The sequence below is a fragment of the Oryctolagus cuniculus genome, chromosome 19 (assembly GCF_964237555.1).
Source record: "Oryctolagus cuniculus chromosome 19, mOryCun1.1, whole genome shotgun sequence".
NCBI lineage: Eukaryota > Metazoa > Chordata > Mammalia > Lagomorpha > Leporidae > Oryctolagus > Oryctolagus cuniculus.
This window is the reverse complement of record NC_091450.1, coordinates 43,324,223-43,385,170: the sequence shown is the minus strand read 5'-3', so window position 1 is coordinate 43,385,170 and position 60,948 is coordinate 43,324,223. Positions and strand designations below refer to the sequence as shown.

At 59.7% G+C, this 60,948-nt stretch overlaps 6 protein-coding genes and 1 long non-coding RNA gene across 7 annotated transcripts; 3 read left to right on the top strand and 4 right to left on the bottom strand.

Moving 5' to 3' along the window:
• Positions 1 to 1,841: 1,841 nt before the first annotated feature.
• LOC100340292 (2-acylglycerol O-acyltransferase 3-like) lies at positions 1,842 to 6,102 on the bottom strand. Its single transcript, XM_002722833.5, has 7 exons — positions 5,455 to 6,102; positions 5,130 to 5,237; positions 4,980 to 5,050; positions 4,541 to 4,745; positions 4,128 to 4,302; positions 3,381 to 3,583; positions 1,842 to 3,294 (listed from the first exon to the last, which is right to left on the bottom strand). The coding sequence occupies exons 1-7, from the start codon at positions 5,561 to 5,563 to the stop codon at positions 3,140 to 3,142; spliced, it is 1,026 nt and encodes a 341-aa protein (XP_002722879.2). The 5' UTR covers positions 5,564 to 6,102; the 3' UTR covers positions 1,842 to 3,139.
• Positions 6,103 to 12,705: 6,603 nt separating this feature from the next.
• On the bottom strand, positions 12,706 to 15,389 carry LOC100340033 (2-acylglycerol O-acyltransferase 3-like). The gene is made up of 7 exons (XM_002722832.5): positions 15,139 to 15,389; positions 14,830 to 14,937; positions 14,678 to 14,748; positions 14,245 to 14,449; positions 13,848 to 14,022; positions 13,117 to 13,319; positions 12,706 to 13,030 (listed from the first exon to the last, which is right to left on the bottom strand). The coding sequence occupies exons 1-7, from the start codon at positions 15,257 to 15,259 to the stop codon at positions 12,876 to 12,878; spliced, it is 1,038 nt and encodes a 345-aa protein (XP_002722878.2). The 5' UTR covers positions 15,260 to 15,389; the 3' UTR covers positions 12,706 to 12,875.
• Positions 15,390 to 15,557: 168 nt separating this feature from the next.
• Positions 15,558 to 18,816, top strand: LOC127488489 (uncharacterized). The gene is made up of 2 exons (XR_007916210.1): positions 15,558 to 15,776; positions 18,561 to 18,816. It is a non-coding gene; the product is annotated as an uncharacterized lncRNA (long non-coding RNA).
• Positions 18,817 to 20,915: 2,099 nt separating this feature from the next.
• LOC100339783 (2-acylglycerol O-acyltransferase 3) lies at positions 20,916 to 28,590 on the bottom strand. The gene is made up of 8 exons (XM_070064476.1): positions 27,507 to 28,590; positions 25,978 to 26,872; positions 25,519 to 25,589; positions 25,077 to 25,281; positions 24,674 to 24,848; positions 23,926 to 24,128; positions 22,959 to 23,839; positions 20,916 to 22,206 (listed from the first exon to the last, which is right to left on the bottom strand). The coding sequence occupies exons 2-7, from the start codon at positions 26,246 to 26,248 to the stop codon at positions 23,685 to 23,687; spliced, it is 1,080 nt and encodes a 359-aa protein (XP_069920577.1). The 5' UTR covers positions 26,249 to 26,872; positions 27,507 to 28,590; the 3' UTR covers positions 20,916 to 22,206; positions 22,959 to 23,684.
• A 1,759-nt stretch (positions 28,591 to 30,349) lies between these two features.
• Positions 30,350 to 33,157, bottom strand: LOC100339530 (2-acylglycerol O-acyltransferase 3-like). Its single transcript, XM_051837984.2, has 5 exons — positions 32,907 to 33,157; positions 32,584 to 32,691; positions 31,648 to 32,503; positions 30,917 to 31,119; positions 30,350 to 30,830 (listed from the first exon to the last, which is right to left on the bottom strand). Exons 3-5 carry the CDS (start codon positions 32,040 to 32,042, stop codon positions 30,676 to 30,678), a joined length of 753 nt encoding a protein of 250 aa, XP_051693944.1. The 5' UTR covers positions 32,043 to 32,503; positions 32,584 to 32,691; positions 32,907 to 33,157; the 3' UTR covers positions 30,350 to 30,675.
• A 10,979-nt stretch (positions 33,158 to 44,136) lies between these two features.
• LOC100339280 (2-acylglycerol O-acyltransferase 3) lies at positions 44,137 to 46,717 on the top strand. Its single transcript, XM_008250710.4, has 7 exons — positions 44,137 to 44,395; positions 44,540 to 44,647; positions 44,728 to 44,798; positions 45,004 to 45,208; positions 45,431 to 45,605; positions 46,136 to 46,338; positions 46,425 to 46,717. Exons 1-7 carry the CDS (start codon positions 44,275 to 44,277, stop codon positions 46,577 to 46,579), a joined length of 1,038 nt encoding a protein of 345 aa, XP_008248932.2. The 5' UTR covers positions 44,137 to 44,274; the 3' UTR covers positions 46,580 to 46,717.
• Positions 46,718 to 51,651: 4,934 nt separating this feature from the next.
• Positions 51,652 to 54,272, top strand: LOC100339034 (2-acylglycerol O-acyltransferase 3-like). Its single transcript, XM_002722829.4, has 7 exons — positions 51,652 to 51,883; positions 52,099 to 52,206; positions 52,287 to 52,357; positions 52,596 to 52,800; positions 53,016 to 53,190; positions 53,725 to 53,927; positions 54,014 to 54,272. The coding sequence occupies exons 1-7, from the start codon at positions 51,691 to 51,693 to the stop codon at positions 54,166 to 54,168; spliced, it is 1,110 nt and encodes a 369-aa protein (XP_002722875.3). The 5' UTR covers positions 51,652 to 51,690; the 3' UTR covers positions 54,169 to 54,272.
• Positions 54,273 to 60,948: the final 6,676 nt, after the last annotated feature.

The window sequence follows — 60,948 nt, the reverse complement described above, 5'->3', positions numbered from 1 at the left end:
TGGAAGTCCTCTCTCTCTCTCTCTCTTTCTCTCTCTCTGCCTCTCCTTCTCTCTCTGTGTAACTCTGACTTTCAAATACATAAATAAGTCTTAAAAAAATAGAAAAAAGGGAAGCCAGCTACCGGAGTCACCACGGCTGCCTTCCTGTGGAATCCATCAGACCCCTGGCAAACCACACCGATATTGTCTGAGTAAACCAGCAAGGGGAGAACACGACAGCCACGGTGGCCTCTGTGTCCTGGAGACGTGAACCTGCGGGCTGGGGGACGGGATGTGACATTCCAGCCTTGTCACACCGCTCCTCTGTGGCTGGCTTGGGGTTGTGTTAGGAGCCTGGGTTTCCTGTATCCAATTGGACACCCTTGGGGACGTGGTCAGCCTAGTGTCACTGTCCCTGTCACCCCGTGAGCAGGACTCATTTCCCCTAAAGTCCCGCAGAGCCTGCACACCAATGGCTTTCCGTCCACGGTTGATGCATGAGGGGTGGAGACGTGATGTACAGTCATGCTGACTGGACGACAGGTGCGGCCACCTACAGATAAGGGAGTTGTGGCTCCAGGACTCAGTAGACAGGGGGTGGCAGCCGGGACATCACTCTTCTGCCAGGCTCTGCAGCTCCCTTTCTGGCAGGGCTCGAGGGAGGCTCTCGGCTCTCACTGGCTGCGGGCCAGTCACCTAACCCTGTGGTCTTTGGTCTCCTCCTTAGCTGCTAGGACACGGGCTGGGAAGGTGGCGAGGCCTGCAGAGTCAGAGCCTGGGAGGCAGGGGAGGGGAGAAGGCTCAAAGTGTGCAGGGACAAGTCCAGGTCCCCTGCGTGCCCCTGCAGAGACCTTCAGATGGATGGGGTGAAGGTTCAGGGGTCACAGGGAGAGTGGGGAGGGGAGGGCAGTGTGGAGGATCACCAGGGACCCACGGCGCCCCTGGCCCAGGGAGCACTGAGCACACACTGGGCTCTCCCAGAATAAAGCCCAGCTGCACCAGGCCACTCGCGCTGCAGGCAGAGCCACCAAGGACGTCCCAGCCGCGGAGCGCTGACCCTCGCTCTGTGGTTCCAATTGCAGTCAGTCCCCAGGGCCTGTCCCCCACTGACCACTGAGGGCTGAGAGGGCAGGGGTCCTGGTTTGCGGGCAGAGACCCCGACTGTGGCCCTCACCACCCGCAGGGTCTCCCCCAAGTCACAGAGCCTCCCAGAATCGGCTTCCCTGCCTGTGATGACCCAAGTGTGCCTCCTGCCGCGCGGCGAGGACCAGGCCACGGGGCTGAGCAAACATCCCGGATAGTTCTGCGGGTACAGGGCCCAGGGCCTGGACCCGCCGAGCCGGGCCTCACTCCTCTCACAGCTGGATCCCTCTCCCATCCCACTTCAGAGCCCAAGAGCAGCCTCACCGCACCCTGGAGCACCCCCGGGCCCAGCAGGAGAATCAAAGTCATTTTTGACCTCATCCAGCGCCCCTGGCCCAGGTGAAGTCGGGGTAGGTGGGATGTTGGTACCTTAGTAGTCTGAAACTGGAAAGCTTTCCATTGGCCCAGGGCGCTCTGGAGGCGGGGCTCATGATGACATCTTCCTGCTGAGTGGCTTGGATAGGAGGTGGATGGGAATGTGAGGAAACTAATTTCTGATTGGTTGATAGAACCGGAAGTGGGTGTACAGTGAACCAATCAAATAATTTCCAGATGCAAAAGGAGCGGGTTACAGTCTGATCGCCTCTCCTTTTTATTTATTTATTTTTTTAAGGTTCATTTATTTATTTTAAAGACAAAGAGTTACAGAGAGGGAGGGGGAGAGGGAGAGAGCGAGAGAGAGAGAGAGAGGTCTTCCATCTGCTGGTTCACTCCCCAAATGGCTGCAATGGTCGGAGCTGAGCCAATCTGAAGCCAGGAGCCAGGAGCTTCTTCCAGGTCTCCCACATGGCTGCAGGGGTCCAAGGACTTGGGCCATCTTCTACTGCTTTCCCAGGCCACAGCAGAGAGCTGGATGGAAGTGGAGCAGCCAGGACTCGAACTGGCGCCCATGTGAGTTGCTGGCACTGCAGACGGCAGCATCACCTGCTATGCCATTTTGTCTCCAGTGATTTTCCTGGGAACCTTGAACATTTTCCATGTTATCCCACAGCACCACACACACCACATCACCTGCGGTTGTGTGAAACGCTCAGTGGCCATCAGAGACGGGAGAAATCCTCCAGGACAAGGCTGAGTGACCTGTCTGTTTCTTCCTGGCCAGCCTGGACCTAGCGTTCCTCCTCCTGGCTTCCATCCTGTGACCCATGCTGTGCCATGGGTGAGGGCTCCAGGACAGGAACCCCCCGCCCCCATCACACGACCACGCCCAGTAGGATCAGCTCACCAGGTTATGGGGCTGGCACCTGGGAGCTGACAACAGGAATCTGGTGGGAGGGCCACACACCTGGGGGAGGGGCGTGAGAGCTGGGGGGGCCCCGCAGTAGGGTCCTGGGCTGACCTCAGCAGCCTTCACCACTCGGTCAGGTCCACAGCACTTGACAGCCAGCAAGGGGCTGTGTCTGTCCCTGAGCTGCTCTGACCAGGGGGACTGCAGGTGCGTGTTCTCAGCTGTGGGTGGGGCAGGCAGCCCCGCAGGTGTCGAGAGCCTGGGCCGCCTATATGGGAGACCAAGCTTATGCCGGAGCAAGCCCCAGCCACTGAGGGTGTTTAGGAAGTGAACCAAGAGGTAGCAGATTCTCATCAGCATCCTCTCTCTCTCTCTCTCTCTCTCTCTCTGCTTTACATCTCTCTCTGTCTCTCCCCCCTTCAAATAAATAAACTAATATTACAAAGATGCACAATTCCCACACAGTGCCTGGGTTCAATACACACCTCTGGCACCTGACTCTCATAACTGCCAGCTCTGAGCTAAGCAGCAGCCTTGCTTCACAGGGGGAGCAGGGGCCCAGGACGGGGAGACGTCTCCCAGGTCCTGGGGCACAGTCAGCTCTCCTGGCAGGAGAATGCAGGGTGCTGAGACCAAACCCAGGCGGCCCCTCTGCAGCAGACAGGATGGGGTGGCAGTGCCTGGCCACACTCCCCTCCAGAACCAGCCTTTATTGGAGGGGAGGTCAAGGCGGGAGCTGGGGTCGCAGTGCACAGGGCTCAGGGGTTCAGCAGGGAGGCCGAGCCAGGCCTAGAAGAAGGTGAGGTGGGTGGAGGCAGGGACCCCACAGCTCTCCTTGTGCTCCTCAAACAGCCGCTCCAGGGCGTCCATGTAGAGCCTGTGGTAGTGGTCAACTTGCTCCTCGCTGGGGCTGCTGCACTGGGGCACGGGGATGGGGCCGCCCACTGCAGGGGAGGGAGACACAGGTGAGCCAGAGCTGCTGCTGGCTGTGCCACCCACAGCAGCCTCCTGCCTGCAGATGGGCACTCACCCACAGTGGTGATGGGCACGGGCAGGGGCAGCAGACCCCAGGAGTTGGGTGAGAAGAGACCACGGCCCCAGAATATGTAGAAAGGCAAACGAGTGATCTTATGGTAGAGTGACTGGCACTGGTACTGCCAGGAGCCTTCGATAAAAGCCTTAGTTTTAAAGATGTCATTCTCCCCAAAGGAGTACACAGGCACCAGGGAGGCCCTGGGAGGGGCAGAAGAGAGAAGACACTGGTCAGGTTCCGGTCTGACCTCCCCCAAAGGGTACCTTGGGGACGGCTTGTCTCTCCTGTTGCCTCCTGAGGTCACTTCCCAAGGTGTTTGGAGACACATGATCATGGCTGCACAGAACATTCTGGAAGGAAGCCTCAGCTGTCCTGACCAATGACTGCAGTGGGCTCGCATACTCATGTTCTCACTCAGTGTTTACAGCTGCAGCCTGGTGGCAAGGCAGGGATCCGCACTGTGTAGAGGTCAAGGTCAAGTCCAAGGCTTCGTCTCCGAGATAACGTTACAAGGAGAACCCAGGGTGTCTGGAACCTGGAGCCCTGCTGTTTTCATCTGAACCTGCCCTGTTCAGAGCGGTTAGGAGCCTGGGACAGGGCACAGCACAGAGAAGGCACGCAGGCTGGAAGGAACCTCTAGGTGCAAGAGGCGAAACCCTGGGGACCCACAGACTCACCTGCAGGGGCTGGGACGCCTGGGCAGGGCAAGGCCAGCCCGGCCTTGGCACCTGCACGCCCACTCACCCATGCCTCAGTGCCAGGCGCACGAAGCCTTTGCGATCATGGAGCTTGACTAAGTGCCGTCCTGGGGCCGTGGATAAGAGTTCCTTGCCTCCTCCAATCATGATGACCATTGCCTGGCCCCGCTGAGGCAGAGACAGCACAAAGTCCAGGCTCTGGCGGCTCACGGGACGCAGTCCTGGGTCATGAGCAGTGGGGAGCAGTCACCACTCCCTCTTTGGCTCCCGATTCCCACACCCCAGCCGTTAGCAGGGGAAGAGGGAGCCCCACATCTTGTGCTTTCCGAGCTCTGGATCCCCATCTCAGTCCCTGCTGAGCCTGGTGATGCTGAGGGCAAGTCTGGTCCTGATGGGGGCAGGAGCTCCAGGGAGATAAGAGGGCCAGGGGCTGCTTCCTCCCCTTCAGCTGAGGCTCACCACCAATCATGATGTAGTCCCGGAAGATTGGGATGTAGAAGAACCTGGTCAGTGTGGCTATCCAGGGCTGCAGCCCCGGGAAGAGCTGGGAGAAGTCATTGCTCTCAGTGAGGAAATTACTGAAGGCTCCGGTGCACATGACCCCGTGGGGGTGGGCCCCCAGCACGTAGTTCTGGCTGGGGGGCAGCTCTGCCGTCTTCACCAGCTGCAGGAGAGGAGGGAGGCAGAGAGGCAAGGCAGCAGCTGAAGGTGCTACCTCTGCCCCTGCTGACTTCAGAGGTCAAGGCCCTGGGATGGGGTCAGGTGCACCTCTCCACCCCTGCCCCTCTGTGAGCCTAGGCAGTGGGTCTCAGGCTGCTGGACAGGGAAGGGAGAGCAGGTGCAGGGGAGTGGGGTGGGGAAGGGGGAGGAGGCATCTCTGGGGAGGGTGACCCCTCACCTTGATAGGAAAGTAATCCCTTTGGTGTTTCCAGATGGCCCAGGTCCTTGGCCACACAAATCGCCTTCCCCCTGGGGGACAGATGCAGGTGGCAGGGTCCCTGAGGCACCCTCACTATCTCCCCCACCTGGAGCCCTGCCCAGAGCTCACCTTGGCTGGGAGTGTGCCTGTCCAGGTAGATCCACAGCATGCAGAGAACAGACAGAGACCAGAGCCGTGTGAAGAGGAGGAAGAGCAGAAGAAAGACGGAGAAAGGGACTGCGGAAAGGTGAGAAAGAGAAATGAATTCCCCTGGGAAGTCCAGTTCTTAGCCAGCTCCAGCCCTCCTCCACCTGCATGGAACAGTGGGCAGAGGCATCTGCCCTGGTCCTGTCCCCGTCCCTTGACCCACATGTCTCGGCCAACAGCCCAGCTGTTCCAGCCAGTCCCTCTCCACCAAGCAACCCCAGCACCTCCGCCTCCCCCTTATTCTCACCTAGGACCACGAAAGCAAGCACATAGTGCATGGCGGCCAGGGCTTCCAGCCACTGCTTCTGCAGGGTCTTCACAGGGCGAGGTGGCATGGAGGATGTGGAGTCAGCCATCCTGGTGCCACCCTCTGCCTGCAGGGCTCCAGGTGGGGTCACAGGAGTCCCCTCCCCCACGGTCCAGGCTGTGGCCAGGGAGATGCCTGTGTCTGGAGCCCCAGGAGTGTCCAGTCCCTCTGAGACTGCTCCTTAAATGTCTGGGCTAACCCTGGGAGGGGCTGGAAGGGGAGGAGGGTGTGCAGGGGGAGGGCAGCACCTGGGTGCAGGGAGTGGTCAGAGCCTGGCTCAGCCCCATTTACCCCTAGACAGTCACAGGTACCAGGAGCCCGACTGAGATTGCACAGAACGGAACCCCACTCTGGCCTCTTTGGGGTCTCTGGGAATTTCGGGGCTCCCTGGGGAGCCTCTCCAGATCTTTCCACTGCATCTTGGACCACCCACCATGCAGGCAGACACCCAGACACCGCAGGTGCCTTCCCACCTTGAATTTCACTCCCCCAGCAAAGGCACCAGTTTGGGGCCAATGTCAGCGCCTTGCCCAGGGGAGGACCAGATGCCCGTCTGTGTGGACGCCGTGGTGCACCTGCTCTCCTTGTGCAGCTGTGGGAGCCATTCCAGGTAGAGTGTGTGCAGCACGTCCTCCTAAGGCCACCTGGGCTGTGGGCATCGCTGCACCGGGACTGGGGGCTCCTCTGTGGGTGGACAGTGGTCATTGGGATCCCCTGGTCTGCCTGTTTCACAGGAGCCATGGCCATGGAGTTCAGGACTGGAGCAGTTTCCCAAGAAACATCCTGGGGTTCTCGCAGGGCTGGACAATGCTTTCTCTGGAGGCGCAACCCTGAATGGGGAGGACGGGTCACAAAAGGGACCTCTGGGGCCGTCGCGGGGCTGATATGGGAACCCAGGACTTTCCAGGATTCTCTTGGCTCACATTCAGTGTGGTTGGCACAGAAAGGCGGCAGGAGGCCCAGGGGGCCTTGGGACAGTGGCAGGGTCATGCTCAGTTCGGCTGCAGGGTCACCTGGGCCTGGCACACCCCTGGAAGGCAGCAGGGAGCCCCGGGGGAGCAGGGGTGCGGCGAGCCCTGGTGCCTGCCCCTCTGCTCCCTCCCTCCCCCACTGCTCATGGCCTCCGCTCCAGCACTGGCCGAAGAATCCATTCTGACTGCAGACCCACAGGCACAGGGCTCTGGGTTCAGTCCCGGAAGATCGGGCTCAGCCACTTTCACGAGGTAGCAAGCAGAGACTGCATGGCCCCCACGTGTCCCTGTGGCGTTACTGGGTGGGGTCGGGGGTGGGGGGTTGTGGTGGTTCTAAGTCTCCTCTGAAGCTTCATCCCCCACCCCCACCCAGCACGGTGTTCCCGGTACCCTCGATGAGATGGAGAGCTTGTCACGGAAATGTCCCCTTCTGTTCATGTGTTGGGAGCTCAGTCCCAGAGAGGCAGTATTGGGAGGTATGTGGGCCTTAAAGAGGTGGGGCCTGGTGGGAGGTGCTGCAGTCACGTGGGTTGCCTTAGAAAGGGATTGTGGGGCCCCAGTGTCCCCCTCTCTGTGATCCTGGTTCCTGATGTATCACAAACCAACACATCCCAGATGCCCTGACAAGAACTTAGGTGCTACAGGCGGCATGGCCTTGAACCCCCAACACCGAGCTGAATGGCAGCAGCAGACCCTGGGAGTTGGGTGAGAAGAGACCACGGCCCCAGAAGATGCGGGGAGCTATGCTGGTAACCCTCTTGCAGGTGACCTGGCACAGGTACCGCCAGGAGCCTTTGGAGAAAGCCTTGCATCTGAAGATGTCTTTCTCCCCAAAGGAGTACACAGGCACCAGGGAGGCCCTGAGAGGGGTGAGGAAGAGACAGGACGCTGCTCAGGGTCCTGGTCTGGCCTCGCAAAGCCCTTGGGTCTGTGAGTCCCTCCCCTGTCTCCTGAGGCCACTTCCCAAGGTGTTTGGAGACACATGACCATGGCTGCCCAGAAAGTTCTGGAAGGAAGCCTCAGCTGTCCTGACCAATGGCTGTGTGGTGGGCTTGGCTTACTCCTGTTCTCACTCAGTTTACAGATGCAGCCTGGTGGCAAGGCAGACAAGAGCCCTGTGTACAGGTCAACGTCAAGTCCAAGGCTTTGAGACAGAGTTGGAAAGGAAACTGGAATCCGAGCCAGAGGCCCTGTCTTGCAGGCTGTACTTGCCCTCTGGGTGAGCGTGGGGGGCGTTTGTGAAAGCGTGTCCACGGGGCTAGGGAAGAAGGCATGCCAGGGCTGGCAGGACCCTCCAGGCATGGGGAACAGTCATCGCTCTGGGGACCCACTGTCCACCACACCTGTGACTGTTCAGGGAGAGCCCAGTCCAGCCTCGGGACCTGCTGCCCACTCACCTGAGCCTCAGCGCCCGGCACAAGAAAACTTTGCAATTCAGGAAATCCAGGCTGTGCTGTCCTGGGGCGGTGTACAGGGCCTCCTGGGCACCCCCCATCACAATGACCACCGCCTGGCCCCACTGGGGCTGAGACAAGACCTAGGCTAACAGGATACTATCCAGGGTCATGAGCAGTGGGTAGCAGTCACCGCTCCCTCTGTGGCTCCCAATTCCCTCACTCCCACATCCTGTTTCTTCCAAACCCTCCATCCCCCGATCTTTGACCCCTGCAGAGCATGGTTACTTCTCAGGTTGGGTCCCGTCCTCTGGGTGGTGGCCCTTGTAGTGGTGGGGAACGGTCATGCCAGGGACTGCTTCCTCATTCACTATGAGGCTCACCACTGAGTGTGAACATGGGACAGTAGAAGAGGCCGGTACTTGCGGCTACCCAGGGCTGCAGCCCCGGAAGGCGCCGGGAGAAGGCATTGCTCTTGGTGGAGAAATTACAGAAGGCCCTGGTGCCCATGGCCCCGTGGGGGTGGGATCCCAGCACGTAGTTCTGGCTGGGGGGCAGCTCTGCTGTCTTCACCAGCTGCAGGAGAGGAGGGAGGCAGAGAGGGGGAGGCAGCAGCTGCAGGTGCTGCCTCTGCCCCTGCTGACCTCAGAGATCAAGGCTCTGGGATGGGATCAGGTGCACCTGTTCACCTCTGCTCCTCTGTGAGCCTAGGCAGCAGGTCTCAGGCTGCAGGACAGGGAAGGGGGGCAGGTGCAGGGGAGTGGGGTGGAGAAAGAGGAGGATGTGCAGGGGAGTGGGATGAGGAAGAGGGAGGAGACGTCTCTGGGAAGGTTGGAAAATAATCCCTTTTGTGTTTCTAAATCACTTAGTTGTTTGTCATCCACACTGCCTTCCCCCTGCGGGCAGAGATACGGGTGGCAGAGTCCCCGAGGCACCCTCCCCATCTCTCCCCACCTGGAGCCCTGCCCAGAGCTCACCTTGGCTGGGTGTGTGGCTGTCCAGGTAGATCCAATCAAGCAGAGAACAGAGACCAGAGCCATGTGAAGAGGAGGAGGAAGGAGCAAGGGACAGAATGAAAGGTGGGAAAGAAAAATTAATTCGCCTGAGAACCCCTGTTTGCTGCCCATCTCCTCCACCTGCACTGGACTCCTGGCACGGGCTTCTGATCCTTCCCACCTTTAAGTCCACTCCTCCACACGCAGGCACCAAGAAGACTCCTTCTGGCCCGCAGGGGACACGTGTGCAGTTAAGTGTGGCGGTGTATCCATCCGCATGGACTTCTGCGTGTGGCTTGTGGTCCTCCACAGGTGCGTGAGTTGCTCCACAGCGCCCCACACGGCTGCTGTGTGCAGCGCAGCCGGCTCCCACCTGCAGGAGCTGCAGGGACAGAGCTCTGGGCCTGGACAGCTGCCCAGGTCTGGAACGAGGGACGAGGCTGTTCTGGGATATGCTGCCCAGAGCTAGGAGGCCATGCCCCCTCAGGGACCTTCAGGATAGGCTTGGGGCGGGAGCAGAGGGCGAGGCGTGCGGGGAAGGGCAGCAGGAGGCCCAGGCTTGCTGGAACAGTGGCCGCAGGACGTCCTACCCCCAGTGCAGCCACAAGTCCTGGATTCGGCAACTGCTGGAAGAGCTACTTCTCCCCAGAGGAGAAGACAGGCTCAGGGAGGCACGGGGGGTGGGGGAGCAGGGGCAGGTGGCGCCCTGCTGCCCCGCAGCTGCCCTCCCTCCCCACCAAAAACCCCGGGGGCACGGGTCATGGCAGCCCAGCGCCAACTTAACCAAGCACTTCTGCTCCACGAACCACAAGCTCAGGCCATCAGCTGTTGCCTCCAGTGCTTCTGGGAGCCTGCGCGTGACCAGGACACCCCCAGGCAAAACAGCAGGCAGGCAGGCAGCACTGGCCTTGGCTGAGACCAAATGAGGCAGGGGTGGGTGGGGGCGCTGGCAGAGGGTAGGGGCCTTTATGCCTGGGCATAAAGAGAAGAGGGAGGAGGAGGGTGGGCTGGAAGGCCGGGTCAAGGCGTGTCCTGGTCCCTGGACCCTTGGGGCTCCTAATGACCGTTCCCAAGGCTTCCAATTGCGTCCAAGCTTCTCAGCTTCCCAGGCCTGGCTCAGACCCAGCTCCCTGACATGGGGTGGACACCGGACTCGGGGGTATGGGGCAGGGGTCCTCATTCCCTCTCCCAGTGCTCCCCACTCCAGCCCTGGGGGTCCAGACAGAGACCATGTGGGGTGTAGCGGCTTCCTCCCCTCCCTCCCCTCCTTCCCCATTTCACTCCCACCTGTCCCCAGGGGCGATGCCCAGCGGACGCCTGCCAATCAGATGGCTTCCTTTGGAATATCTCCCTGCCCCCTGCTCCCACTAAGGTCCCCACATCGGAAACGGGACCCAAGGGAGACCCTCCAGGGCAGCCCTCCTGCACCACTGGGCCCCTTTGGGAAGAGCCCTCCCCCGGCCCTGGGCTGTCATCCCGCTCCCCCCACCTCTGCCCCCTCCACCCTGCATAGGGGGTGTGTCCTTGCTTTCCCTGTGTGGAAGCCTGGGGGAGGGTCTGAGCACTGCCGTCTTTTGGGGGTCTGCTGGGCCTGGGGTCCAGGGCGTCCTATCCGGGGGTCCCCAAGGGCACTCCTCTGGCTCCCTCCCTTACACCCTGCAGCTGACCCACTGTCGCCTTCCTTCTCCTCCTGGGGGTCAGGTCCTTAGCTCTGGGCTCTGAGCACTTTCTGTAGAGAACCTGCCCTGGGTGACTCCACCACCCCCTCCTGGACCCTTGCTAGCCCAGCTCTCCACTTCCTCCGAGGCCCTGCCCCCACGCCCACCCCCCTCATAAAATTCAAACACCGCCCCCCCACTGGTGGCCCCACCCCTGGCCATTTCCATGGGGTCCTATTGGTCAGAGCTCCGTGAGCTCAGGTGTCCATCACCCTTCCTTGCCTGGTCTCACCTGGCTCCAGCGTGCAGGGCAGCAAAGGGAGCAGAAAAGAGTCGAGGCCAATGGCAGGGTCAGGGCGCTGAGGTTTGGGCCACTGGGGACGGTGCTCAGGGGCTGTGGCTGCCCTTGTGCGAGGCCCCTCCCCAGGCTGCTGCCTCCTGCAGCCCCTGCCGCAGCCCCCTCTCTGTCTCTCAATGGCTCTTCTCCTTTGTGGGGCTTGGGGACCCCAGATCCCAGGGATGCAAGTGGACCCAGCACCTGCCCCTCTGCCTCCACTTTCCCTTAGGGAGGCAGCCCAGGGCCCCGGGCCCTTGAAGCAGCCTGGGGAGCCTGTGGAGAGAGGTGGGGGTTGGGGTGGAGGGGACTTTGGCCCTGGAACCAGGGCAGGGGCAGAGGACACACCAGGCTGCAGCTCCTGGGTTCTGAGTGCGCCCCCTCCTCCAGCCCAGGTGTGCCTGGTGGTCTTGATCTTTGTGCTCCTGAGCCGGGCCTGGACCCTTGGGGTCCTCTACCTGGTCTGGCTGTACTGGGACAGGGACACACCCAGGGCCGGAGGCCACCGCTCTGCCTGGGTCCGGGACTGGGCCATCTGGAGACACTTCTAGAACTACTTCCCCATCTCCAAGACGGTGCTGGGGACACTGTGGTGGGGAAGGTGAGGCTCACAGGAGACTGGGCACCTGCCTCCCCCAAGCACGGCCTCAGGGACGGGTGGGGCTGTGGCCCCTGCTCCCCAGCTGGTGAGGACGGCCCAGGTGCCTCCCTCCTGGAATCACCTCTTCCATGCCCACCCCACGGAGTCCTGGTGGCCAGGACGGTGGCAGCTGCTACTTGGAGGCCTCAAGCTTCACTGCTGGAGGACAAGGCGGAGCCTGCCCTGGGGCTTTGGGGAGGGGGACTTGCTGGCTTCATCACCAGCCGCACCCAGCACTGCCGATCTCAGTCCAGGGGTCCCGGGGGCCTGGAGATGGATCCGCTGGGCCTGGGAGCAGCACCACTCCTGTCTGTGCTGAGCTGGCCCTGCTGAGGGGCTGCCTGCCCCACCCACAGTGAGAAGGCTCACCTGCAGTCCCACCTGGTCAGAGCAGCTCAGGGATGGACGCTTGCTGGCTGCCAAGTACTGCGGATGTGGCCGTGTTGAGGACCTCCCGCGGGCCCCCAGCTCTCACGCCGGCCTCACCCCTCCCCCTCCCCTCCCTGGGCCAGGGGTGAGTCACCGTGGCAGGTGGTGCTGTAGCCCTGACCTTCACCGTGGCCTCCTGAGGGTCTGTGCAAGGAAGCTCAGTCTATAACTCTGCTGTCTCAATCAACACATCTTCCAACAACAACAAAAGACAGCAGACCAAAGACGCGGATCAGGAAGCAATGGCACTGAGCTGCCACAGCTTAGAGGTAGCCTCAGAAGGACCACGTGGGACAGAAGCCCACAGCGAGTAGGGAGCAGCAAAGAGCGCAGAGCTCGGTCAGCCCAGCCTCATCAGGACTGGCGGCCCCAGTTCCCATTCCCACCCCTCACAGGCCCCACTGTGTTCCCATCAGCCCCTAGCAAGGCCTGGGAGGAGCGGAGGGAGAACCCTCACTCAGCTCCACTACCCCACCATGGCTGCATGCCCAGGTCCAGCCCAAGCCCCCTGCAGCCTCCTGTACCAAGGAGGGGGATTTGGACATGGGGACCAGGTCCTCCCATCCCTGCACCTGCTGGGCCCTGACCCAGCTCAGCTCTGCCCCAGCTGCCCCCTCCCCACCCCTCCGGGGTCTCCTCCCAACTCTGTCCTGATCCTGCCAGCTCTGAGCTAAGCAGCAGCCTTGCTTCACAGGGGGAGCAGGGGCCCGGGAGGGGGAGACGTCTCCCAGGTCCCGGGGCACAGTCAGCTTTTCTGGCAGGAGAATGCATCGTGCTGAGACCCACCCCAGGCAGACCCTCTGCAGCAGACAGGACGGGGTGGCAGTGCCTGGCCGCACTCCCCTCCAGAACTAGCCTTTATTGGAGGGGAGGTCAAGGCGGGAGCTGGGTGTCACAGTGCAAGGGGGGGAAGGGGCTGAGTGGAGAGGCTGAGCCAGGCCTAGAGGAAGGTGAGGCGGGTGGAGGCAGGGACCCCGCAGCTCTCCTTGTGCTCCTCAAACAGCCGCTCCAGGGCGTCCATGTAGAGCCTGTGGTAGTGGTCAACTTGCTCCTGGCTGGGGCTGCTGCACTGGGGCACGGGGATGGGGCCGCCCACTGCAGGGGAGGGAGGCACGGGTGAGCCAGAGCTGCCGCTGGCCGTGCTGCCCACGGCAGCCTCCTCCCTGCAGATGGGCACTCACCCACGGTGGTGATGGGCACGGGCAGGGGCAGCAGACCCCAGGAGTTGGACGAGAAGAGACCACGGCCCCAGAAGATGCAAGGAGGAAAACCAACGATCTTCTTGAAGATGACCTGGCACAGGTACTGCCAGGAGCCTTCGGAGAAATTCATACCTTTGAAGGTGTCGTTCTCCCCAAAGGAGTACACAGGCACCAGGGAGGCCCTGGGAGGGGCGAGAAAGAGAGAGGACGCTGCTCAGGGTCCTAGACGGCCACACCGGCACTCTGGGGCAAAAAGTCCCTCCCCTGTCTCCTGAGGCCACTTTCCAAGGTCTGGAAGCTCTTATGTCTGCCCGGAAAGTTCTGGAAGGAAGCCCCAGCTGTCCTGACCAATGGCTGTGTGGTGGGCTTGGCGTACTCATGTTCTCACTCAGTGTTTACAGCTGCAGCCTGGTGGCAAGGCAGGCGGCAGCCCTGTTACAGGTCAAGGTCAAGTCCAAGGCTTTGTCTCTGAGACAGGGTCACAAGGAGAACCCAGGGCTCTGTTCCCAAAGTTCTGCTGGTGTCAATCTGAGGCTGCTCACTGAGGAGGAGAAGTGGGCACAGCCAGGTCTGACAAGGTGGCATCAGGGCCGACAGGTGCGTCCTGGTGCGGGGTGTGCTGTCGGCTCCAGAGAGCACTATGTCAGCTGCGGGTATTCTGAGGTCTGACCCGGGACCCAGCCCAGCCTCGGATCTTGCACACCACTCACCCGTGCCTCAGCGCCAGGCGCACGAAGCCTTTGTGTTTTTTGAGTGCGAGGCAGTGCCACCCTGGGGCCGTGTACAGTGACTCCTGGGCACCCCCGATGACAATGACCACCGCCTGGCCCCGCTGGGGCTGAGACAGCACAAAGTCCAGGCTGCGCCGGCTCACGGGACGCAGTCCTGTGTCATGTGCAGTGGGGAGCAGTCACCACTCCATCAGTGGCTCTCCCAAGTCCCTCACCTCACCCGTTAGCAGGGGAAGGGGATCCCCACTCCTCATTTTCCAACCCCAGCCCACCCTGTGTTAAAGGAGAGCATGGTCAGTGCTCAGGACTGGTGTGGAGTCCTGGTGTGGAACGCCCTGGCCAGGGGCTGTCTCCTGCCCTTTAGCCTGGGACTCACCACCAGCCATGATGTAGTCTCGGAAGACTGGAAGGTAGAAGAGGCCGGCCAGTGTGGCTAGCCAGGGCTGCAGCCCCGGGAAGCGCTGGGAGAAGTCATTGCACTCGGTGGTGAAGTTACAGAAGGCTCCGGTGCACATGACCCCATGTGGGTGGGATCCCAGCACGTAGTTCTGGCTGGGGGGCAGCTCTGCTGTCTTCACCAGCTGCAGCAGAGGAGGGAGGCAGAGAGGGGAGGCAGCAGCTGCAGGTGCTCCCTCTGCCCCTGCAGACTTCAGAGGTCAAGGCCCTGGGATGGGACAGGTGCACCTCTCCACCCCTGCCCCTGTGTGAGCCTAGACAGCGGGTCTCAGGCTGTAGGACAGGGAAGAGGGAGGAGTATGGGGCAGTGGAGTGGGGTAGGGGGAGGTGTCTCTGGCGAGGTGACCCCTCACCTTGATAGGAAAGTAATCCCTTTGGTGTTTCCAGATGGCCCAGGTCCTTGGCCACACAAATCGCCTTCCCCCTGTGGGCAGAGATACGGGTGGTAGAGTCCCCGAGGCACCCTCCCCATCTCTTCCCACCTGGAGCCCTGCCCAGAGCTCACCTTGGCTGGGTGTGTGCCTGTCCAGGTAGATCCACAACAAGTAGAGAACAGACAGAGGCCAGAGCCGTGTGAAGAGGAGGAAGAGCAGAAGAACCATGGCGAAAGGGACTGGGGAATGGTGAAGAAGAAAAATGAATTTCTCAGGAACCCCAGTTCTGCAGCCACACCTCCCGTCCTCCACCTGCAGGGATCTGCTGGCCTGGGCAATCGCCCTGTCAGTCCCCGGGTGTCCAAGCCTCCACAATGCGATCTTCCCTCCAATGCCCTCTCCCCGGGCAGAGCCCCCATTCCCTTCCCCCTTATTCTCACCTAGGAACAGAAAAGCAAACACATAGTGGGAGATGCCCACTACTTCCAGCCACTGCTTCTGCAGGGTCTTCCCGGGGCCAGGGGGCACTGCGGCTGGGGAGACATCCATCTTGGTAGCCATCTCTGCCTGCAGGGCTCCAGGTGGGGTCACCGGTGTCCCCTCTCCCAGGGTCCAGGCAGTGGCTGGGGAGATGCGTGGATCGGGAGCCCCAGAAGTGTCCAGGCTCCCTCTGAGACTGATCTTTGAAAGTCTTGGCTCTGTCAGTCTGGGCTGACCCTGGCAGGAGGGGGTGCGGGTGGGGGTGTGCAGGGGAGGGGCAGCACCTGAGGAGGGAGTGGCTTTCCAGCAGGTCAGCCCGCCCACAGGGCCCAGGTGCAGGCAGTGGCAGCAGCCAACTGAAACAGGTTGAGCACTAGGTTGAGTGGTTCCCTCTCTTCAGATCTCTGGGAATGTCCGGTCTCCCGCAGGTGCCACCGCAGGCCCCAAGATGCCTGGGACCCCTCTCACCATGCACACCAACACACCAACCCCGGGAATTCTTCTCTACTTTACTTTTCCTGGTCTCCGTTAACCTGCAGCCTAAGAGGGGCCTCCCTGGGACCACAAGGTGGCCACCGACCACCTAGAAGAGAACCAGGTAGGGACACCATCATGGGCATCTGCTCCTGGAGCTGCTGCCTGAGCTACTCCGTGTGGAGCGCAGACAGCACGTCCACTGTGTCCTTCTGCATCCGGACTGACTGCAGGTGCACCAGCGGTCACCGGGATCCCCGGCCCCTCCCCACACCAGTAGCAAGATGGGGACAGATACAGGGCTGGGGCATTGGCCAAGCCCACCATGAGCCTAGGTCCAGCTCTGCCTGTGCAGCCCAGAGCAGGAGGTCAGTCCCCAGCAGGGATGGGGACAGGCAGCAGGGAGCCCATGGAAAGACCTCTCTCAGCAGGGGCTCAGAACCTCCTGCACCTGGCCCTCCCCAGCCTGTGGGTTCCAATGCGGACAGCTGGAGGCCCTATGGTGTAGCCAGGCAGCTCAGCCCTGTCCCTGCTGCCCGATCCTTCCCCACGGCCAGTCCAGAGCCAGGGACGCGGCTTAGCCGGGTGCTCCAGCATCCACTGCCCCAGTCCACTCTGAGTGCTCGTGTGCCAGGTCGGGGCTTGGGATTAACTTCCATCACCTCCAGCACCTCCCGCAACCAGGACAGCCTCTGAATGCCCCAGGCCCAGACAGCGGTCACACAGCCATCTTGGGGGGGCCTCACACAGGGTGAGCTCTTGCTATTCTTTTTTTTTTAAAGATTTATTGGAGCCAGCACCGTGGCATAGCAGGTATGGCCACAGCCTGCAGTTTCTTTCTTTCTTTTTTATTTTTTAACAGGCAGAGTGGACAGTGAGAGAGAGAGACAGAGAGAAAGGTCTTCCTTTGCCGTTGGTTCACCCTCCAATGGCCGCCACGGCTGTTGCGCTGAAGCCGGGGAACCGGGTTGATCCGAGGCCAGGAGCCAGGTGCTTCTCCTGGTCTCCCATGGGGTGCAGGGCCCAAGCACTTGGGCCATCCTCCACTGCACTTCCTGGCCACAGCAGAGAGCTGGCCTGGAAGAGGGACAACCGGGACAGAATCCGGCGCCCCGACTGGGACTAGAACCCGGTGTGCCGGCGCCGCAAGGCGGAAGATTAGCCTAGTGAGCCGCGGCGCCGGCTAGCCTGCAGTTTCGGCTTCTCATATGGGCACCTGTTCGAGTCTTGGCTGATCCACTTCTGATCCGGATCTCTGCTTTGTCCTGGGAAAGCAGTGGAAGATGGCTCAACTCTGTGAACCCTGCACTCATGTGGGAGACCCGGAGGAGGCTGCTGGCTCTAGGCTTCGGATCAGTTCAGCTCTGGTCATCGTGGCCAAATAGGGAGTGACCAGCAAATGGAAGACCTCTCTCTCTCACTCTCTGCCTCGCCTTCTCTCTCTGTGTAACTCTGCCCTTCAAATAAATAAATATTCCTTTTAAAAAATAAAATAAAGATTTTTTTAAAAAGCGAATACAGAGGCAGAGTTACAGAGAAGCAGAGGCCCAAGCACCTGACCCTTGGGCCAGGCCTGGGACGCCGAGTCCCCTCTGCATCCCCACCCGACCTGAGCCACGGCTCCCGGGTTCTGGGAAACACAAGCTGTGTTCCCTGGTGACCCCAGCAACGCCCCTCTGCCCCTCAGTGAGGAAGGGGAGAGCCACCTGCTCACTGGAAGTCGCCTGACCGCCTCAGGACCTCAGCCCTCAGCCTCCCCTCCTTGCTCTCAGGAAGGGATGGGGTGGGGGCTCTTTCCTAAGGGACCTGCATCTGGGGTCAGCTGGTTGGGGTTGGGGTTGGGGTGAGGGGGGCAGGGAGCTCCCAGAGTCAAAGCAAGCTGGTCACAGCCCTGGGCAGGACAGATAGGGCCCAAGGCTGGTCAGGGGCTCCAGCCAAGGCATGGCGGGAACTGGCCCCTTCCCACCCAGCACAGCGCTACACCTGGCTCCTTGGAACTCAGGTGCACTCAGGTGAGCAGGTGGGGCAGAGGCTCCTCCTGGACCCAGCTCCAGCCAGAGGGGCACCCCCTATCCCGCCCCTGCCCCTTCCTATCATCTCAGAATCAGGAAGTGTGCACTGGGACCGCTGGAAGACAGGGGAGGCCCTGGGCGTGGGCTGTGGAAGGCTTCCTGGGGGTAGATGGGGGACCAGGAAGTCTGTGGGGAGGGGCTGGTCCCCAGGGCCTGGGGGTAGAGAGGGGCCGTGCTGCGGGGTCTCTCTCTGCCCTTTTGACTGCAGGGGCACTTGAGGGGGTTAGAATGAGGGGAGGGTAATGTGAGGGTGGGTGGGAGCTTTGGTGGCAGGTTTCTCTGGACATGGGGATGCAGGTGCAGGTGGAGCCAAACACCACCAGAGGGGGAGGAGGGCAGCCAACCACCCGGGACCCGCAGTGCCATCCCCACTTGGCTCCGGTTCTCTGGCCATGGAGGGGTCCCGGCAGGATGTGCAGCCCCATTCCAAGTAGGGGGTGGGACCCTGCTCAGTCTGTTAGGTAGGAAGTCAGATAAGAGCTTCTGTGTGTGTGACGAAGGCCTTAAAGAAAAGATGTCTATGTCCAGCATATGCATCTGCATCTCAAAGTCATCCCAATAACACTTCAGGGGCAGCCAGTATTCGCATCCTGCCCTGCCCTGCCCCGTTCTACCTGATAACCTGCCAGGTGGGGGTCCCTGCCCCTTCTGCCCGACCATCTTCCACAATCTCCCAGATGCAGCCCAGTATCTGCATTTCAAATACCCTGCTCCAGACCTGGTCCGGATCCTGGGTTAGGACGGCGCCAGCTAGGCTTCCTCCTGCCTGATACCTTCTGGGGAAAATTCAGATAGGAGCTTCTTAATATTCACAGCCATAAAATCCTTTGTTTCAGGAGGAGATGTGTGAAGACAAAGACCCATCTCCTTAAAAACCCCCGGCCTCAACCAGACTGCGCGCTCAGCCCTCTGTCTCCCTGAGCCGCCCGCCTGCCTGCCCAGGTGTAATCTCTCCACTCAACCATGTAACCTCGCTCCTCCCCCCAGTCCAAGCGACTGGGCGCTCTCTCTCAGGTCCTGTCTGGAGAGGTGCACATCCGTTCTTACGGATGTCCCTGCCCTAATAAACTTTGCTACTTTACTTTTCCACTACTCTCTGTCTCACGCCTGAATTCTTTTGTGCGCAAAGACAAGAACCCTGCCATTCACTGGTAACATTTTGGTGACCATGAAGGGACTTTAAGAAGACATCAGAGGTCAGTATTCCATCCCTCAAGCGGAACTGGATCTGTGGGAATGACCATTGAGTGTCCAGCACCCCACAGCTCTTTGAGAATGTGGGGTCCCCCCGGCCATGGCTTAGCTATGGCTGAAACTCCAGTGGGATTGTAAGGAATGGGAGGGAAATTGGGAAGGGCAGTTGGCTGAGAGCCTGGAGACCCCATGAGTTCACTTTGGCTTCCTGGCAGCCAGACTGCGATCCAAGGACCAGGTCTCTCTCGGAGGGACACTTGTCACACTGCCTACTGCCACGTGAGCAGGGTCTAGCTTCGGTCGAGGCTAATATTGGCCCTCCAGGTAAACTTGGACAACTAGGTAGTGGGCGATCTTGAGCGATAGGAGTTTTCAAACATCCACTCAGCCCCCAGACATCAGGGCCTTTCCCTATGCTCTCCTCCAGCTGAGATTCGTAGGGGAAGGTGAGGGAAGTCGCCCACATCTTGTCCTCTGCTGCTTTCCGCCTTCCTCCTCCTCCCGGGGCTCCCTCCCCCACTCTTTTTTTCTCCTCATCTCCATCCCTATACTGCTGGCCAGGAGAAAGAGAGAGGAAAAATTCCACAGGTCTCTCTACCTAGGGAAAATCTTGATTCGATAACCCTTTCCAACCCGATAAATGTTTTTCCATCTTTGCAGCTTATGGTAGCTCTGGTGTGTCTTGAAAAGATTTTGTGTGCTGTTACTGTTGCTAAGCTTTGATTGGCTGAGGACTGGATCTAAAATGGAGCTAAAGTTAACTATCTGTTTTTTTTTTTTTTTTTTTTTTGGACAGGCAGAGTGGACAGTGAGAGAGAGGGACAGAGAGAAAGGTCTTCCTTTGCCGTTGGTTCACCCTCCAATGGCCGCCGTGGCTGGCGCATCACACTGATCTGAAGGCAGGAGCCAGGTGCTTCTCCTGGTCTCCCATGGGGTGCAGGGCCCAAGCACTTGGGCCATCCTCTGCTGCACACCCTGGGCACAGCAGAGAGCTGGCCTGGAAGAGAGGCAACCGGGACAGAATCCAGCGCCCCGACTGGGACTAGAACCTGGGGTGCCGGCGCCGCAAGGCGGAGGATTAGCCTAGTGAGCCACGGCGCCCACTACTATCTGTTTTAATTGACTGAGTGTTTGCAGTAGTCCTGATTGATCTGGCTTTGGTTGAATTATAGCAGGTTCCCAGCACTCTTGGTGAAATGGTGCACCTACCCAACCCCACAGCCAGTCCTATTAGGCCCCGTAATGTGCAGTCTTCCCTGTAAATGGGGGACCAAGCCTTTCTCTGCACTCTATTCCAGTCAATGTGGCCTGCCGCACCCATGCAGGCATAGCCAGATATCTCTTGGGTGAGTGCTCCCCAGGGCTGTTTTTTTTTTCCCTCTCCATTTCTAATTCAAAACCCCTCCTCACTAGGAAGCAGGGTAGAGGGGTAATGCCTCTGGCTACTGCTGGCCTTACCTAAGAGAGCCAGAACCTTAATCCACTAACCCTTTCCAACCTGATGGATGGGCTTTTCTCTTTGTAGTTAATGGAAACCTAAGCAATGGGCTCATAGGCTGGTGATCAGCTCTTTTCTGTGCCGCTGTAGCTAACTTATCTGATGAGAGCTTTCACGTGTCTTGAAGGTTTCGCGTTTTTCTATTGACAGTACTGTCTTGATTGGGAAAACTGCAACGCAAAGTTGTTTACATTATTTGCCTATTTTAATGTTTGAGTGATTACCTAACTGATCAGATCTAGCCCACAGCCTTGGTTAAAATGCTCAGGTTAAACATAGTAATTTTTGGCTAAGCAGTTTGACTCTGACAGTTTAAATTCTAAACTGAGTCTTCCAACTTTGAGGCTTCCAGTTGGATCCCTGGAACTCTCAAAGGATAAGACTCTAAGTTTGTTAAAGTAACGGCTGTTTGAGTCAATTGAGATTATGTGAAATGTATTAAAATGTTGTAAATGATGTCAGATCTATGTTGTATTTATTCATGTTATTGCTTTCCAGCTAGAGTGGTCTCATGAAAATGAGAGTAGATTCTGTGTATACAAGCCTTTATGTTGTTAAGAAGAAGCTACAGAAAACGGAACTCCATCCATAATCCCAAAGAAGAATTTTTGGTATTTGCCTCTTGAGGGGGGAATGTTAGGTAGGAAGTCAGATATGAGCTTCTGTGTGTGTGACGAAGGCCTACAGAAAAGACATCTATGTCCAGCATATGCATCTTCACCTCAAAGTCATCCCGATAATGCTTCAGGGGCAGCCACTATTTGCATCCTGCCCTGCCCTGTTCTACCTGATAACCTGCCAGGTGCGGGTCCCTGCCCCTTCTGCCTGACAATCTTCCACAATCTCCCAAATACAGCCCAGTATCTGCATTTCAAACACCCTGCTCCAGACCTGGTCCGGATCCTGGGTTAGGACGGCTCCAGCTAGGCTTCCGCCTGTCTGATACCTTCAAACAAAGACCCATCTCCTGAAACCCCTCCCCACCAGCCTCAACCTGACTGGTGCTCAGCCCTCTGCCTCTCTGCTGAGTCGCCCGCCGGCCTGCCCAGGTGTAATCTCTCCACTCAACCATGTAACCTCGCTCCTTCCCCCAGTCCGAGTGACTGGGCATTCTCTCTCAGGTCCTGTCTGGAGAGGTGCACATCTATTCTTATGCATGTCCCTTCCCTAATAAACTTTGCTAATTTACTTTTCCATTACTCTCTGTCTCACAGCTGAACTCTTTTTTGTGCAAAGACAAGAACCCTGCCATTCTCCGGTAACAAGTCCACACTCAGGAATACTGCCCTTAACCTTGATGATCTGGGTCGAGCTAGGTCCAGAATGCGGACATCTGGGACAGAAAGGGTGCCCAAAGGGTGGACTTTGGGAGCACTGAGGGCACGGGGAGGTGGAGCAGTCGCGCTGTGGATCCTTCATCAGACATCAGACAGCAGCATCCCTGTCGGCTCCACTCCATGGAAACCAGGCTGGGTGGGAGATGCTCAGTGTGCAAGGGCCACGTGGGCATGGACACAGGGTGTGCAGGGAGGCACAGAGAGCCCCCCACACATTAGGAGAGACCAGGGCAGAAATGCGGGGAGAGGAGATGGGAGAGAGGAACCCAGGGAAATGGCCAGCAGGGCTGGAGACGACACTGAGAGGCTGAGAGCCCCCTCTGAAGGGAGAGGCCACCTGGGCAGGGTCAGGCCCATGCTGCACACTCAGAGGGCTCGGGGCAGCCCCGGTGAATGGCGAAACTGCACGGTGGGCAGTACAGTGGCCGGCGGGAGGCTGGTCTCACTGCTGTCCTGGCAAAGGAGGAAGCACAGAGGCTTTGTCAAGGCCCGGACTGCAAGCGCTCCCAGGCCAAGGTGCTCACCCACCGGCTGTTTTCTTTGTTGTTTTCCCCATTGCCTTAGCTTAGAGGATAAGGAGGCTCCCACAGGGACAGCCTGGCAGGTGCATGGGCAGAGAGCCAGGGCCTAGGGCTGCGTTTGCTTAGCACTAAGTGCCCTGGCCCAGCCTGAGAGCCTGGGTGGACACCAGCACTGGCTCCTGACCCAGCTCCTTGCTGATGACAGCGGGACCGGCTGCCCTGACTGGTTCCTGTCACTCACAGGGAGTCCTGGGTGGAGACATCGGGTCCTCGCCTCAGCCCCCACCCTGAAGCCGCAGTGGGCATTTGTGGACGACCCAGAGGACGGGGGCTCCCACGGCCATGGGTCCCTGAGCCTCTCAGATGAACACTGCATCCATTTTTACAAGAGCCAAGTGAGGACACAGAGCAGGCAGCAAGAGCACTGAGCTGTCACGGGGCCTTGAAGGGTCCCAGAGGGACGACGGGGACAGAAATCCACAGTGCACAGGGGACGGCAGAGTGCACAGAGCTCAGTCAGCCCAGCCACATCAGGACCCTTTTCCCAGTCCCGCCCTCGCGGGCTCCCACACAGCCCCTAGCAAGACTCAGGGAGGAGCGGGGTTGCCCTCACTCTGCTCCACTCACTCTCTCCAGCCCCACACCAGGCCCAGGCCCAGGCCAGAGCCCCTGCAGCCTCCTTACCATGGAGGGCGAGATTCGCACCCTGGGACCCAGAGTGGACACTTGATTCCCATCAGAGGGACGCACTTCCATCAGCAGATTAAATGACCGCAGTGCTTCTCGTCCGGGTGACCCCAGAGGCCAGGGCACCATCCAGCATTGTCCACGGGATGAGGGAGAATTGGACTGGAAAGGGAAGGATGAAGTAGCTGCCCAAGACATCCCGCACGTGCTGCATATTGATGTCCTGGGTGTAGACACAGAGCCGGGGAGCATGGAGGACACTCTGCCCACCCCCACTGTGCTGAGTGTCCCCTTCTATGTCCCTGTTGTGAGACCTTGGTCCCCAGGGAGACAGGCAGGGGAGGTGTGGATCCTTTGGTGGGAGGACCTGGATTCACCTGGTCATTGCATGGGCCCTCTGCGACCCCAGGCTCTCTGTCTCCATGTGACCTGGTTCCAGTGGAACTTCAAACCTGCCACTCGCCATGGAGGCATGAACATGACCTCAGGTACCACTGAGGCCGAGATCTGAACTTCTAACAGCGTTTCTTAGCAACTAGCTGTGACACCAAACTGATGGAGACTGACTCTGGGACCCTTGGTCTCAGTAATGCCACGCCGGCAATGATGACAGCAAGAGTGGTTGTAGGGGCATCCCTGGCTCTTATCTCTGCCCATCTCATCCTTTATTGGAGGGAGAAAGCAAGGTAGGGAGGAGTGTATCAGAGCAGAGGACGTGGGGTCTTAGTAGAAGGTGAGGCGGGTAGAGGCAGGGACCCCGCAGCTCTCCTTGTGCTCCTCAAACAGCCGCTCCAGGGCGTCCATGTAGAGCCTGTGGTAGTGGTCAACTTGCTCCTGGCTGGGGCTGCTGCACTGGGGCACGGGGATGGGGCCGCCCACTGCAGGGGAGGGAGACACGGGTGAGCCAGAGCTGCCGCTGGCCATGCCACACACGGCAGCCTCCTCCCTGTAGATGGGCACTCACCCACGGTGGTGATGGGCACGGGCAGGGGCAGCAGACCACAGGACTTGTGCAAGAAGAGACCACGGCCCCAGAAGATGCAGGGAGCTATGCTGGTGACCCTCTTACAGGTGACCTGGCACAGGTACTGCCAGGAGCCTTTGGAGAAAGCCTTGCATCTGAAGGTGTCGTTCTCCCCAAAGGAGTACACAGGCACCAGGGAGGCCCTTGGGAGGGGTGAGGAAGAGAGAGGACACTGCTCAGGGCCTGGTCTGCCCTCGCAAAGCCCTTGCGTCTGTGAGTCCCTCCCCTGTCTCCTGAGGCCACTTCCCAAGTTGTTTGGAGACACATGACCATGTCTGCCCAGAACATTCTGGAAGGAAGCCTCAGCTGTCTTGACCAATGGCTGTGTGGTGTGCTTGGCGTATTCCTGTTCTCACTCAGTGTTTACAGCTGCAGCCTGATGCTAAGGCAGGCATCAGCCCTGTGTACAGGTCAAGGTTAAGCCCAAGGGTTGCCCTCTAGATGGACTTTGGAAGAGAATCCAGCGCTTCTGAAACCAAGTAACACAATGTTTGAGTCCACAAGGACGGAATATGGGTTGGGGGCACTGCCAAGGGAGAGACCCAGGTCTCAGGACTGACAGGATCCTCCATATTCAAGTGACACTGCTCAGCACTGGGGACCCACAGCCCCACAGCCCCACCAACAAGGACCTGCTGTTTGGGTAGGGAGAAGCCATCCCGGTGTCGAGAGACCTGAGCCCACGCACCCGTGCCTCAGTGCCAGGCGCACAAAGCCTTTGCGATTCAGGAGTTCCAGGCGGTGCCGCCTTTGTGCCGTATACAGGGCCTCCTGGGCTCCACCAGGCACGATGACCACCGCCTGGCCCCGCTGGGGCTGAGACAGCACAAAGTCCAGGCTGTGACGGCTCGCAGGGCGCAGTCCTGTGTCATGAGCAGCGGGGAGCAGTCACCACTCCCTCGGTGGCTCTCAATACCCTCCCCCACCCGTTAGCAGGGAAAGGGAAGCCCTAACACTCCATCCCACATATCATGCCCATGTCCAGTATGTCCAACAGTCAGGGCAAGTCCAGGTGGCTACATTGGTGTCTCAGTGGGGGTGGGGCACACTCTGGCCTGGAGCCACATCCGGCCACACAGAGCAGGGCTCACCACCAGCCATGATGTATTCTCGGAACAAGGGGACATAGAAGAAGATGGCCATCATGGCTGTCCAGGGCTGCAGTCCCGGGAAGAGCCGGGAGAAGTCATTGCTCTCAGTGTGGAAATTACTGAAGGCTCCGGTGATCATGACCCCGTGGGAGTGAGATCCCTGCACGTAGTTCTGGCTGGGGGGCAGCTCTGCTGTCTTCACCAGCTGCAGGAGAGGAGGGAGGCAGAGAGGGGAGGCAGCAGCTGCAGGTGCTACCTCTGTCCCTGCTGACTTCAGAGGTCAAGGCCCTGGGATGGGACAGGTGCACCTGTCCACCCCTGCCCCTCTGTGAGCCTAGGCAGCGGGTCTCAGGCTGCAGGACAGGGAAGGGAGAGCAGGTGCAGGAGAGTGGGGTGAGGAAGTGAGGTGATTGAGGTGTCTCTGTGGAGGGTGACCCCTCACCTTGATAGGAAAGTAATCCCTTTGGTGTTTCCAGATGGCCCAGGTCCTTGGCCACACAAATCGCCTTCCCCCTGTGGGAAGAGATACGGGTAGCAGAATTCCCTAGGCACCCTCCCCATCTCTCCCCACCTGGAGCCTGCCCAGAGCTCACCTTGGCTGGGTATGTCCCTGTCCAGGTAGAGAACAGACAGAGGCCAGAGCCGTGTGAGGAGGAGGAGGAAGAGAAGAAGGAAGGAGAATGGGATTGGGTTGAAGTGAGAAAGAAAAATGATCTCTCCTCAAAACTGCAGGCTTCAGCCCAGCTTCCCCTCCCTGCACCTGCTGCAACACTGGAGGGGGCACCTCCTGGGGTCCTGTTCCTGCCCCTTGCCACCGTTGTCCTGAGCAGGGGCACTGCCCTCCTCCCTGCAGCCCCTTCTCCCCTGGGGCACCCAGCAGCGCTGCCTCCCCACCTCTCACCTGAGCACAAAGTCAGCACAAACTGCAGCGCACCCAGCTTTTCCAGCCACTCCTTCTGCAGGGTCTTCGCCTTGCAGCTGGGCATGGGGTGGCAGTGCACGGGTGCTGTGGAGTCAGCCATCCTGGTGCCACCATCCTCCTGCAGGCTCCACATGCGTTCACAGGTGTTCCTTCTCCCAGAATCCATGCTGTGGTCAGGGTGATGTCTGTGTCTGGAGCCCCTAAAGTGCCCAGGCTCCCTTTGGGACTGACCTTGGCTGTCCTGGTCCATCCGTCTTGGCTGGTCCCTGGGAGGAGCTTGGAGGAGAAATGGGTGTATGGGGGAGGGATTGGCAGTTGTAGGTGGGAGCTGGGAGCCAGTGTGCAGGGAGTGGAGAAGCAGAAGCCCAGTTGTCCCACTGGGTCTGGGCCCAGGCCTAGAGTGGCCTTTGCTGGACCCTATGCTGACCTCTTGGGGGTCCCAGGGAATGTCAAGGCTTCCTGGGTCCCTGGCACAACTTTGACCTTTTGCAAAATACACCCGCAGGTCTCTTCCTACTGTTCCTCCTACGCCCTCGCTGCGGTCACCCAGGGCTCTGATTGGGACCAGAGGTCAGGGCCAGTGTGGGTGTGGACCAGGTGCCTGCTGGGGAAGCCACAGCTCGCCTGTGCTCCTAGAACAGCTGTGTGGTCCTCTCTGTCGATTCCCTGCAGTCATCCACCTGCGCCCAACTTCTGCTGGCATTGCTGCACCCGGATCTTGTTCCCACTGCGGGTAGGTGAGCGGTTGGTGGCAGTAGGGTGGCGACAGAGTTTAGGGCTGAGCCAGTTGCCCACGACTGGCCCCATCAGCAGGAGGTCAGGCCAACAGATGTAGGAATCCGTAAGAATGGATGGGCTCCTCTCCAGATAGAACCTGACAGAGAGAGCCCAGTTCACATTTAGGCTGAGGCTTTTATGGGGATGGGTCTTGCCTTCCCGCCTTTTCTCTCCCCCTCTCCTTTTCCTCCCGAACAAAACACTTGTTGGGTGTAAATACAAAGAATTCCTGTCTGACTTTTCCCCCTGAAGTTATCAGACATGGGAAGGCTGGCTTGCGTCGCCCCCCTTAGAGGAAGGATGGTTATCAGGCCAGGTAGAAGGGGCAGGACCCCCTGGAAGGTCATCAGGATCCGGGCAGGAATTGAAGTGTAGATACTGGGGCTATACGGGAAGGTTATCGGGATGACTTTGAGATGCGGACGCTGGACCGCTGTAGATGTCCATTCCTGAGGCCCTTGTCACACACACATAAGCTCACTTCTGACTCCCTACCTAACAAATTTACAAATCCCTTCTAATTACAGACCCCCAGTTCCATGGCTCTGAATTTGCCTCCAGCACCTCCAGGGACCGCTCGGGACCAGCATGGACACCTGGCTGCCTCAGGCCGGGACAACAGACAGGCCACAGTGGCCGCGGGACAAGAGCAAGAAGGGCCCTGGGAAGGTTTGGCTGGGACCAGAAGCCGCTCCCTTGCCGCAACCGTGGGAGGATGAGGAGGCTCTCACCCTGGACGTGATGGAGCCAGCGGGGCAGCAGGAGCAGGTGCAGCTGCAGGCCAGGGAGGAGGTGGGAGGGGCTGAGGCCTCCAAGCAGAATCCTCTGCACCAGGAATCTGGGAGGAAGTTCCTGTTCCAACTGGGCCGTCCTCACCAGCTGGGGAGCTGGGTGCGGCCCCACCCGACCCAGAGGCTGAGCTTGGGGAATGAAGTAACTCCCCTGAGGCCTCACCCCCAACCCGACAGTGTCCTGGCACCCTCACCGAGATGGGGAAGTAGTCCCGGAAGTGTCTCCAGACGGCCCAGTCCCGGACCCAGGCAGAGCGGATGTGTCCCTGTCCCAGTACAGCCAGACCAGGTGGAGGACCCCAGGGGTCCAGGCCCGGCTCAAGAGCACAAAGATCAAGGCCGCCAGGCACACCTGGGCTGGAGGAGGGGGCGCACTCAGACTCAGGAGCTGTAGCCGGGTGTCCCCTCTCTCTGAGTGAGAGACACAGCTTCCATCCGCTGGTTCACTCCCCAAATGGCCACAACAGCCAGAGCTGGGCCGACCCCAAGTCAGGAACCAGGAACTTCTTGGGGTCTCCACGCGGGTGCAGGGGCCCAAGCGCTTGGGCCATCTTCTCCTGCTTTCCCAGGCCACAGCAGAGAGCTGCATCGGAAGTGGAGCAGCGAGGACCTGAAACAGTGCCCATTCGGATGCCAGCACCGCTTTACGCACTCTGCCACATCGCCAGCCTCCGCTGCTTTGAGCAGCTTCTCCTTGTGGCCCAAGCTGCTGGCCCTGCCCCCTGGACCTGCTCCAGTAACCCACACACCCGGTGTCCAGCACCTGGACCTGCTCCAATAACCCACACACCCGGCGTCCAGCACCTCGCGGTACCCAGTCACGGGTAGGGGGGCTGCAGGAGCTGGGCGAAGCTCCCCTCCAATGTCTGGGCAGGAGGAGGGAAGGGCCCCCGCCAGGGAAGGGGAGGGCTCTGGAGACGAGAACCACCCTGGGGCAGGTGCACAAGCCTGAGTGATTTTCTAAAGGCCTCCAACGGGGAGCAGATGGGTGCAGGAGGGGCTGTGCTGCGGGGTCTCCCCTCTGCTGTTTTCCCTGCCGGGGCACATGGCGGTGTTGGGGGGGGGTACAGTGAAGGGGTGGGGGGGTGAAGTGCGGATGGTGGGAGGGGGATTCCTGAGGAAGCCATCTGTTGGCAGGTGCCTCTGGACATGGAGTGGGGGGCAGGTACAGGTGGAGCCAAACAGCACCAGAGGGATGAGGAGGGCAGCCAGCATCCCCGGAGGGACCCCAGTGCCGTCCTCACTTGGCTCCGGGTCTCTGGCCACAGAGGGGACGCGGCAGGATGCACAGCCCATTTCCAACAGGGGGTTGGTTCCAGCTCAGTCCCGCACCCCGGAATACTGCTCTCAACCTTGATAAGCTGGGTTGAGCCAGGGCCGGAATGCGGACATCCAGGACGGAAAGGGTGCCCAAAGGGTGGACTTTGGGAGCACTGAGGGCACGGGGAGGCGGAGCCAGGGGCGCAGTTGAGTGGTGGGTCTCCCTGTGGATCCCTCCGCAGACATCCGACACCAGCGGCCCTGTGGGCAACACTCCATGGAAACCAGGCTTGGTCGTGATTGAGTCAGGCAGCAGGGGCCGCGTGGGCATGGAGATGGAGGCTGCAGGGAGGCAAGGAGAGTCCCCCACAACAGAAGAGACCAGGGGGAAATGCGGAGAGGAGAGAAGAGGGAGGAACCCAGGGAAATGGCCAGCAGGGCTGGAGACGACTCTGAGAGGCTGGGAGCCCCCTCTGAAGGGCGAGGCCACCTGGGCGGGGTCAGGCCCAGGATGTACACTCAGAGGGCTCGGGGCAGCCCCAAGTCTGGGAAAACTGCACGGTGCGTAGGGCGGTGGCCGGTGGGAGGCTGGTCTCACTCCCGTCCCAGCAAAGGAGGAAGCACAGAGGCTTTGTCAAGGCCCAGACTGCAAGCGCTCCCAGGCCAAGGTGCTCACCCACCGGCTGTTTCTTTACTGTTTTCCCCATTGCCTTAGCTTAGAGGATAAGGAGGCTCCCACAGGGACAGCCTGGCAGGTGCATGGGCAGAGAGCCAGTGCCTAGGGCTGCGTTTGCTTAGCACTAAGTGCCCTGGCCCAGCCTGAGAGCCTGGGTGGACACCAGCACTGGCTCCTGACCTAGTTGCTTGCCAATGACAGCGGGACCGGCTGCCCTGACGGGTTCCTGTCACTCACAGGGAGTCCTGGGTGGAGACACCGGGTCCTCGCCTCAGCCTTGACCCTAAAGCCACTGTGGGCATTTCTGGATGACCCAGATGATAGGAACTCCCACGGCTGTGGGTGCCTGAGCCGCTCAATAAACACAGCATACATTTTTACAACAGCAAAGCTCAGCTACCGCAGAGGCCATAATTAGAACATCTAACAGAATCTCTTAGAAATTGGCTTTCAGACCGAAACTGAAGAAAACTGACTCTGGGACCACTGATCTCAGCACTCACTCAGTACTGCCACACCCGCAATGATGACAACAAGAGTGGTTGTAGGAGGTCATCAAAGAAGGAGGTGCCTTTTTCTGAAGGGACGAGAGAACTTCCACTTTGACTACGACCTTGTCTAAATAAGATAAGAGTCGGTGAACTCAAAAGGCTTCCATAGCCTTGCAAACTCATGACTGTAGCCTAGGGAGATTACCGAGGCCATAAACAAGAGTGTCAATTTTTAAAGTCAACAACAGGAGTCACTGTGCACTTACTCCACAGGTAGGATCTCTGTCCTTAATGTGCTGTACATTGTGATTTAATGCTATAACTAGTACTCAAACAGTATTTTTCACTTTGTGTTTCTATGTGGGTGCAAACTGTTGAAATCTTTACTTAATATATACTAAACGGATCTTCTGTATATAAAGAGAATTGAAAATTAATCTTGATGTGAATGGAAGGGAAGAGGGAGCAGGAAAGGGGAGGGTTGCAGGTAGGAGGGAAGCTATGGGGGGGGGAAGCCATTGTAATACATAAGAGGTACTTTGGAAATTAATATTCATTAAATAAAAGTAAAAAAAAAGAGTGAATGTAGGAGCCTCCCTGGATCTTATCTCTGTCCATTTCAGCAATTATTAGAGGAACCAAGAAAGGCAGGGGAGGATTCCAGTGCATAGGGCTTGGGGTCTTAGAAGAAGGTGAGGCGGGTGGAGGCAGGGACCCCACAGCTCTCCTTGTGCTCCTCAAACAGCCGCTCCAGGGCGTCCATGTAGAGCCTGTGGTAGTGGTCAACTTGCTCCTGGCTGGGGCTGCTGCACTGGGGCACGGGGATGGGGGCGCCCACTGCAGGGGAGGGAGACACGGGTGAGCCAGAGCTGCTGCTGGCTGTGCCGCCCACAGGAACCTCCTCGCTGCAGATGGGGACTCACCCACAGTGGTGATGGGCACGGGCAGGGGCAGCAGACCCCAGGAGTTGGGTGAGAAGAGTCCACGGCCCCAGAAGATGCAGGGAGCTATGCTGGTGACCCTCTTGCAGGTGACCTGGCACAGGTACTGCCAGGAGCCTTTGGAGAAATTCATACCTTTGAAGGTGTCGTTCTCCCCAAAGGAGTACACAGGCACCAGGGAGGCCCTGGGAGGGGCGAGGAAGAGACAGGATGCTGCTCAGTGCCTGGTCTGCCCTCACAAAGCCCTTGGGTCTGTGAGTCCCTCCCCTGTCTCCTGAGGCCACTTCCCAAGGTGTTTGGAGACACATGACCATGGCTGCCCAGAACATTCTGGAAGGAAGCCTCAGCTGTCCTGACCAATGGCTGTGTGGTGGGCTTGGCATATTCCTGTTCTCAGTGTTTACAGCTGCAGCCTGGTGGCAATGCAGGCATCAGACCTATGTATAGGTCAAGGTCAAGTCCAAGGGTTGCCCTCTAGATGGACTTGGAAGAGAACCCAGAGCTTCTGAAACCAAGGGACACAATGTTTGAGTCCACAGGGACGGGATATGGGACGGGGCACTGCAAAGGGTGAGACCCAGGTCTCAGGACTGACGGGAACCTCCATGTGCAAGGACACTGCTCAGCGCTGGGGACCCACAGCCCCACCAAAAGGGACCTGTAATTTGCATATGGAGAAGGCAACCAAGCCTTGAGGCTTGCTGCCCACTCACCTGTGCCTCAGTGCCAGGCGCACAAAGCCTTTGCGATTCAGGAGTTCCAGGCTGTGCTGCCCTGGGGTTGTATACAGGGCCTCCTGGGCTCCCCCAATCACGATGACCACTGCCTGGCCCTGCTGGGGCTGAGACAGCACAAAGTCCAGGCTGTGACGGCTCACGGGACGCAGTCCTGGGTCATGAGCAGTGGGAGCAGTCACCACTCCCTCGGTGGCTCCCGCTTCCCACACCCCAGCCGTTAGCAGGGGAAGGGGCAGCCCTAACACTCCATCCAACATCTCATTCACATGTCCAGCATATCCAACAGTCCAGGGGTGCACATGGGTGTCTCGTAGGGGTGGGGCACACTCTGGCCAGAGCTGCTTCCTCCCATTCAGAGTGAGGCTCACCATGCATCATGATGTATTCTCGGAAAAAGGGGACATAGAAGACCCTGGTCAGTGTGGCTATCCAGGGCTGCAGCCCCGGGAAGAGCCAGGGGAAGTTATTGCTCTCAGTGACGAAATTACTGAAGGCTCCGGTGCTCATGGCCCCGTGGGGGTGGGCCCCCAGCACGTAGTTCCGGTTGGGGGGCAGCTCTGCTGTCTTCAGAGGTGCTGCCTCTGCCCCTGCTGACTTCAGAGGTCAAGGCCCTGGGATGGGACAGGTGCACCTCTCCACACCTGCCCCTCTGTGAGCCTAGGTAGCAGGTCTCAGACTGCAGGACAGGGAAGGGAAAGCAGGTGCAGGGGAGTGGGGTGGGGAAGGGGGAGGAGGCGTCTCTAGGGAGGGTGACCCCTCACCTTGATAGGAAAGTAATCTCTTTGGTGTTTCCAGATGGCCCAGGTCCTTGGCCACACAAATCACCTTCCCCCTGCAGGCAGAGATACAGGTGGCAGAATTCCCTAGGCACCCTCCCCATCTCTCCCCACCTGAAGCCTGCCCAGAGCTCACCTTGGCTGGGTGTGTCCCTGTCCAGGTAGAGCCACAACATGTAGAGAACAGACAGAGGCCAGAGCCGTGTGAAGAGGAGGTGGAAGAGAAGAAGGAAGAAGAATGGGACTGTGTTAAAACAATAAAAAAAAGATTTCTCATCAAAACTGCAGGCTTCAGTCCAGCTTCCCCTCCCTGCACCTGCTGCAACACTGGAGGGGGCACCTCCTGGGGTCCTGTTCCTGCCCCCTTGCCACCGTTGTCCTGAGCAGGGGCACCGCCCTCCTCCCTGCAGTCCCTTCTCCCCTGGGGCACCCAGGCAGCGCTGCCTCCCCACCTCTCACCTGAGCACAAAGTCAGCACATAGTGCAGGGCGCCCAGCTTTTCCAGCCACTGCTTCTGCAGGGTCTTCACGGGGCAGCGGGGCACCAGGTCTTGGCAGACGTCCATCCTGGTGCCACCCTCTGCCTCAGGGCTCCAGGTGGGGTTACAGGTGTCCCCTCTCCCAGAGTCCAGGCTGTGGCCAGGAGATGCCTTGTCTGGAGCCCCTGAGGTGTCCAGGCTCCCTCTGGGACTGACCTTGGCTGTCCTAGTCCATCCGTCTTGGCTGGTCCATGGGAGGCGTGCAAATAGATGTGGGTGTAGGGGAGGGGTTGGCAGCTGGTGGCTGAGAGCTGGAAGCTCATGTGCAGGGAGTACACAATCGAAGTCCAGTTGTCCCACTGGGTTTGGGCCCAGGCCGAGAGTGGCCTTGGCAGCACCCTATGCTGACCTCTTGGGGGTCCCGGGAATGTCAAGGCTTCCTGGGTGCCCTGGACAACTTCGACCTTATGCAGAAATACACCCACGGTCTCTTCCTACTGTTCCTCCTATGCCCTCCCCGCAGTCACCCAGGGCACTGGTTTTGATCAGAGGTGAGGGCCAGCGTGGGTATGGACCAGGTGCCTGCTGGGAAGCGAGGGCTCGCCTGTGCTCCTGGAACAGCTGCGTGGGCCTCTCCGTGTCGATTCCCTGCAGTCGTCCACCTGCGCCCAACTTCTGCTGGCATCGCTGCACTGGGATCTTGTTCCCGCTGCGGGCGGGTGAGTGGTTGCTGGCAGTAGGGTGGTGACAGAGTTTAGGGCTGGGCCAGTTGCCCACAACAGGCCTGGGAGGGCAAGGTGCAGCTTCAGGTGGGCCACCCATCAGCAGGAGTCAGCCCCACTGGGACCTGCAGTCAGACTCAGGGTGTGAGTGAGGGGGAGGCTCACGGATGGGCTGGGTGGGCGTGCAGAAGGGCGGTCAGGTGGTGGCAGAGCTGAGGCAGGGACAGGCTGGGCAGCCGCTGTGGCTCATCCTAGCAGGCACACCTGGGATCCCAGGGGGTGTTTGGGAACTCTGGGAGAGTTCAAGAGCAGACAGGTTCCAGGGAGGGCCTAAGGTAGCATGGGCATGGCTGAGCCCCTTCCCCCTCACCCCCAAGCATAGCCACTCCCTGGTCCTGCCACTCCTCACCTGTTCCATTGCCAAATTTACAATCCCTGCTAATTACAGACCCCCAGGTCCACGGCTCTGATTTGCCTGCAGCACTTCCAGGGACCGCTCCGGACCAGCATGGACACCGGACCACCTCAGGCCAGCACAACAGACAGGCTGCTGTCTTGAGCACCTTCCTCTTTGCCCTCCCCCCACTGCCCTGACTCCCTGACCTGCCCCCTCTATTTCCATCCCTCTGGTGCCCTGCACCCTGGAGCCATGTGAGCCCCAGCAAGGAAGTGTCATTGCCACCTGAGCTCACGGAGCTATGACCTCAGGACCTGGCAGAATGACCAGGGAGGGGCCAGGACCTGGGGGACGGGAAGGGGGGTTTGAACTTGTGAGGGGTGGGTGCTCGGGCTCAGTGGGGAGCCGGGCTAGGGCGGGGCTATGTACAGGAGTAGCCTGAAACCCTGAGCTGCCAGGAAGTGGCCCCAAGACTCTTGACCTGGGGGAGTAGGATTCCCTGGGAGCAGTCTCAGGGCTTCCCCCACTGTGGGAGTCCTCAGCACGTCACAGAGTGTCACTTCTTCTTCTTTAAAGATTACCTTTTGAACAGCAGGATTAGAGAGAGAGAGCGTCCATCTACTGTTCACTCCCCAGATGTCCGCAATGGCCTGAACTGAGCCCATCTGTAGCCAGGAGCCTGGAACTCCATCCGGGCAGGTCTCCCACATGGATGCAGGGCCCAAGCACTCGGCCATCCTCCACTGCTTTCCTAGGCTCATTAGCAGGGAGCTGGATTCGAAGTGGAGGCAGTGGTCACACCCCCAGCAGGTGCCTCTGTCACACACCCTCCTAGCCCCAGGGCGATTCTCTGACTACATTCACCTCCTCAGAGAGAACTGGGGGAAGGCAGCTGAGCCCTGGCTGTGGCCCCTCCCCAGGCCCCACACCCCCTCTCCTGTGGGGAGGAGACAGGGGAGGCAGCCAAGGGGCTGGAGAGAACCTGGAACACAGAGGGAGCCCGCGAGGCCGCCCCCTCGGAAGGATCCCCTGAGGTTGGTGTGGGGGCGGAGACTGGGAAGATGGCCTGGCCTGGAGGCAGGGGCAGCCCCAGAGGGGCCGCGGGAGCAGAGGGTCTGTGCTGCAGGCCTCCCCTCCGCTGAGACTTTAGCCGGGGACATGGGAGGGAGACTCCACAGGGAGCGAGCTGCTTGGCACTGGGCCCTGGGGACAGGTGGGAGAGAGAGGGCAAAGGAAGGGCCTGAAGCCAGGGTAGCCATGCGGCGCCTGAAGACAAAGAGTCTACCTGGGCGCTGGGTCCCCAGGCCCGGGCAGTGGGCCTGGGGGGAGCGCCACTGCTCTTCTCCTATGGGAGTGGTACCCAGATCTCCAGCCCTGCCCCCGAGAAGCCGGGTGGGGGGTAGGGGGGACGGTGCCCGTGGCTGTGGTCATCTGGGAGCCCCGCGGGTCCAGGGAGGATGACGTGCGTCTTGTCCTGGGTCCTGACTGGGACTTCGGATGCCAACGCCAAATGCATGACCCAGCTCCATGGGGATTAAGCTTGGGCTTTGGCGGCTCAGCGTGCAGTGCACACAACACCTGGGCGTGGAGCCAGTGGCTGCATGCAGGGCGGGATACCCTTGAGCGGTGGAGGGAACCCCGCAGAGGGGGGCACATCTGGGGGACCTGGAGTGGGCGGGACTTGCAAGGGTAGGGGCCTCCCTGGTACTGGGGGTGGGCAGTGTCCCGGGCATGGCAGAGGAGTCAGGGCTCCATGCTTGCTCCCCGCCTCCTGCCGGGGGGACATCTGTCTCCATCTGAGTTCCGCTGGCTGAAGTGGGAAAAGGGGAGCCTGGGGCCCCAGTGGGTGCGGCGCTACTGCTGCTCTAATGATGGGGTGGCCCAGGCTCTCAACACCTGAGGGGCTGCTGCCCCACCCGCAGCTGATAACGCGCACCTGCAGTCCCCCTGGTCAGAGCAGCTCAGGGACGGACACAGCCCCTTGCTGGCTGTCAGGAGGAGGAACGCTAGGCCCAGGCTGGCCAGGAAGGAACAGACAGGTCACTCCGCCTTGTCACGGAGGATTTCTCCCGTCTCTGATTTCCGGCAGTGTCAGCACACCGCACAATTCACGCCACTGCGGCTGGACGGGGTGTGCTGCTGGGCTGTGGGACAGCCCCTCACAGAGCTCAAGACTCCCAGGACAGAGTCACTAGTGGCCAAAGGGAGAGGCAGTCAGATTGTAACCCCGCCCCTTCCACCAGAGCCCGCCCCTTCTGCAACCTGACTCTTGGGTTGCTCCAACATTCCCACTTCTTTCCTGGGGTGAGCAGTGTTGCAGAGCAGCCCGGACCCTGCTGGGGACACCTCATCCCAGACCAGAGTTCCTGTGCTCCACCGCCGCTTCCAGCTGGTGCCTCCCTGCGTGGCTACATGCCGATCCAGGTGGAGTCTGGGCTCCAGGATTCAGCCTGGCCCAGCCCTAGCAGTTGGGAGCATTAGGGGGGTGGAGCAGCCAAAGGGAGGACACTAAAACTTGTGTGTGTGTGTGTGTGTGTGTGTGTGATATGTAGGTGTGTGTGTGTCTTTCTGCCTTAAAAAAATGGGGACTGTGTGAGATCAGTGCAGGACGCCCCACTGCCCGTGATCCTGCCTGGGGCCTGGCTTCTGACCTAGATGTGTGTGTGTGTGCCTGATGATGTTCCTGGGCTGTGACAATGGACAGGAGATAACAGTGGGACACAGGTCCCAAGGGGAGGCGTGGTGCAGGAGCTGGGTTACACACTGAGGGCCAGGACAGCAGCCCAGGAGCTGTCACAGAGGGAGGACACCTGTCCGTGAGCCCCAGCCCCTCCACCTACTGACTGTGACCTTGACCACACCAAGCCTCAGTTTCCCCCTGGTGACAGGGGCCCACCCACTTCAGAGTCCGGTTTCCTCTTCAGCTCTTTTGAAACCACAACCCAGATGAGTGCACAGAGTCCAAGCACATAGCCCACGTTCCCACGGACGGACATCTGAGGGTCGCTCAGAAGAACGCCAGAAATGCAGGAGGCTCATGGCGCAGGGCCAGGGACAGGTGTCTTTGAGCTCCGGCACAGAGCTGCCACCAAAGCCTCCTCACTCTCCACCTGGCCTTTCTCCCCTCCCCCCTCCCCCCAGCCCTGAGCAGGCTTCTAGAAGACTTGCTGGACAAAGAGGAGAGAGGGCAGGGAGGAGAGGGAGCCTGCAGAGCCAGTGGGGGGATGGGGCCAGCAGGCTGCAGCCACAGGGGCAAGAGGGGGCATGGGTGTGGGCGTCTGAGCAGCTGTCTGGGGTGCTCCGGGCTTGGACAGCGAGAATCTCCCGGGGTGTGGGTCTGAGCCCAGGGCTGGTGCTGTCCCCTTCCACCCACCACCTGTGCCAAGCCCTACAAGCCTTGGGGTAGGCTCCCTGCTCTTTGTGGAGGGTGCCCCAGGGTGTTTGTTGGAGTCTGAGCTAAAGGTGATGGAGGCTCCTCAGCCCCACCCAGAAATGCAAATCACCTACCTAGGAAAACCTGTTGGACCACAGGAAACTCTCCCCAGCTGAGGAAACTCTGCAGTTCCCTGTGTGTTTCTCCCATTGTGGTCCCTACAGCAATGGCTGGCACCTGGCTGTCCAGCCTGCTGCTCCCTCGGGAGCACATGGCAGCAGTCACTCTCACTAAGGAGGGATCCCCACTACAGGATTAGGCGCGTGTCCTCCCTGCTGGGTGTCCAGCAGGTGGGCTCCTTCTCTGGTGAATTCTCTCACCACCCAGGATTGCACCCCCTGTGGTGTCTCATGCAGCTCAGCTTGAGCAGAACTGAGAAGCCCCACCCAGTGGTCTGTTTTAATAGGTCGGGAATAAAGCCCCCTGGCTCCTGTGGGCATCCTCAGGTTTCAGGAAAGGGGCATTTTGATCCACAAGTGACAGGACAAAATTACTTGGGGGCTTAGTGGCTTCCAGCTCAGCAGACCTAGCCAGCTGCCTCCCTATCCCACCTTATCCCCACCCCAGAGATCTGTGGCCCTTTACCTTAAGGGAGTCCAGGGGCACAAGATTCCATCTTCTCTATTTCCTGCTTATTAGGGTCTTGGTCCCTGTCTGTCCCAGGTCCCAGTCTGTCCATCTCATCGAATGGATCTGTCTCGTGAACCAGAATTTTGTCCCCAGTTACTGCCAATGGCCGTGGCCACCACACGTTCCTCTGAGAAGCTGTCAAATTCTGAAACATGCCCATCTGCCAATTTGCAGCTGGGATTCCTCATAGGAAAGGAAGACTATAATCCATTGCTTCCCAAGTAGTCGGAGCTGATACCCTGTCCCTGCCCGCATTACGTAACCAGCTAACTTGGAAGATTCTGCACGCCTCTTTCAGCGAACCTACTGGTGTTAGGGTGAAAGGGAGAGACTCCCGGGATCACTGCACCTGTCCTCCCTGTTCTATCAGGGTGTAACACAAGGCTAGCAGGTTGCCCATGGCTGCCTTAGATGGAGCATCCACAGACAAGTACTTGCGGTCACACTGGCCTCAGGTGGGCTCGGTGGCCCCAGGCAATAGACAGATTGTTTAAAATGGCTTTGTGAGGCCTTGCAGGAGCTCCCAGTGTTATGACAGAAGAACTCGCTAGGGCGTCTTCCTGCCAATAGCAGCTTCCTGAGAGAAACAGGAGAAGACGTGGGTGGAACGGGTCGGCCATGAAGCGCAACAGCCTGACCACGATAGCAGCGAAGGCTTTACTCGTCTGTTTGCTTGTTGAGCGGCATCTGAGGTCTGTGGTTGGCTCACACGAGTAGGCGGCCTTGTCCTCCGTGTGCATCTGTGGGACTCAAGGGGTAAAAGTTTAATCCTTGACAAATGCCCCAGCTTGGAACAGCCTGTCACTCGACTGCCGGAGGACTGCTCAGCGGCACCTGGTGAGAGCCCCGCCACTCGGGCTGCAGCTGGCCCGGGAGAGCCTTTTCCGCTGGTCTCTCATAAGACTGCGTCTCCTAGTGCTGGCACTGGGGCTGCTGGTGACTTTTGGGGTCTGGCCCTGGCAGGATTTTGCCCCCACGCCCCATCAGAACCTTCCACCGCTGACCTAGATTGATAACCTGCTTTATCTGATCTCCAGTTCTGAGTCAAAGGTGTCACAGGTGACAAAGGGCTTCCCATAGTGCATTTCAAACAGCCGAGTGGTGACCAATCTCAGGTGCCATTCTCATCCCGGGGAGGGGTCGTCTACGCCATGTGTCTGAGGTCTCCCAGGCCATAGCAGAGAGCTAGATCGAAAGTGGAGCAGCCGGGTCTTGAACCCGGCAGTCATATGGGTTGTCAGGGCTTCAGGCCAGGGCATTAACCTGCTGAGCCACAGCGCTGACCCTTCTCCCTCTCCCCTCCCCTCTCCTTCCCTCTCATTCTGCCTTCCCCCTCCCTCTCTTTCCCCCTCCCCCTCCCCTCCAATCCCTCTTCCTATCCCACTCCCTCTCTCCCTCTCCCTCCTCCTCCCCCTCCCCTTCTCCCTTTCCCTCTCCCTCTCCACCTTTCCAATAGAAATAAAGCACATCTTTAAAACAAAATAGCAACAAGAGACCGTGGCAGCAAGTGGCGCCCTCTGTGCACTGGAGACCTGAACTTGCTGATGGGGAGGAGGAGGTGTCAATACTCAGGTGTGTCCCAGCCCCACCTTTGGAAATGTGTGAGGCTGGGCCGTGTGTTGCTTTGGGGTTAGACAACCAGGAGCTTGGTTGTCCTCAGTCCCTTGGGTGACCCTGGAAAAGTGACCAATGTGGTGTCGCTGTCCCTGTGATGGGCTGAGCAGAACTTGCCTCCACAAAACTCAGGCAGGTGTGGAAACTGTCACGACTGAATAGTTGCTGGATTAAGGCTGAGAGGTGATCTGATTGTGGTGGGCAGCAGGTGGAGCCGGTGGGAGTCTGCGGGTCACAGACCGGGGCTTCCCTGGCCCAGTGGTTCTTGTGAGAGGGGTCCTTAATATTGGAGCTCAAGTTCTGCCTAGCTGCAGGTGCTTCCCACCAGCCATGGCCTCCACAAACAGCTGACGCTGAACCACAGCACTGAGCTGCAAGCTCCTCCCAGGTGTTTAGTTAAAATACTGGAGTGAAGACTGATATGAGCCCAAACGCAGAAATAGATTGGAGTCTCTCCTTCCTTCATCATAACTCACTGAGCTCCTTCCATGCGTCAAGAACCGAACTAAGTGCCAGAGGTACAGACAGCGTGTCATATTCGGCGAGGTCGCCCCTGGATTTCGGCAAGTAGGCCCCTCAGTGTTTTGTGTGCTGTTCGGTTCTGAGAGGGTGAGCACAGGACCCCCTCCTACGCCCCTTCCTTTGTCTTTGTCCTCTAAGTGACCCCAGCTTAGGCACACACGGCCCAGAATTGTACCCCACTTCTCGGCTCCTCCTTTTACTTTCGGTTTGCCCAGCGAATTCACATAAGGACTGATCATCCCAGAATTCAGAACCAAGTCATCTTCCCTCACTCGAGAGAGGTGACACTCTGGAGACGCTGCGTGGGCATACGGCCTTGACCTAACGAATCAAGGAAGTCCCCCACTAAGCACAGGACATGCGTATGATCTGATACACCACTGTCTGTTTGTCTAACGTAGGGACCCCTGCACAATGCCATCAGCCACTGAGGTGCTAGGAATTCGTTTTGTTATGGCAGCAGTGCTGTGGGTGTCTTTCCTTTGGCTAGAGTTGGCGGGGCTCGCTGCTCTTAAACACTCAAACATGGGAAAGAGACCCCCCTCTCAGGATCCCACACAGATTACCAAACAGAGTGAATCTGTGAGTGATAGGAGCCTGTCACTCCAGCCTCTGCCTCACATGCAACAGTTTATGACTTAGGGAGAAGGAGCTCAGACTGTGAAAATCACAATGTAGCCAACAATATAGCCAACAAGGTAGCAAACAAGGTAGCAAACAAGGTAGCGAACAAGGTAGCAAACAAGGTAGCGAACAAGGTAGCAAACAAGGTAGCAGACAATGAAGCAAAAAATGCAGAAAACAATGTAGCAAACAAGGTAGCAATGCTTCGTTAGCCACTCCCCAAATATTTGTGGGGTAAACACAGACAACCTCAAGGCAATAACCCACATGAGGTCATCCCATCCACACCCAGTGAGGATCCCCACATTTGTGACAGTCCCCAGGCACCCCAGGCTCTCAGGGCAGCCAGTAGACCACATCCCTCCCACATGTCTGCCATAAATGTAGGAGCGGATGCAGAATTCAGGCCCTGGATTCCAACGCCGGTAAAAAGGCTTCTGCTAATCAAGGGTCGAGGATATGCTTGTGTCTTTCCAGAGAATGCGGGATGGCCCATTTGGGTACCAGCCAGAAACATCAAGCCTGCAACTGTCAGCCAACCAGAACCAGCTGAACAAGGCTGAGAGTCCGCCTTGGTAGCAGACGCACCTGCCCTATCATCCTACCCTAAGAAACTGCCCATAGCCACATCCGCTACTGCTTTATACCCCCACTAGCTCTGGTCAGCCACTCAAACAGCCCACAGCCTGTGTGCGATCACGCCATTCCTGATAACCATTGTTCCTCATTCCTACCCCCATGTAAGCAAGCACTCCTGTGGTCCCCTGTTTTGTGTGCTGGTTAGTCAATGATAGGTAAGATCCCCTGGGGGACAACCTAAGACAGGCACAACCGCTTATGGAGACCACATACATGGAAATGGGGTCACCAATGGTATGGCCAAGAATCATGCCTCCCATTGCTCAAAAACTAAGGAAAAGGGGGAAATGTGGTGGAATGAGAAGGCCATGCCAGGATGGCCACTGGCATGTGAGCATCAGTTATTTAGGAATGGCTTTAAAACCCACCTGGAAACAGGCTTTGATTGGATGGGTTTGGATACTGCCTGCAACAGGCTGTGACTGGTTAGAGCATAAACTGCCCCTTGACCGGATTGGCTGCCTTGGCTATATAAGCTGCTGTAGCAACTGAAATAAATGAGTCTGGACATGCCTTGGGCCCTATCTCATCTGCCCAGGCATTAAGGAACCTGGAGCCCTTGTCTGTGTGCCACAGAGGGGATGGGCGGAGTGCCAGGGAAGGAAAGACGGGGTGGGTGGGAGTCCTCCCCTCCTCCCCGTGACCCTGGGAGCTCCCTGTCCCCACATCACCCCCAACCCCCACCACCAGCCACCTGACCCCAGCTGCCAGGCTCCTGTAGGAAAGAGCCTCCTTGGCCAGGGCTGTGGCATAGCAGGAAAAGTCACCGCCTACAGTGCTAGCATCCCCTATAGGCGCTGGTTTGGGTCCAGGCTGCCCCAGTTATGATATAGCTCTCTGCTATGGCCTGGGAAAGCAGTAGAAGATGGGCCCAGTCCTTGGGCCCCTGCCATCATGTGGGAGACCTGGAGGAAGTACCTGTCTTTGGATTGGCGCAACTCCAGAACTTGCAGCCATCAGCAGAGTAAATCAGGGGATGGACGACCTCTGTCTCTCTCTGACTCTCAAATCTGCCTTTCAAATAAATAAATAAAATCTTAAAAATTAAAAAAAAGAGAGAGAGAGAAAAAGAAAGAGCCCCCACCCCTGCCCCTTCCTGTGAGCAAGGAGGGGGGAGCTGTGGGCTGAGGTCCTGAGGTGGTCAGGTGACTTCCGGTCTGCAGGTGGCTCTCCCCTTCCCCACTGAGGGGAGGTGGGGCATTGCTGGGGTCACCAGGGAACCCAGCTTGAGTTTCTCAAACCCGGGAGCAGTGGCTCACATCTCCTGGGGATGCAGAGTGAACATGGCGACGTAGACCTAGCCCGAGGGTCAGGTGCTTGGGCTGTCCCAGGGGGCTTCGTGTGGGTGGGCACAGGGCTTGATGGTGGGGTGAGCAAGGAGGGGCAGGGCTCTGGGCAATCCTCCCTCTGGTCTGTCTCCGCTTCCCACGCCTGGGACCTTTCTCCTGGCGAGCACCCAGAGGTGGCTGTGCCACCCCTCAGGTGGCTGTGCTCACCCTCCTGGGGTGAGGAATGGGGAGGTAGAGGAGGGGGCTGGCAGGGCCCTGCAGAAGGAGGAGAGGTCTCCCAGGAGCAGGGCTCCATCCAGCCCTGGGCTCCTCCCAGACTTGCCCAGGACCCCTTCAGGATCCAAGGGACTGCAGGTCATGCTCCTTGTGCTGTCCCAGCCTTGCATGGAGCCCACTGGGCTGAGCACCCACCTGCTCCCATTGGTGCTGGACGATATACCCATAGCCCCGAACTGGGGGACGTGCACACAGAGTGGACTGGGGCAGTGGATGCTGGAGCACCCGGCAAAGCTGCATCCCTGGCACTGGCTGGCCATGGGGAAGGATAGGGCTACAGGCCAGGGCTGAGCTGCAGCCCAGAGCTTCCCTGTTGGCCACTTTGGAACCCACAGGCTGGGGAGGGCAGGTGCAGGAGGTTCTGAGCCCCTGCTGAGTGAGATCTTCCCCTGGGTTCCCTGCTGCCTGTCCCCATCCCTGCTGGGGACTGACCTCCTCCTCCCTGCACCGGCAAAGCTGGACCTAGGCTCATGGTGGGCTTGGCCAATGCCCCAGCCCTGTATCTGTCCCCATCTTGCTACTGGTGTGGGGTGGGGCTGGGGATCCCGGTGACCGCTGGTGCACCTGCAGTCAGTCCGGATGCAGAAGGACACAGTGGACGTGCTGTCTGCGCTCCACACGGAGTAGCTCAGGCAGCAGCTCCAGGAGCAGACGCCCACGATGGTGTCCCTTCCTGTTCTCTCCTAGGCGGTCGGTGGCCACTGTGTGGCCCAGGGATGACATCTTAGCCTGTGGGGGGGGGGGAAGGGTGACCGAGGGAAGTAAAGTAGAGAAGAATTCCCGGGGTTGGTGTGTTGGTGTGCATGGTGGGAGGGGTCCCAGGCATCTCGGGGCCTGCGGTGGCACCTGGGGGAGACTGGACATTCCCAGAGATCTGAAGAGAGGGAACCACTCAATCTAGTGCTCAACCTGCTTCAGTTGGCTGCTGCCACTGCCTGCACCTGGGGCCCTGTGGGCGGGCTGACCTGTTGCATGGACATGCCCTGCATCCCTTGCTCAGGTGCTGCCCCTCCCCTGCACACCCCCACACCCACACCCTCCTCCCAGGGTGAGCATAGACTGACAGAGCCAAGACTTTCAAAGATCAGTCTCAGAGGGAGCCTGGACGCTTCTGGGGCTCCCGATCCATGCATCTCCCCAGCCACTGCCTGGACCCTGGGAGAGGGGACACCGGTGACCCCACCTGGAGCCCTGCAGGCAGAGATGGCTACCAAGATGGACGTCTCCCCAGCCGCAGTGCCCCCTGGCCCTGGGAAGACCCTGCAGAAGCAGTGGCTGGAAGTAGTGGGCGTCTTCCACTATGTGTTTGCATTTCTGTTCCTAGGTGAGAATAAGGGGGAAGGGGATGGGGACTCTGCCCGGGGAGAAGGCGTTGGAGGGAGGGGATCCCTGCAGGTGGAGGACGGGAGGTGTGGCTGCAGAACTGGGGATCCTGAGAAATCCATTTTTCTTCTTCACCATTCCCCAGTCCCTTTCGCCATGGTTCTTCTGCTCTTCCTCCTCTTCACACGGCTCTGGCCTCTGTCTGTTCTCTACCTGATGTGGATCTACCTGGACCGGGACACACCCAGCCAAGGTGAGCTCTAAGCAGGGCTTCAGGTGGGTGAGATGGAGAGGGTACCTCAGGGTCTCAGCCACCCCCATCTCTGCCAACAGAGGGAAGACAGATTATGTGGACAAAAAGATGGAGGATTTGGAAACACCAAAGAGATTACTTTCCTATCAAGGTGAGGCGTCACCTCCCTAGAGACACATCTTCCCCCTTCCCCCACCCCACTTCCCTGCACCTGCTCCTCCTTTCCCATATTGTAGCCTGAGACCCACTGCCTAGGCTCACAGAGGGGCAGGGGTGGAGAGGTGCACCTGACCCATCCCAGGGCCTTGGCCTCTGCAGCTTAGCCTCCTCCTCTCTGCCTCCCTCCTCTCCTGCAGCTGGTGAAGACAGCAGAGCTGCCCCCCAGCCAGAACTACGTACTGGGATCCCACCCCCACGGCATCATGAGCACTGGAGCCTTCTGTAACTTCACCACCGAGTGCAATGCCTTCTCCCAGCGCTTCCCGGGGCTGCAGCCCTGGCTAGCCACACTGGCCGGCCTCTTCTACCTTCCAGTCTTCCGAGACTACATCATGGCTGTTGGTGAGCTCCAGGCTAAAGGGCAGGAGACAGCCCCTGGCCAGGGCGTTCCACACCAGGACTCCACACCTGCCCTGAGCACTGACCATGCTCTCCTTTAGCACAGGGTGGGCTGGGGTTGGAAAATGAGATGTGGGGCTCCCCTTCCCCTGCTAACAGGTGGGGTGAGGGACTCAGGAGAGTCACTGAGGGAGTCGTGACTGCTCCCCACTGCACATGACACAGGACTGCGTCCCGTGAGCCGGCACAGCCTGGACTTTGTGCTGTCTCAGCCCCAGCGGGGCCAGGCGGTGGTCATTGTCATCGGGGGTGCCCAGGAGTCCCTGTACTCAGCCCCAGGGAGGAACTGCCTCGCACTCAAAAGACACAAAGGCTTCGTGCGCCTGGCGCTGAGGCACGGGTGAGTGGTGTGCAAGAGCCGAGGCTGGGCTGGGTCCCGGGTCAGACCTCAGAATACCCGCAGCTGACATAGCGCTCTCCAGAGCCGACAGCACACCCTGTACCAGGATGCACCTGTCGGCCCTGATGCCACCTTGTCAGACCTGGCTGTGCCCACTTCTCCTCCTCAGTGAGCAGCATCAGACTGAAACCAGCAAGGACGTTGGGCCCAGAGCCCTGGGTTCTCCTTGTGACCCTGTCTCAGAGACAAAGCCTTGGACTTGACCTTGATCTGTACACAGGGCTGTCGCCTGCCTTGCCACCAGGCTGCAGCTGTAAACACTGAGTGAGAACAGGAATACACCAAGCCCACCACACAGCCATTGGTCAGGACAGCTGAGGCTTCCTTCCAGAACTTTCTGGGCAGACATAAGAGCTTCCAGACCTTGGAAAGTGGCCTCAGGAGACAGGGGAGGGACTTTTTGCCCCCAGAGTGCTGGTGTGTCCTTCTAGGACCCTGAGCAGCGTCCTCTCTCTTCCTCGCCCCTCCAGGGCCTCCCTGGTGCCTGTGTACTCCTTTGGGGAGAACGACACCTTCAAAGGTATGAATTTCTCCAAAGGCTCCTGGCAGTACCTGTGCCAGGTCATCTTCAAGAAGATCGTTGGTTTTCCTCCCTGCATCTTCTGGGGGCGTGGACTCTTCTCACCCAACTCCTGGGGTCTGCTGCCCCTGCCCATACCCATCACCACTGTGGGTGAGTGCCCATCTGCAGGGAGGAGGTTCCTGTGGGCGGCACGGCCAGCGGCAGCTCTGGCTCACCCGTGTCTCCCTCCCCTGCAGTGGGCGGCCCCATCCCCGTGCCCCAGTGCAGCAGCCCCAGCCAGGAGCAAGTTGACCACTACCACAGGCTGTACATGGACGCGCTGGAGCGGCTGTTTGAGGAGCACAAGGAGAGCTGCGGGGTCCCTGCCTCCACCCGCCTCACCTTCCTCTAGGCCTGGCTCGGCCTCTCCACTCAGCCCCTGAGCCCCCTGCACTGGGACCCCAAGCTCCTGCCTTGACCTCCCCTCCAATAAATGCTGGTTCTGGAGGGGAGAGCGGCCAGGCACTGCCACCCCGTCCTGTCTGCTGCAGAGGGTCTGCCTCGGTTTGGTCTCAGCACCCTGCATTCTCCTGCCAGGAGAGCTGACTGTGCCCCGGGACCTGGGAGACGTCTCCCCGTCCTGGGCCCCTGCTCCCCCTGTGAAGCAAGGCTGCTGCTTAGCTCAGAGCTGGCAGGATCAGGACAGGGTTGGGAGGAGACCCTGGAGGGGCAGGGAGTGGGCAGCTGGGGCAGTGCTGAGCTGGGTCAGGGCCCAGCAGGTGCAGGGATGGGAGGACCCAGGGCAAGAGCAGAGAGAGCTGAGCACAGAGCTGCCCCTGGGCTCCCCGGCCTTTAGTGTCCTTGGAGCTGGGAGAGCAGCCGAGGCCAGGCTGTGTTTCAGCAGCATCCAGAGCCAGTGCCACCAGCAGGAGGCTCAGCCCCACAGGCCGAGGTGAAGATGCAACGGATGAAGACGTGAAGGCTTAGGACAGAGGAGGGCTCAGGGTGAGGGCCCGGGGAGGCTCCCACCCATCTTCTCGTCATCGGTGTCCCCGTCATCCCTGCTGGGGCTCGGGGAGACGAGGGCTGAGACCAAGGTCCCAGTCTGCATCAGCTTTGGTCTCTGTAAGCAAACACCTGGTGCTGGCCATTTGTGAAGAGATCATGTTGGAGTTCAAGTTCATGGCTCCTGTATGACCTCAGGTGTGGTCACCACTGCATGGAGAGTGGTGGATTGAAGTTACATCAGATCCTGGTCACACCAGCTCCCTGCTAATGGCCTGGGAAAGCAGCAGGAGATGGTCCAAGGGTTTGGGCCTCTGCACCCACATGGGAAACCCTGGTAAAATTCCTGGCTGGTGGCTTTGACTGGCCCAGCCTGGGCTGATGTGGTCATTTCAGGGGTGAATCAGCAGATGGAGGTTTTCTCTCCTCTCTCTGTAACCCTGACTTTCAACATAAATAAATAAATCTGAAAGAATTTAAAGCAATGAAAGAACCAGAATCAAAGAGGGACAGAGAGCCTGGGGTGCCACAGCCCCTCCCAAATGAGCCCAGTACCTCCCACCTACGGATCACAGCTCCCCAGCCTGCCGCCCTGGGGACCGATGGCCCACAGCATGGACGTCCAAGGGGACACCCGGCACAGGCTGTGGTCAGTGTGCTCTGTGCTCCCCCGGCTCTGTGTCTGCGTCCAAGGTTCAACAGGAAGCGTGTGGGACATCTCCCAGGAAGCAGCTTCATCCATCCCTTCCACTGCCCCCGGGGCCTCTCTGGGGGCTGCTTGGGACCCGGATGGGGCCCGTGATGGGCGGGAATGGGAAAAGCAGCCCTGGTCCTGATGGAGCTCTGCTCTCTGCCCTCCCTGTCCCACCCTCTCTGTGGATTTCTGTCCCACGTGGTCCTTCCAGGGATTGCTCAGGGCCCTGCGACAGCTCAGTCTACTGCTGCCTGATCTTCCTGGCTTTGCTGCTGTAGAATTGTATGCAGAGTCCCTTTGTGATCCACAGGGACACAGACACCGGCAGTGGCAGTGCCCACAGCAGCCTCAGGGGCAGGGCTGAGACCAGGACCCGGAGTCTCCACCCAGGACTCCCTGCGAGTGACAGGAACCAGTCAGGGCAGCCGGTCCCACTGTCATTGGCAAGGAGCTGGGCAGGAACCACAGCTGGTGTCCACCCAGGCACTCAGGCTGGGAGAGGCCATCTTCAGCACTGGGACACACGCCGGCCACTGCCCCGGGGTTCTGCCCTGCACCCGGCAGGCTCGCTCTGGGGGAGCCTCCTTATCCTGCTCAGCTGGGGGGTCAGAAACTCAACATCTGGGTTCTGAGCACCCTTGGCCTGGGTGCGTTTGCTGTCCAGGCCTTGATAAAGCCTCTGTGCTTCCTCCTTTGCTGGGGTGGGAGCGAGGCCAGCATCACGCTGGCCACTGCACTGCCCACCGGGTACTTTCCCCAGACACCGGGGCTGCCCCAGCTCTCTAAAGGTGCAGCATGGAACTGTCCCCGCCCAGGTGGCCTCACCCTTCGGAGGGGACTCTCAGCCCCTCCGAATCGTCCCAAGGAGCCCTGGGTGAGGGGGTGGGGAGGGCTCAGCAGGAGGCAGGAGAGGACCACAGAAGCCAAGAAGCCCAGCTGGGACAGAGAAGCCAGGACGACCCCGCTGAGGATGGGGAGCTGATCTTGAGCCCAGGTCAGGTCCACGTGGGAGCTCCTGGGGCTTGGGAATCCAGCAGGAAAGGAGCCAAGGAGGAGAACGGACAGAGGTGTTCATCCCAGAGTTGGGGAACAGGGGACGAGGAGAGGGGGCAGCAGGAAGCTAAAGGCCCTGGGGGGGCAGGGTCAGGCCCTGTGAGGGGGGATGGGGGCGGGGTCAGGCACTGTGCAGGGTCAAGGACAGGAGTTGGCGGGGGGGTCAGAGTCAGGCCCTGTGTGAGTGGCCTGGGGAGCTGGACTCAGGCCCTGTACGGGGTGTGGGACTCGGGGTGTCCGGAGTCAGGCCCTGTGCGGGGTTGTCAGGGGGTAGGGGTCAGGCCCTGTGCAAGGTGGGGTCGGGTCTGCCTGCAGCAAGCAGGAGGAGCTGGGTTCCTGCTGAGGGTGCTGGCAGCCCTGTGCAGGCAGAGGGCGCTGGAACAGCACCCGGCCCATCACCAGTGTGGCTTCCCGCAGAGAGGAGCCCCCTGTTCCTGCTCCCCCTGGCCACTGTGGCCTCTCCCCGACCCCTCCCCGCACTGTCATGAACCCCAGCCCCAGGAGACCAAGAGGTCCCGCGGAGTCTCGCAGAGGCCGCTAGCAGAGGGGAGCAGGGACGCGTGCCCCCCCCCCCCACTTTCCTGCAGCTCTCTCTTCCATTAGAGACACCAGAGAGGGCCCTTACCAGGGGGCCCAACAGAACCAATCATAATGACTGCCATTGTCAGACGGGTGCCTCTGAAGAGTTAAAATTGTACATGTGCGGGTGTAAAAGTTAAGCTTAAGCGGCCGGCGCCGCAGCTCACTAGGCTAATCCTCCACCTAGCGGCGCCGGCACACCGGGTTCCAGTCCCGGTCGGGGCACCGGATTCTGTCCCGGTTGCCCCTCTTCCAGTCCAGCCCTCTGCTGTGGCCAGGGAGTGCAGTGGAGGATGGCCCAGGTGCTTGGGCCCTGCACCCCATGGGAGACCAGGAAAAGCACCTGGCTCCTGGCTCCTGCTATCGGATCAGCGCGGTGCGCCGGCCGCAGCGCACCGGCCGCGGCGGCCATTGGAGGGTGAACCAACGGCAAAAGAAGACCTTTCTCTCTGTCTCTCTCTCTCACTGTCCACTCTGCCTGTCAAAAAAAAAAAATTAAGCTTAAGCTTACAGGTTTAAACCTTCCTGGTGCAGCTGTAAAAATAAGACAGAGTGAAGTAGCACCTTGACAGTAGGGACTCCATTTTGGAGCACTTGAGACTCCATTCTGGGAAAGCACCCCCCCACACACACCGTGAGACTCTGGTCTGAAACTATGATCTCAAATAGTCGGACAATAGCAGTGCACTACATCACCCTTGGCAGAGCACAAAACCCCCCTAGCATGATTGCTCAAGCTTAAAAATAGAAAGGTTACACCTGGGTTACCTGGGCTAATAATGAAGATGTGATTTGTCTATGTCTTAAGATCATAATTGCTGATTGTAAGATTTTAGCAACCGCTTAGCAACCGTGTATTCTCTCCCCACTCCCGATTTTGCGGTTTTTGCCTTTCTAAACCCTATACTTTAGTTCCTCGAGGCTCCTCTGTTCTTGTATGTTCAGAGAGCCCCAACATGTTGGATCAATAAATCTTTAACCCTTTGCTGGTTGCATGAGAGAGTCTCTTGGCGTCGTTCCTCGGGCGGTGGGTGTTTTCGGACCCTAACACCTCCCTAGGAGGACCCTACAGATGCAATTGTGGCGATTGCCGGGAGGTGATCAGTCTCCCCTCCTGCACAAAGGCAGGCGGCAATACTGAGTGCCCGGGGCCACTTACCAGGTCCCGAAGTCCAGGAGATCTGCCCACTGGTTCGGCTGTGGGATGTTGGTGGGGAGAGTGGGTACAGCTCAGGGAGTTAGGATCCCGGGGAATGAGTCGGGAGGCACGCCTTCCAATCCTCAAGACTGCTGGCACTCCCGGGCCCCAGCTGAGTCCTGCAGGTCCAGGCTCAAAGGGCCAGCCTTGTTTGAACACGTGGGGGTTTCCCAGCACTTGCCAATGGACACAACAGGGGTTTCCCAGCCAAGGCACCAAAATGTTACAGAAATCTGAGTGGGAAAACGCCCTCCCTCCAAACAGGCACCAGAGACGGAGGCCGCTCAAGCTATTCATTACAGCAGCGGGCTCGGCTGGAATCATTTCATGATTTCTGAGCAACGATCCCAAGTCTCTTACGATATTTACAGGTTCATCAGCATCATACCTTAGCCGTTACAGCATTGGTGGCTTTAAATTGCAGCCTACATGACTTGGGACAACACTTCTAGTGATCGGTGGATCTGGTATGTTTGTAAAAGAGCTACCAGGGGCTGATTAATTAGGACAGATGTGTGATGGGAGTGTACAGAGGCAGCACTCAGGACATCTTCCCTCCCTAGACAAGATCACAGTGGGCAGCTGCCTCTCTGGTTAATACGAGCAGCCGCACTTCAAGGTTTATGTTGGGAGGAGGGATTCACTTTGCTTTCTTTGTCTCTGGTTGTGGCTGCATTTCCATGCAGGTGTATTTCTGCACAAGATGGAAGTGGTCCGGGGCACCCAGGAAGCCTTGACTTTCCCTGGAACCCCCAAGAGGTCAGTATAGGGTCCTGCAAAGACCACTCTAGGCCTGGGCCCACACGTGGGACAACTGGGCTTCTGCTTGTGCACTCCCTGCACACTGGCTCCCAGCTGCCAGCTGCCAGCCGCCAATCCCTCCCCCATACACCCACTTCTCTTCCAAGCTCCTCCCAGGGACTAGCCAAGACTGACGGACCAGGACAGCCAAGGTCAGTCCCAGAGGGTGCCTGGGCACTTCAGAGGCTCCAGCATGGGCATCTCCCATCCAGAGCCTAGACCCTGGAAGAGGGGACCTGTGACCGCACCTGGAGCCATGCAGGCAGAGAGTGGCACTGGGATGGCCGACTCCACAGCCTCCATGCCCTGCCGCCCTGTGAAGACCCTGCAGAAGCAGTGGCTGGAAAAGCTGGGCGCACTGCAATACGTGCTGACTTTGTGCTCAGGTGAGAGGTGAGGAGGCAGCACTGCCTGGGTGCCCCAGGGGAGAAGGGGCTGCAGGGAGGAGGGCGGTGCCCCTGCTCAGGACAACGGTGGCAAGGGGCAGGACCAGGACCCCAGGAGGTGCCCCCTCCAGTGTTGCAGCAGGTGCAGGGAGGGGAGCTGGGCTGAAGCCTGCAGTTTTGATGAGAAATCATTTTTCTTTCTCACTTCAACCCAGTCCCATTCAACGTCATTCTTCTCTTCCACCTCCTCTTCACGCGGCTCTGGCCTCTGTCTGTTCTCTACATGATGTGGCTCTACCTGGACAGGCACACACCCAGCCAAGGTGAGCTCTGGGCAGGCTCCAGGTGGGGAGAGATGGGGAGGGTGCCTCGGGGACTCTGCCACCTGCAACTCTGCCTGCAGGGGGAAGGCGATTTGTGTGGCCAAGGACCTGGGCCATCTGGAAACACCAAAGGGATTACTTTCCTATCAAGGTGAGGGGTCACCCTCCCCAGAGACGCCTCAATCACCTCACTTCCTCACCCCACTCTCCTGCACCTGCTCCCCCTTCCCTGTCCTGCAGCCTGAGACCTGCTGCCTAGGCTCACAGAGGGGCAGGGGTGGAGAGGTGCAACTGACTCCATCCCAGGGCCTTGACCTCTGAAGTCAGCAGGGGCAGAGGCAGCACCTGCAGCTGCTGCCTCCCCTCTCTGCCTCCCTCCTCTCCTGCAGCTGGTGAAGACGGCAGAGCTGCCCCCCAGCCAGAACTACGTGCTGGGAGCCCACCCCCACGGGGTCATGTGCACCGGAGCCTTCAGTAATTTCCTCACTGAGAGCAATGACTTCTCCCGGCACTTCCCGGGGCTGCAGCCCTGGATAGCCATGATGGCCAGCTTCTTCTATGTCCCCTTTTTACGAGAATACATCATGATGCATGGTAAGCCCTGCTCTGTGTGGGAGGATGTGGTGTGCCCCACCCCTATGAGGCACCCATGTGGACCCCTGGACTTGCCCTGACTCTTGGATATGCTGGACATGTGAATGAGATGTGGGATGGAGTGTTAGGGCTGCCCCTTCCCCTGCTAATGTGCAGGGTGAGGGAATCGGGAGCCACAGAGGGAGTGGTGACTCTCCCCCCTGCTCATGACCCAGGACTGCGTCCCGTGAGCCGTCATAGCCTGGACTTTGTGCTGTCTCAGCCCCAGCGGGGCCAGGCGGTGGTCATCGTGATTGGGGGTGCCCAGGAGATCCTGTACACGGCCCCAGGGCAGCACAGCCTGGAACTCCTTAATCGCAAAGGCTTTGTGCGCCTGGCACTGAGGCACGGGTGAGTAGGTAACAGGTCTCGACCCTGGGCTGGTTTCTCCATATGCAAATTCCAGGTTCCTGTTGGTGAGGCTGTGGGTCCCCAGCGCTGAGCAGTGTTGCTTGCACATGGAGGTTCCCGTCAGTCCTGAGACCTGGGTCTCTCCCTTTACAGTGCCCCATCCCATATCCCGTCCCTGTGGACTCAAACATTGTGTCCCTTGGTTTCAGAAGCTCTGGGTTCTCTTCCAAGTCCATCTAGAGGGCAACCCTTGGACTTGACCTTGACCTGTACACAGGGCGGATGCCTGCCTTGCCACCAGGCTGCAGCTGTAAACACTGAGTGAGAACAGGAATATGCCAAGCCCACCACACAGCCATTGGTCAAGACAGCTGAGGCTTCCTTCCAGAATGTTCTGGGCAGACATGGTCATGTGTCTCCAAACACCTTGGGAAGTGGCCTCAGGAGACAGGGGAGGGACTCACAGACCCAAGGGCTTTGACAGGGCAGACCCGGACCCTGATCTGTGTCCTGTCTCTTCCTCACCCCTCCCAGGGCCTCCCTGGTGCCTGTGTACTCCTTTGGGGAGAACGACACCTTCAAAGGTATGAATTTCTCCAAAGGCTCCTGGCAGTACCTGTGCCAGGTCACCTGCAAGAGGGTCACCAGCATAGCTCCCTGCATCTTCTGGGGCCGTGGTCTCTTCTTGCACAAGTCCTGGGGTCTGCTGCCCCTGCCCGTGCCCATCACCACTGTGGGTGAGTGCCCATCTGCAGGCAGGAGGTTGCTGTGGGCGGCACGGCCAGCGGCAGCTCTGGCTCACCCGTGTCTCCCTCCCCTGCAGTGGGCGGCCCCATCCCCGTGCCCCAGTGCAGCAGCCCCAGCCAGGAGCAAGTTGACCACTACCACAGGCTCTACATGGACGCCCTGGAGCGGCTGTTTGAGGAGCACAAGGAGAGCTGCGGGGTCCCTGCCTCCACCCACCTCACCTTCTGCTAAGACCCCACGTCCTCTGCCCTGATACACTCCTCCCTACCTTGCTTTGTCCCTCCAATAAAGGCTGAGATGGGCAGAGATAAGAGCCAGGGATGCCCCTACAACCACTCTTGGTGTCATCATTGCCGGCGTGGTGTTACTGAGACCAATGGTCCCAGAGTTAGTCTCCATCAGTTTGGTGTCACAGCTATTTGCTAAGAAACGCTGTTAGAAGTTCAGATCTCAGCCTCAGTGGTACCTGAGGTCATGTTCATGCCTCCATGGCGAGTGGCAGATTTGAAGTTCCACTGGAACCAGGTCACACGGAGACAGAGAGTCTCGGGACGCAGAGGCCTCTTGCAAATGACCAGGTGAATCCAGGTCCTCCCACCAAGGGATCCACACCTCCTCTGCCTGCCTCCCTGGGGTCCGAGTAACATTGAAGGGGACACTCAGCACACTGGGTGTGGGTAGAGCGTCCTCTGTGCTCCCCGGCTCTGTGCACCCCTGACATAAACAAGCAGCAGGTGCGGACTGTCCGGGGAAGCTACTTCATCCTTCCCTTTCCAGTCCAATTCTCCCTCATCCCATGGACAACGCTGGGCGGTGCCCTGGCCTCTGGGGTCACCCGGGGCGAGAAGCGTGGCAGTCATTGAAGCTGCTGATGTAATTGCCTCCCTCTGATGGGAATCAAGTGTCCACTCTGGGTCCCAGGGTGCGAATCTCGCCCTCCCTGGTAAGGAGGCTGCAGGGGCTCTGGCCTGGGCCTGGGCCTGGTGTGGGGCTGGGGAGAGTGAGTGGAGCAGAGTGAGGGCAGCCCCGCTCCTCCCTGTGCCTTGCTAGGGGCTGTGTGGGAGCCCGTGAGGGGCGGGACTGGGAAAAGAGGCCCCAGGTCCTGACGTAGCTGTGCTGACCGAACTCTGCGCTCTCTGCCGTCCCCCGTGCACTGTGGATTTCTGTCCCCGTCGTCCCTCCGAGACCCTTCAAGACCCCGTGACAGCTCAGTGCTCTTGCTGCCTGCTCTGTGTCCTCACTTGGCTCTTGTAAAAATGGATGCAGTGTTCATCTGAGAGGCTCACGGACCCATGGCCGTGGGAGCCCCCGTCCTCTGGGTCGTCCACAAATGTCCACAGCAGCTTCAGGGCCGGGGCTGAGGTGAGGACCCGATGTCTCCACCCAGGACTCCCTGTGAGTGACAGGAACGAGTCAGGGCAACCGGTCCCGCAGTCCTTGGCAAGGAGCTGGGTCAGGAGCCAGAGCTGGTGTCCACCCAGGCACTCGGGCTGGGAGAGGCCATCTTCAGCACTGGGCCACACGCCGGCCGCTGCCCCGGGGTTCTGCCCTGCACCTGGCAGGCTCGCTCTAGGGGAGCCTCCTTATCCTGCTCAGCTGGGGGGGTCAGAGCTGTGCCATCTTCCACTGCTTTCCCAGGATAAAATAGAGAACCGGATCAGAAGTGGATCAGCCAGGACTCGAACAGGTGCTCATATGAGAAGCCGGAACTGCAGGCTGTGGCCATACCCGCTAAGCCACAGTGCTGGCTCCAATAAATCTTTAAAAATAAATAAATAAAATAAAAGAATAACAAGAACTCACCCCTGGCAAGGCCCCCCCTCCAAGATGGCGGCCTCCTGCAGCCCCCTCCGCGGGGCTCTCCAAGTGCTCGCTGTCTCCCAGTGGGTCTTCTCCTTCTTAGCGCTCGGTGAGTCCCCAAATCCTGGGGATGCAGGTGCCCCTGCCCAGGCCCTGCGCCTCTGCCTCCCCTTTCCCTTAGGGAGGCAGCCCATGTGCCTGGGGAGCCTGTGGGGGTGTGGGTGGGAGTGGGGAGGGTAAGGGTAGAGGGGACACCGGGCTGCAGCTCCTGGGTTCTGAGTGCGCCCCCTCCTCCAGCCCAGGTGTGCCTGGTGGCCTTGATCTTTGTGTTCCTGAGCCGGGCCTGGACCCTTGGGGTCCTCTACCTGGTCTGGCTGTACTGGGACAGGGACACACCCAGGGCTGGAGGCCACCGCTTTGCCTTTGTCCGGGACTGGGCTGTCTGGAGACACTTCTGGGACTACTTCCCCTTCTCCATGTAATGGCAGGGACGCTGTGCTGGGGGTGGGGTGAGGCTAAGAATACTGGGTACCCTTCTCCCCCAAGCTCAGCCTCAGGCCCGGGTGGTGCTGCCCGCTCTGCTCCCCAGCTGGTGAGGACGACCCAGTCAGATCCTCCTGGAATCACCTCTTCCACTTCTACCCCACAGAGTGCTGGAGGGCAGGGCTGGCAGCAACTTCACATGGAGACCTGAGCTTCTCCCACACGGCTGCACCTGCTCATCTGCCCTGCGGGCTCCACCTGCCCGTGTTCTGGAACTGCTTCATGTCCAGGTGAGAGCTGCCCCTCTCCCAGGTGATTTATGCAAGGGAACAGCTTCCGAGCCCAGCATAACCTCCCCAGTGCCCTCTCTGCTCTCGTCCCCAAAACCTGGTGTGAGGCCCCCAGCCGGACCTGCCCTCTGGGTTTGGGGTCCTCTGCCGATGCAGGGCTGCGTGACCGCTGTCCGGGCCTGGGGCAGTCAGAGGCTGTCCTGGTTGTGGGAGGTGCTTGAGGTGATGGAAGTTAAACCCAAGCTCCAACCTGGCGGACATGGACTCAGAGTGGACTGGGGCAGTGGATGCTGGAGCACCCGGCTAAGCCGCATCCCTGGCTCTGGACTGGCCGTGGGGAAGGATTGGGCAGCAGGGACAGGGCTGAGCTGCCTGGCTACACCATAGGGCCTCCAGCTGTCCGCCATGGAACCCACAGGCTGGGGAGGGCAGGTGCAGGAGGTTCTGAGCCCCTGCTGAGAGAGGTCTTTCCATGGGCTCCCTGCTGCCTGTCCCCATCCCTGCTGGGGACTGACCTCCTGCTCTGGGCTGCACAGGCAGAGCTGGACCTAGGCTCATGGTGGGCTTGGCCAACGCCCCAGCCCTGTATCTGTCCCTATCTTGTTTCTGGTGTCGAGTAGGGCCGGGGATCCCGGTGACCGCTGGTGCACCTGCAGTCAGTCCGGATGCAGAAGGACACAGTGGACGTGCTGTCTGCGCTCCACACGGAGTAGCTCAGGCAGCAGCTCCAGGAGCAGACGCCCACGATGGTGTCCCTTCCTGTTCTCTCCTAGGCGGTCGGTGGCCACCTTGTGGCCCAAGGGAGGCCTTTCTTAGGCTGCAGGGGAAGGGAGACCAAGGGAAGTAAAGTAGAGAAGAATTCCTGGGGTTGATGTGTTGGTGTGCATGTTGGGAGGGGTCCCGGGCATCTCGGGGCCTGCGGTGGCACCTGGGGGAGACCGGACATTCCCAGAGATCTGAAGAGAGGGAACCACTCAACCTAGTGCTCAACCTGTTTCAGGTGGCTGCTGCCACTGCCTGCACCTGGGCCCTGTGGGCGGGCTGACCTGCTGGAAAGCCACTCCCTCCTCAGGTGCTGCCCCTCCCCTGCACACCCCCACCCGCACCCCCTCCTGCCAGGGTCAGCCCAGACTGACAGAGCCAAGACTTTCAAAGATCAGTCTCAGAGGGAGCCTGGACACTTCTGGGGCTCCCAATCCACGCATCTCCCCAGCCACTGCCTGGACCCTGGGAGAGGGGACACCGGTGACCCCACCTGGAGCCCTGCAGGCAGAGATGGCTACCAAGATGGACTTCTCCGCAGCCGCAGTGCCCCCTGGCACTGGGAAGCCCCTGCAGAAGCAGTGGTTGGAAGTAGTGGGCATCTCCCACTATGTGTTTGCTTTTCTGTTCCTAGGTGAGAATAAGGGGGAAGGGAATGGGGGCTCTGCCCGGGGAGAGGGCGTTGGAGGGAAGATCGCATTGTGGAGGCTTGGACACCCGGGGACTGACAGGGCGATCGCCTAGGCCAGCGGATTCCTGCAGGTGGAGGACGGGAGGTGTGGCTGCAGAACTGGGGATCCTGAGAAATCCATTTTTCTTCTTCACCATTCCCCAGTCCCTTTCGCCATGGTTCTTCTCCTCTTCCTCCTCTTCACATGGCTCAGGCCTCTGTCTGTTCTCTACATGCTGTGGATCTACCTGGACTGGAACACTCCCAGCCAAGGTGAGCTCTGGGCAGGGCTCCAGGTGGGGAGAGATGGGGAGGGTGCCTGGGGAGCTCTGCCAGCACTATCTCTGCCGCAGGGGAAGACAGATTGTGTGGCCAAGGACCTGGGCCATCTGGAAATATCAAAGGGATTACTTTTCTATCAAGGTGAGGGGTCACCACCTCCCTAGAGACACCTCCTCCCCATCTAACCCCACTCCCCTGCACCTGCTCCCCCTTCCCTGTCCTGCAGCCTGAGTGCCGCTGCCTAGGCTCACAGAGGGGCAGGGGTGGAGAGGTGCACCTGATCCCATCCCGGGGCCTTGACCTCTGAGGTCAGCAGGGGGCAGAGGCAGCACCTGCAGCTGCTGTCCCCCCTCTCTGCCTCCCTCCTCTCCTGCAGCTGGTGAAGACAGCAGAGCTGCCCCCCAGCCAGAACTACGTGCTGGGATCCCACCCCCACGGGGTCATGTACACCGGAGCCTTCTGTAACTTCACCACCGAGTGCAATGCCTTCTCCCAGCGCTTCCCGGGGCTGCAGCCCTGGCTAGCCACACTGGCCGGCCTCTTCTACCTTCCAGTCTTCCAAGACTACATCGGGGTGGACCTGGGCATGGAGCCGGGATGGGGTAGTGGAGCAGAGTGAGGGTTCTCGCTACGCTCCTCCCAGGCCTTGCTAGGGGCTGATGGGAACACAGTGGGGCCTGTGAGGGGTGGGAATGGGAACTGGGGCCGCCAGTCCTGATGAGGCTGGGCTGACCGAGCTCTGCACTCTCTGCTGCTCCCTACTCGCTGTGGGCTTCTGTCCCACGTGGTCCTTCTGAGGCTACCTCTAAGGATGTGTCAGCTCAGTGCCATTGCTTCCTGATCCGCGTCTTTGGTCTGCTGTCTTTTGTTGTTGTTGGAAGATGTGTTGATTGAGACAGCAGAGTTATAGACTGAGCTTCCTTGCACAGACCCTCAGGAGGCCACGGTGAAGGTCAGGGCTATGGCACCACCTGCCACGGTGACTCACCCCTGGCCCAGGGAGGTGAGGGGGAGGGGTGAGGCCGGCGTGAGAGCTGGGGGCCCGCGGGAGGTCCTCAACACTGGGCCACATCCGCAGTACTTGACAGCCAGCAAGCGTCCATCCCTGAGCTGCTCTGACCAGGTGGGGCTGCAGGTGAGCCTTGTCACTGTGGGTGGGGCAGGCAGCCCCTCAGCAGGGCCAGCTCAGCACAGACAGGAGTGGTGCTGCTCCCAGGCCCAGCGGATCCATCTCCAGGCCCCCGGGACCCCTGGACTGAGATCGGCAGTGCTGGGTGCGGCTGGTGATGAAGCCAGCAAGTCCCCCTCCCCAAAGCCCCAGGGTAGGCCCCGCCTTGTCCTCCGGCAGGTGAAGCTTGAGGCCTCCAAGTAGCAGCTGCCACCGTCCTGGCCACCAGGACTCCGTGGGGTGGACGTGGAAGAGGTGATTCCAGGAGGGAGGCACCTGGGCCGTCCTCACCAGCTGGGAGCAGGGGCCACAGCCCCACCGGTCCCTGAGGCTATGCTTGGGGGAGGCAGGTGCCCAGTCTCCTGTGAGCCTCACCTTCCCCAACACAGTGTCCCCAGCACCCTCTTGGAGATGGGGAAGTAGTTCTAGAAGTGTCTCCAGATGGCCCAGTCCCGGACCCAGGCAGAGCGGTGGCCTCCGGCCCTGGGTATGTCCCTGTCCCAGTACAGCCAGACCAGGTAGAGGACCCCAAGGGTCCAGGCCCGGCTCAGGAGCACAAAGATCAAGACCACCAGGAACACCTGGGCTGGAGCAGGGGGCGCACTCAGAACCCAGGAGCTGCAGCCTGGTGTCCCCTCTGCCCCTGCCCTGGTTCCAGGGCCAAAGTCCCCTCCACCCCAACCCCCACCTCTCCCCACAGGCTCCCCAGGCTGCTTCAAGGGCCTGGGGCCCTGGGCTGCCTCCCTAAGGGAAAGTGGAGGCAGAGGGGCAGGTGCTGGGTCCACTTGCATCCCTGGGATCTGGGGTCCCCAAGCCCCACAAAGGAGAAGAGCCATTGAGAGACAGAGAGGGGGCTGCGGCAGGGGCTGCAGGAGGCAGCAGCCTGGGGAGGGGCCTCGCACAAGGGCAGCCACAGCCCCTGAGCACCGTCCCCAGTGGCCCAAACCTCAGTGCCCTGACCCTGCCACTGGCCTCGACTCTTTTCTGCTCCCTTTGCTGCCCTGCACGCTGGAGCCAGGTAAGACCAGGCAAGGAAGGGTGATGGACACCTGAGCTCACGGAGCTCTGACCAATAGGACCCCATGGAAATGGCCAGGGGTGGGGCCATCAGTGGGGGGGCGGTGTTTGAATCTTATGAGGGGGGTGGGCGTGGGGGCAGGGCCTCGGAGGAAGTGGAGAGCTGGGCTAGCAAGGGTCCAGGAGGGGGTGGTGGAGTCACCCAGGGCAGGTTCTCTACAGAAAGTGCTCAGGGCCCAGAGCTAAGGACCTGACCCCCAGGAGGAGACAGGAAGGCAACAGTGGGTCAGCTGCAGTGTGTAAGGGAGGGAGCCAGAGGAGTGCCCTTGGGGACCCCCGGATAGGACGCCCTAGACCCCAGGCCCAGCAGACCCCAAAAAGACTGCAGTGCTCAGCGTCTCCCCCAGGCATCCACACAGGGCACACAAGGACACACCCCCTATGCAGGGTGGAGGGGCAGAGGTGGGGGGAGCGGGATGACAGCCCCGGGCCGGGGGAGGGCTCTTCCCAAAGGGGCCCAGTGGTGCAGGAGGGCTGCC

What these genes read in the sequence shown, in the direction of transcription:
- LOC100339783 (XM_070064476.1), bottom strand. Translation starts at nt 26,248, where the DNA reads ATGGACCAGGACAGCCAAGGTCAGTCCCAAAGGGAGCCTGGGCACTTT. An exon ending in GGGATTACTTTCCTATCAAG is followed by an intron (nt 25,282 to 25,518) that starts GTGAGGGGTCAC and finishes CCTCTCCTGCAG; the next exon opens with CTGGTGAAGACAGCAGAGCT. An exon ending in AGAATACATCATGGCTGGTG is followed by an intron (nt 24,849 to 25,076) that starts GTGAGCCCTGCT and finishes CTCATGACACAG; the next exon opens with GACTGCGCCCTGCGAGCCGT.
- LOC100340033 (XM_002722832.5), bottom strand. Translation starts at nt 15,259, where the DNA reads ATGGCTACCAAGATGGATGTCTCCCCAGCCGCAGTGCCCCCTGGCCCC. An exon ending in CAGGCACACACCCAGCCAAG is followed by an intron (nt 14,749 to 14,829) that starts GTGAGCTCTGGG and finishes CTCTGCCCACAG; the next exon opens with GGGGAAGGCGATTTGTGTGG. An exon ending in CGCCTGGCGCTGAGGCACGG is followed by an intron (nt 13,320 to 13,847) that starts GTGAGTGGTGTG and finishes CGCCCCTCCCAG; the next exon opens with GGCCTCCCTGGTGCCTGTGT.
- LOC100339530 (XM_051837984.2), bottom strand. Translation starts at nt 32,042, where the DNA reads ATGGTGAGCCTCACTCTGAATGGGAGGAAGCAGCTCTGGCCAGAGTGT. An exon ending in CGCCTGGCACTGAGGCACAG is followed by an intron (nt 31,120 to 31,647) that starts GTGAGTGGGCAG and finishes CGCCCCTCCCAG; the next exon opens with GGCCTCCCTGGTGCCTGTGT. An exon ending in CGTGCCCATCACCACTGTGG is followed by an intron (nt 30,831 to 30,916) that starts GTGAGTCCCCAT and finishes CCTCCCCTGCAG; the next exon opens with TGGGCGCCCCCATCCCCGTG.
- LOC100340292 (XM_002722833.5), bottom strand. Translation starts at nt 5,563, where the DNA reads ATGGCTGACTCCACATCCTCCATGCCACCTCGCCCTGTGAAGACCCTG. An exon ending in GGACTACATCATGATTGGTG is followed by an intron (nt 4,303 to 4,540) that starts GTGAGCCTCAGC and finishes CTCATGACCCAG; the next exon opens with GACTGCGTCCCGTGAGCCGC. An exon ending in CGCCTGGCACTGAGGCATGG is followed by an intron (nt 3,584 to 4,127) that starts GTGAGTGGGCGT and finishes TGCCCCTCCCAG; the next exon opens with GGCCTCCCTGGTGCCTGTGT.
- LOC100339034 (XM_002722829.4), top strand. Translation starts at nt 51,691, where the DNA reads ATGGGCATCTCCCATCCAGAGCCTAGACCCTGGAAGAGGGGACCTGTG. An exon ending in CAGGCACACACCCAGCCAAG is followed by an intron (nt 52,207 to 52,286) that starts GTGAGCTCTGGG and finishes CTCTGCCTGCAG; the next exon opens with GGGGAAGGCGATTTGTGTGG. An exon ending in CGCCTGGCACTGAGGCACGG is followed by an intron (nt 53,191 to 53,724) that starts GTGAGTAGGTAA and finishes CACCCCTCCCAG; the next exon opens with GGCCTCCCTGGTGCCTGTGT.
- LOC100339280 (XM_008250710.4), top strand. Translation starts at nt 44,275, where the DNA reads ATGGCTACCAAGATGGACGTCTCCCCAGCCGCAGTGCCCCCTGGCCCT. An exon ending in CCGGGACACACCCAGCCAAG is followed by an intron (nt 44,648 to 44,727) that starts GTGAGCTCTAAG and finishes CTCTGCCAACAG; the next exon opens with AGGGAAGACAGATTATGTGG. An exon ending in CATACCCATCACCACTGTGG is followed by an intron (nt 46,339 to 46,424) that starts GTGAGTGCCCAT and finishes CCTCCCCTGCAG; the next exon opens with TGGGCGGCCCCATCCCCGTG.